This window comes from Nansenia antarctica (genome assembly GCF_963989245.1).
Source record: "Nansenia antarctica genome assembly, chromosome: 16".
NCBI lineage: Eukaryota > Metazoa > Chordata > Actinopteri > Argentiniformes > Microstomatidae > Nansenia > Nansenia antarctica.
The window spans coordinates 23,784,599-23,856,687 of NC_137686.1; positions in this window are offsets into that span (position 1 = coordinate 23,784,599).

The window sequence follows — 72,089 nt, forward strand, 5'->3', positions numbered from 1 at the left end:
GTTTCATTTTTCAACCCCAGGGAGAAAGAGAAAAAAAAGAAGAAGAATTGATATTCCAGCACTGCACTTCAATTTCACAACACGGATTATCCCCGGAGGAATGCTGGCAATCTGAGCGGAGAGGCATGTGAAGTGCTGCTGCTACTCCCCTACACCACCTCACCTTCACACTCAAATATCGAGTATTGCCATCGCTTTTTCGAATCACGACATGGCTAGCACCTACCGTTGTACTTAAACCACATCGGCAACGCAGCCAACGAGATTTAACTCAACTTATTTTGGGGTCAGGGTCGGGGGTCGTGCAGTAGAAAGATTTGCATATAAATTCAAATACCGTTTTGCGATTTGGAAAATGGTCCATTGTTTGTTTTCGTTAGGACTTGAATTGAACAGCATTCCATCGCTTGTTGCATTGAGCGAGGTAGAACTCGCGCTGACCCCAATCCTGATGTTGAGTTAGAGTGAACGACACATTATGTTATTGTTTTTTGTTTTTTTAAAGATTGCAGAGCAAAACAACGCTGATCTGAACGAGCATGGGTAATTATGTAGCTGGTGAAACTCCCACACCCATATGTTGGAGAGTGGCAGGCTAATACGAGACAACCAAACAAAGCAGAACACTGAACTGAATTACCCTAGTGAATCCTACTGTGTACTGTAGCTGCTAAACAGAATGCACTTATACAGCGCCTTATCCTAAAGCACTTTACAATGGCCTAACATTCACCCGTTCACACAGCAATGGCTCATTGGTGCCGGCCCACTCATTGGGAGCAATTTGCAAATCTGTGTCTTGCTCGAGGACACCTCGACAGGTGGCTAGCCGGGGATCGAACTGCACTACCTCCGACCTTGACTCTACCTCCTGAGCCACAGCCGCACATCCCTGCTGGTGACTAGTATGTACTGCAGCTGGGCATCAAGACTGACCACCCTAGAGAAGTCATCCTGCTGCTGCCACAGTGAAGTTACTGAGTGTGCCCAAGTGAATGAGTCATGAAGATCCCAGTGGATATTATTTCAAAGCCTGCTGAGACACACACAAGCTGACTAGCAGAGGTCTCCTTTATAGCTCCAAAAGCCAGACCATAATAGAGAAAATAACGTTTCTGAAGTCCCACCAACATGTCTGAGAGGTGCAGGCCAAGGTGTTCTTGCTCTGTGCTCAGGTCGTGTACGGGTTAGGGTTAGGGTTAGGGCGCGGACTGGACAGTGGGATGGACAGCCTCTGTACCGCAGACTCAACTAGCCAAGCCAGGATGCAGGAGGTGTGTGACAGCCAAAGTACAGAACGCTGAGTGCTCCTCGGTGTGCACGTTTCCCCCGGTCTCTCAGTGCTGGAGTGCAAATGGCCATAGCTGCTTCAACACCACCCATGGAGCAATCTCTGGGATTGATGGCATCACTGTTCCTCGGATGAGCAGGGCTATTGAACTAGTTGCTGATAGTGTGCCGGTGCATCACAGAGTTGGTGGTCCAAGCAAAGAATTTAACTGAAATGTTAAATTACAATCTGGCTTCACTCAGCCTAGAGAGTCTGGTCTACAATTGCCGTGAGGACTCATTGTGCAGTGTCATGGGAAAGGAACTCTTCCGCTACCTGGCTTTCTAACGAAGGTGCATGAAATCGAGGAGCCAATTGAAGTGAAGAGGAAATTCAGCAATTCAATGGGACTAGATAAAAATCACACCCAAGGCGGTGAAGTAAGCGTCGCAGGTTTATGAGCAATCATATAAGAAAGTGACAGTTAAGGCCAATCGAGACACGGCCCCGATTTTGTCGCACCGCCGAATTCGATTCCATTGTTTTGAATGAGACAATGCACACGGCGTGCGATGCGATATTGTCGCACGACAACATTCGGTTCTCCATTCACACCAATTGAAATAACTCAAAGAATTGAGAATCGAATGTTGTCGTGCGACAAAATCGCACGCCGTGTGCATTGGCCTTTATTCCTCTGATAACAAACAGGAAAGTTGACGGTTATCACTTGAACAATAGCAATGGAATTCCAAACCCAACAAGAGTGTGCGCGGAATCTAGCGGCAGTTAATTTCCATTTCAAGCCCATTTTCTAACTTGTGACGACGACTACAGTTTTTACGGCACACAGACATGATTATGTATCAAAATGTCCACATGGGTCCCAGGAGTCCTATGGTGTAAAAAATCTAAGCGGGCACATTGATAGTTTGTTGAAATATTCAGTGTTGTTTGAAAACCATGCCCCCCCATTCACACAAATGGTGGAATGTTCAAAACTCTCACTCTAGCAGCAGCTGGTCATTTTAATTTCCAACCCATTTTCTAACCGACTGCAACAACAGTCACGTAGAGAAGCGGCCACACCGCTTCAAAATTAGGGCTGCAATTATCAAGTTCTAAGTTGCCTTGGCAACTATCGGCAACTTAGAACAATAATATATCAGAACATGTCCTTCCAGGGTGTTTCAATACAAAAATAGATGTTGCCAGACAGTTTAGAAGTAAATATATAAACAGTTACTATTAACCCTCCTGTCGTGTTCGGGTCAAATCTGACCGATTTACAACTTTCATCAATCATAAATATTGTGTTTTACACTTGTTTGCCTCAAGGCCTTATGATATCCTCCACACTAGGCATTTTAACATGTACAAATGCTGATCACCACGTTCATTGAATTTTGAGTGGTTTAGTCAACTTTGAAAAAGGGTGTTAAATAAAATGTGGTGATGATGAACGTTTTTTGTGTTAATGTAAGAGCAGTTAAAACAAACCGGTCAAATTTGACCAGGAACACCAAAGTAGCCTAAGGGGGGAGAAACGAACACGACAGGAGGGTTAATTCCTTGTCCAGTTGAGTCTTCAATAATGTCTCCCATCCGCTCTCTCGACCTACACTGGTGGTGGTACACTGGCCAGAGCACCTCACCACCACCGAATACACAGCCATCGATGATATTGTAGCGAACGGGAATCTTCTAGTGTAACTCGCCCCATGCGGGAGTCGAACCCCGACCTCCCACATAACCGACGGCCGCGCTAACCATTAGACCAAGAGAGTTAACTCGCTTGGTGGAGCTGTTAACGGGCCTCATACAGGATCGTTACACTATCCTCACCGTTCGGGAGAGCGTGCCCTCACGCTTCACTATGTCAAGTCCCTCACGTGGACACGCCTCTCCGATGGCCTTCCTTCCATCCCAACTTTCTGACACCAGTGTAGCGAACGGGAATCTTCTAGTGTAACTCGCCCCATGCGGGAGTCGAACCCCGACCTCCCACATAACCGACGGCCGCGCTAACCATTAGACCAAGAGAGTTAACTCCCTTGGTGGAGCTGCTAACGGGCCTCATACAGGATCGTTACACTATCCTCACCGTTCGGGAGAGCGTGCCCTCACGCTTCACTATGTCAAGTCCCTCACGTGGGACACGGCTCTCCGATGGCCTTCCTTCCATCCCAACTTTCTGACACCAGTGTAGCGAACGGGAATCTTCTAGTGTAACTTGCCCCATGCGGGAATCGAACCCTGATCCCCCGCATAACCGACGGCCGCGCTAACCACTACACCAAGAGAGTTAACTCGCTTGGTGGAGCTGTTAACGGGCCTCATACAGGATCGTTACACTATCGCTGTTCCTGAGACAAGCTGGCCAACGAATCTAAGGCCTGCTGGTCCGTGTGAGGATCGGTTGATGCACCAAATATATCAGAGAGGTGTCTGTGTGGCCTTCCAAACTGCCAGCCTTTTAGTTGAATATAACTAATGCATTGAATGGTTCAGAGTTTCCAAGGACTATTTTCAGGAAGACTTTGTTGTTTTTCTGCAAGTACACTTGTAGCAAGTCGGGGAGCTCTGAAAATCTAGGTCCCTAACACAGGGTATCAAATACATTATTAAAGCAAAGCACAACGCAAGGTCAATGGAGAAAAAAATGTCAGGTTAGGGTAAGGCATTTAGAAGTTATATTCTTCAATAATCAATGGCTAAGTATAATTAATTTATTGAAAATTAAAAATTGATGTACAGTATCCATTCCAGATGGATTCCCCTGTTTGCAGTTGCATGTTTATAGGGACAGCAGGTTAATTACATTACGGTCGATCCCTGGGACGACCCAACTCTAAACCCAGACACTAACCATAACCCTAACTTTAACCCTAAAACATTAACATTAATATTAACTGTTTTAAATCTCAACTTTAATGGGGTAATGTCAGAGATGGGTCGTCCCAAGCATCTTTACCCATGCATTACCGGCCCACAGTGGTGGTAGACCACTAAAAGGCTGCTACCTGCAGGTTCTACTAACATGAGTGATGTGGACATTGTTTCATAAAATGGTTTCAATTAAATGACATATATATATATATATATATAATTTTTCTTATTTTCATCATTCAGAAACAGAGTTGGCAACGCAATAGGAAAATATAATGTATTTTTTCTCATTTGTGTCTATCTCCATCTCGCCAAAGAGCAAATTATTTTCACAAAGCAATAACTAATTTACACATTTAAGCTGAAATTGAATGGATGAAAAATAGTAATAGAACAAAAAGGACATACTGTATGTAGATAATTACTTGCTAAACCAATTAACACTAAGTTGGGTGACAGCTGTTTTATCTGGCAGGTCATTTGGATGGCTAGGACCTACACAATACATGTTTAAATGTTGTGTAGACAACAACAAACAACGTGCCAGAAGAATATGAGGATGAAAAGCCTGATGAATCTATAATTATGTGTTATTTATTCTTCATTATGACATTGGTTTATGGAACCTAACACGTCATTTTAATTTCTCTCAGCAGTACAATACATTTCCCATTGCGTATTACTTATGTAGGCACCTCAATGTGTCAAGGGATTTTTGGTGTAGGTTTATTTTTTAGGCCAAACCCAGGAAATACACTCAATCTCCCTACTCTCCAAACACACAGGGAAATAGCCACTCAATCTCCCAACTCTCCAAAGACACCATGTGGGTGGATGGGTGGATGAGTGGATGTTACTTATCTCCCAAGCACCCAAGCGCCTCACCCAATAACACCACATTTTCCAAGTACCCCCAAATATATCATCTGTAGAGAGTTACCTTGGCTCTGTCTTTGTCTGTCTGGATGGCTGAACAAGTGTCACACATGCACACACACGCACACACATGCATGCGAGCACACATACACACACACGCACTCACACACTCACACACACACACACACACACACACATACCCACCCATGGTCATGGTCACGGTGTGTCCAGGCCACAGCAGGAGGAACTGTCACAGAATGTGAATGCACGCACGAACGCATGCATGCATGCATGCACACACACACACACACACACACACACACACACACACACACACATACACCCACAGAGACACCCATGGTCACGGTGTGTCCAGGCCACAGCAGGAGGAACTGTCACAGAATGTGAATGCACGCACGAACGCATGCACACACACACTCACACACACACACGCACACACACACACGCACACGCACACACACACATACACACCCATAGTTACGGTGTGTCCCAGCCAGGAGGAACTGTCACAGAATGTGCAGAATACAGAGGGGATCAGATGCAAACCAGCTGCTAAACTATGCAGTCCCTGACCTTTGGTGGGCTCTGCCAAGATGGATGCTCCCTTAACTATCGACATGGAATTCAGGCTTGCAGCGGAGAGAGCGTCCGTCTTATGGAGGCCCGGCCAACCCAGCGCCTGCCTGCCTGCCGCCTTCCAATGAATAACCAAGTGTGATAGAGGGTCGATGGTAGGTAAGACACATTCGTTAATTTATTTCTGGTACAGTATCCGCACCTCCATTTAAACAGTGCCAATCAACGTTACCACAACCTTATAGCTTAAGCTCACTGTCACTTTAATACTGTCACTTCATGAATTATGTCTAGGGCCTTATTGTCTGCAAGATACTGCTAATTGTAAATAATCTCATTTGAATGAATTGAATTGAATTTGAATGAATTGAATGAATTGAATGGTCTTTATTGTCATTGCTATAGTACAGGTACCAAACAACGAAATTTAGGAGGGGTGGCTCCCCCGGTGCTAGGAAAGAAAAAAAAAACAAAAAAAAACACAAGAAGGGAAGGAGCTGGTTTACATAAATAAAGGCTATGTACACTATCCACTATACTATACTATACTATACTGTACAGATAGACGACTAGGGTTGTCATATTGCACATAGTGTTATTGCACATTCATTTGAAGTGTCGCAGTTTGCAGGCTTGAAATGTACATATTTGTGCCTCAGCATTACACCTGATTTTTTCAGTCCAGCAGCTGCCATCAATCCGTCCAGACTGTCCAGGGCCCAGGACCTAGGTCTTTGCTGTGTTCAGGGCCTGGATGGCCCTGGGGTAGAAGCTGAGCTTCAGTCTGTTTGTCCTTGCGTAATGTAATGTAAGGCAAATAGCAAAGGTGTAACATTCATGTATACACTTGTTACTATCCCTCATGCCATAATCCAAAGTCAAACACATTTAGAAACCCAATCCAGGTTAAAACAAGCTAACAAACAGTTACAATGTAAAACAAATAGCTAAAGATTGATAGTGAGATATTGATGTTAATGATCTACAGAGAGGGAAAAAGACCTGAGGTGTGTCCTGAAAGCTTCGTAGCACTAAGGTATTTTAGGGAAAGATTCAACCTGCTGCTGGAGTAGAAGGCATTTATAACGGAGATTCTCTTAATTCTTGTTTAAACAATTCTTCAACCCCTGAATGAAATGAATACTAACAGAAGCCTTTAAATCTGTTTTTGGAGTTCGGATCAACTGCAGACATCTGGAGATCTATTGTTGTTTGCTCAACACCCCTGTTCAGAGTTCAGTGGTCACAAGAACGTCCATTAACCAGGGAATGGGTCCACGGAAATGGTTAATTGTATGCTATGGAGGAAAATATGATATACGGTAAGAGCTTATGAAGCTTTCAAGAAATCTCTGCATTAGAATAATTAGTCAGAGTCAGAGACGGATGTAAGAATCACACCGACATTCATCTTTTTTCATCTACTGTCTGTACCATCTCCTCTGTTCATATTGTTTCCCAACAGATATGAATAGCTTGCCCTCTGTTCGAGCAGACACTCTCGCTCTGTACGCCGCTGACTGATTTATCTTCTCTCGTTCATCAGCGCCCATCCCAGTATTATTCTCATTCCGAGCACCACTGTGACACTGTGGTCACGGAATCGGGGCGCGCTGAGATGAGAATGATGAACGATATTCCTTGCATAAGATGCATATCAGCTGAGCATGTGATTTCGGGCCCGTGTGTGAACATTCAATGTCACGTTAAAAAAGTCTTCTTGCTTGTGGTGGTGCTGGCTTGCTATGAAACCTCGGGTGTATATTTCTCATCCTGGTGTAGATTCTCCTGCATGAACGGTTGAGGTGTTACAGAAAGGACATGTAATCATAGACATAGAATGTGGTACACACACACAAACATGCATGCGCACACACACATGCACACACATGTGCGTGCACACACACACACATGCAAACCCCCACACGCACACACACACACACACACACACACATGCAAACCCCCACACGCACACACACACACACACACACACACACACTATTGGCTTTCAATCAATACTCATTACTATTACTCTCATGTTTCCAGAAGGTTCTTTATACTTGGCCTACCTAACCTGGTATTGGAGCGTTCTCTCTCCCCATGGCTTTAAAAGAAGAAGATGACCATGTTCTTGAAAATCTCTTGCAAAAGCAAACACTGCATTCAAAATAATGTTAGGTCTTCTCGAAATGAAATGTTGTCGTCAAATGACACACACACACACACACACACACACACACACACACACACCATCAAATGAATAGACACTTCTAAGAACCAATTGAACACTCTTGCTCAATGGAAAACACTATGATCAGTGGAAAACACTACTATGATTGTGTGATTGGTGGTTTGAGTTTAGCATTCTGAATGGTAACGTTTTCCATGTGAACACAAGAGATTTTTTATCTAGGAAGATTGTTCCAAATGTAGAGAATTGCGTGTAGTGTTTTGCAGGAAGTGTGGTTTAGAAAAGTGAGTGAAATGTGTTTGTATTTGTGAAGAATAGGTGTGAATTGAATTATGATACATGAGTTTCAGGTTTTGGTCATTGCGTCTCAAGTTCCGATGTTAGTGTGTAAGCGATTGAGAAAAACTGTAATAACCATCTGGTGTATACTGATGACTTAGTTGTCCTGTCTCCTTATAGTGCTGGCTTACAGCAACTGCTTAGAGTCTGCTCAAGTTATGGTGTGCAGTATGATATTACATTTAACTCTAAAAAGACTGTTGTCATGGTCGCTAAAACCAAGGAGGATCAGAAGCAAGATTTTCCATCCTTCTCTATGGAAGACCAAGCACTAAATGTGGTGGACAAAGTAAGATATTTGGGTCACATCATCAGGAATGATCTATGTGATGACGACGATGTGCAAACGCAAATTTCATATGTGCACAGATGATGTTAAAACAGGCCTTTCTAGAGCCTGCTGTACTCCACTCTATACAGCCCACTTGTGGCGCAGCTAAAGCAAAGCAATGAAAAGGCTACAGGTGGCATTTAATGATGCATTCAGAATCTTGCTCAAGCTGTGTCCTATGTTTGTGACTAGTAATGTTCCCACCTTTCATGCTGTAATGAGGAATTGTATGTACAAATGTATGTGTCATTACATTTTAGAAAAATCATAATAGCCTTAACAAAGTGACACAAGGTGGTCCTCATGTTTTTTGGAAACATTGGAACAAATGTCTGTATGTATTTTAATCACTGTGGACTTGTGAACTGCAACGATTATATTTGTGTCGTTGTCCTCGTATTGTATTGTATTATTTTTTTTATACTGATATGGACCTATGTGTCTGAAATAAAGTTGAATTGAACTAAGAAGATTAGGAACAAACTGTTTTCCGTGGCATAATACTTTATGTAAGGTATGTGTGCTCCAGAAAGGGAGGATGATGCTACGGCACAGCAGCTCTTCAGCGCCTGTGGATTTATTCGTCCTAATAAAGCAGTAAACACTCGACATTCCATCAACATGTTGTCATTAAGGCTTTTATTTCCCTCTGGCTACATCCCCACACAATGGATAAAATCTCTCACCATGGAAAAAAAAAAAAAGAAAGGGAAAAAAAAGAGTGTTTTATTTGTTTCAAAATGTTCATTATAGCTCCTGCGCTGTCAAGTGTGAGACTTTACACTCTCAGGCTAATAGATGGACTGGAGGCTAGACGGGCTAGGCTAGACGATCAATGTGATGCTGATTATACAATGGGACGGTCGTGTTATTGTCTATATAGGAGAGAGAGAAAAAAAGGGGGCAGTGGGTCGTCTTTTCCTGTCTGCTGGCTCCATTGTCGTGGGGCCATTCATATGGATCGCTCTGGGGTGAAGTGACAATCGAGCGACCGCAGAGGGGACAAAACTCCAAGCGCCTGTCTGTTCGTTTTCGTCGAACCATGGTTATTTCATGGTCAATGGGAAACAGTAGCAGAGAATACAGAGAATACAGAGAACACAGAGAATTCATATTGCAGTAATTCGTTTTTTTATCCAACAAACTTGGTTATGTGTATAAAAGAGTTGAACATTGTTTTGGGGGGGGGGGCGAGCGGGGACTTTGCTGTTAGGATTTTCTGTGCTGTCAGGATAACCTCATTGGTTATTGGGTTGACTGATGAGTTCCGTTGTGAAAACTGACACACACACACACACAGACACACACCCACACACACAGACACACACAGACACACACACACACACACAATTTACACAGCTTACACATTCACACAAACACATGGACAGACACAGTCCCTATAACGTGTCCCTGGCTGTAAATTCAATTGGCAAAAAAGTGGCCTGATTTAATAAAACACTGAAACGCGCATTTCATGCCCCGCGTTGCCCTGGTGATCATCAGGAGGTGTGAAACAGATTTCCACGGCGACTGGATGATGTTAAATGAGTTTTCACCCTCGGCTGACTAATCTCTTTCCAGGCCATCGTTTTTACAAACGCCTTTTTCCATTGGTTTGACCCTTTAACCTCAATTCTAAGTGGGATGGAAGCTTCAGAAGTAATGTGGCTCATTGGAAGTGTCTACACTCTCTGCGGCTGGAAACTTTACATGCCATGTCCTTTTGAAGTCGAAAGTTATATGAATAAAAAATGTCACCTATATTCTCAGCAGGCAGTTCAGTGATGCACTGGGGCTTGTCTCTACTATCCTGCGAGGGTCCCCAATTGATTTCCATTCCTCGTTTAATGAAAGGGAAGAGAAAGAAAAAGAAAAAGATCAGGAATGGGGATAGTGGCGCCCTAGTGGATAGTGAGTTGGACTGGTGATCAGAAGGTCATGAGTTCAAATCCCACCTGGGAACACCACAACTAGTTTGCCCTTGAATAAGGGCACTTAGCCCTAAGTTGCTCTAGGGAGACTGTCCCTGTAATCACTCGTTGAAAGTCACTTGGGATAAAAGCGTCTGTTAAAATGTAAATGTATCAAACGCACATCTTAAATAACCAGTTCTACAGGAGATCCACTCCAGCTCGAGAAAAAAAGTATATCCATCTCAAGAAGGCTTTCACTTTCACTTCAAAATGAACTCCTATACATTATTGCGCTGATGCAGAATTCATGCCTTTTTATTCTATAATGAGGCACCGATCAAAGACATTAACATACGCCTGAAAAATATATGATGTATGTTTCTAATAAGATGAAGTTCCATCCGCATAGCGACCGTTTTGCCTCCCAAGGGCTCAATGAAAACATGTCAATAAGCAGGCGGCCTGGGATAGAAACATCAATTGCACACAAGGCCAAGGATCAATAATTAATTTGATATAACTTACCGCAGCTTGAGATCTATTACTGCCCATTAGAGCCTCAATCAAGACTCATAATATCATCGTTAATAAGCTTGGCCATAAAATCAACAAAACACCCAGAGCATCACGTATCTAGGCTACACGTTAAAAATGTAGGATTTTCTGTTCATTTATACTGTATATTAACATTATGAGATACTTTATATGGAGTGTGACTTGACATTAGAGAATTGTGTTAGAGATTGAGATTGGGATGGGGTGTGGTTTGTGACAGACAAATGGCAGGGGAGGCTAATGGCGGTAGAAATCGGAGGACGGGCTCATTGTAATGCAGGAACGGTATCAAACCCGATTTCTACCTTCACTTACCTCCACTGATACACAGTGATCCATCGCTGATGTAGAAATGTGAGCCCTAGAGGTGGATGAGGAATAATAACAGGATCGTGGTGGATGATAGTGGCTCGTCCGAGCCTGACTAATAAGCCATACAATTCAGCCATTTAATAGCCACATTGTGCAGCCACATGATCCGGCATGGCAGGTTAACCTCGTCCTTGTTAGCGCGAGATCTAGATGTTAATTCTGACACCACCGATGGCACTGTGCCATGATCAAATCACACCTTATAATGAAAGAGATGAACCTTATCGCTGCATGTCTCTCTTTCTCTCTCGCTCTCTCTCTCTATCTCTCTCTCTCTCTCTCTCTCTCTCTCCCTGCCTCTGTCTCTCTGACTTCTGTGTCAACTTCTTGACACACTTCTTGGCTGATTAGTGTAATTGTGTAACCCCCCCCCCTAGGTTTTGGTGATGAACGCTGAAGTTACCCACCATCAGCCCATGCTTCTCGCCCCCACGGTGGCTGGCTCATCACCATGACGCCCGTGTCATTGTTAGACATTGACCCAGCCAATCAGTTTACTCCTCTGTCGCAGGCACAGGTCACACATCATCTTGGCATTCCAGATTTCAGGTGTGTGTAGGTGGAAGGTGAGGGAATTTAATTCTATGGCCCTTATTTCCATTGTTCGAAACTCGAGTTCTCGTGTCCTCTTCTCTTTGCCCTCCACTCACTCCCTTTCTCAAAAAGCACCGGAGGAGAATACCCAACAGGAGGGACCTAGATCTTCACCTCCTCCAACACGTTTTGAGTAGGAAGCGAGTGGATGATGGAAGAGAGGACATCGAGTCTCTAAATATTCCGAAATTACCTCAGAAATGTGCTACTTGGTATCAGGTGAGGTGAGCCTAGTGGGCACAGAGATAGCGATGATAATTGGTCGGCTTTTCTAAAGGTGTTCTAGGGGTGTTCTAAATGTGTTATGAAGGTGTTATATAAACGTGTTATAAAGTGTTAGTAATGCAACAATACCATCCCTCTCATTCATTATGCGCTATCCCAATATGTGGGTACTGAGAGGTTAAGTATATAGATTGCACTCATGACGACCATGTATCTCAGACAGCTGTCCCTATTAAACACACACACACACACACACACACACACACACACACACTCAAGGTGTAAGTAAAGTGATCATCAGTGCTCATACTCTGAAATGTATAGAAGGCCAAAGTACGATGACCACAAGGGCACATGACCTGGATAGAGAGGTACTTATACTATATAGCAGGTAGAAGGTTGTGTGGATAAGTAGAAATATTGACACTGAGAAATATAAAGACAGAATGAGTTTCTCTCCAGGGAGAGGCTCATTCATGTCGGCTAGATCAGTGGTTTACTATATAGCTTGAAGCAGCTGGCAAGAACATATGTTTATCGGCATCAGTATGCTGAAGTAGGAATACAAACCTAGCAGGAAAACAACACATTATAATGTTGTTATTATTACCCCCCTGTAAAAAAATGAACGCAGACACATTTTTCATTTATAAGAAGCATTTAGGGGGCATTTTGAGAAGATTTGCCTACAATGATTCACTATTGCATGCAAAACAGAGCATGATTGTCAGAGATGTCAGAAATAGAATAGTTTGAAATCATTTTGCAGTCACTGGTCTTGTTAGGATCACCATAATTGCCCAACCAAACCAATAACAGGTGGATGGATGTGTTGGGTGGTGTATGTGTTGGCTGTTTGTCCCAATGTTTCCTGGTGACTGAACAGAGGGGCAGGCGGTGTGAGTGGAATGATAATCCCATTGGCTGATGTGTTTGGACATTGAGCATTGAATAACATTAGGTGGATCATTGGTCATTTATCATCATTGCTGGGCATCAAGCACACTTTTATCTGGGACAACGTCCATGTTTGCCATTAGCCACAAAGCTCAGCTGAATATCTTATATCGAATACTCTCTATCTCTATGGGATACCGAGAGTGTTGCATTACGCCTTTATGAATGATAACAATGGGGCAATAACGACCAATGACCATATTTTGATGTTGGAAAATGGTTTTGCGTCTTGTATCGTAGGATGTCAGTTTAAAACAGATGGCAGGCAATAGCTTAATGGGCAATAGCACGTGAAAAGATTAGATTAGCTAGTATGTGTTACAGCTTTATTAGCTTTTAGCCTTCATTGTTTTTCCATCCATTGAGTTTTGAGGATTTGGCAGGATAAGAGGCGTCTTATGAGCACATGACTTGAGCCTGCTTCAGGGGGCTCATAACCATACAAACTGTAGGATGTATCTCTGTGTGTGTGTGTGTGTGTGTGTGTGTTTGTATGTGTGTGTGTCTTTGTGTGTGTGTGTGTGTGTGTGTGTGTGTGTGTGTGTGCGCGTGTGTGTCTTTGTGTGTGTGTGTGTGTGTGCGTGTGTTGTGCATGCGTATGTGTGCGAGTGCATGTGTGCACGTGTGTTTATGCGTTTTTGGCTCTGGTCGATTATGCTACAGCTCTGGTATCTCAAGCGAGCATCAAGAGACCACAACAGTAAAGTATTGTACATGCTTCCATCGGTGGTCACGTTGGCGTAGTCGCTGCGAAGCATCGTGGGACTCCACTGTGCTTGTTGGTGGAAGGTTAACCAGTGGGAGGGATTGGCTGTGATTCAGCAGGGGTTCGCCGAACCGCAGGATCGGCCGGCCAAAAGATGAAGACAACACCAGGTAACTCTGTTGGGAACTGGTCCGAGTGAACTGCCCACGCTGCTTGTGTGTGTACAAGACATCTAGTGAGCAGGGGAGGGGGGGGGCGGGGGATGGGAGTCTACAGGGGGAGTCCAGCAGCCCAATGTGAAGTGAATTAATTGCCTCGGATTATGAATTCTATGCAGAGTGCTCCCGGTAATTCAGGCCATATCGCAGAGCCGGTGGGCAATTGGCCATCCCCCCACGGCCCTGCAGGCGTATTAGTGGGACATGCGTACCTGCATGGCAATGCTGGAGGGGCTATGGCTCGGCATACAAAGGTCTTCGTGAACACATTAAACAACAGTCAGCGGTCCTCCCTGGGTATATGCAGCACACCGGTAATTACCTCAAGAACTCAAAACAGTTTTTTTTTTAGGCGTGTTCTAGCTCGTATTTTAGTTCTTTGATGTTTTGATATTCTGTACCGTATTCTGTACTGTGCAGGTGTTGAATTTTTGGTGGATTCTAGCCTCTTCTTTGGTGGATTATTTTGACCAATTATAGCACAGACACCTGCAAGACATGGGATAAGTGATCATGTTCAAAATTGTAAACAATGTAAGTGTGGGCATAACATTAGAGCACCATTTTAGCTTTTGATGTTGTGGGATGCTGTGGCAGCACAATTCAATCGACCAAGACCTCCGACCGACGTCTTCCTGTCTCTTTAATACATACTATAAACCAGGTCTACAATCATACAGGAACCAATTACTGACCATAATGACTGGGAGACACCCAGCCAGCGGTAACAAAATAAAAACCTTACAGTATATTTATGATATGAATTTACGGCAGGAGCGGACCCATCCTCTGGTTTATGGAGGCATTAATATTGCAGGTCTCTGGGCTATCGCTAAACCCACAGCTGTTCCACTGTACGGCAGAGAGGTGAGGAGGTTCTGGTCCACTTCAGCGATGAGGAACAATGAAACATCCATCGTAACCCTTCTATGAGGCCCGGCTTGACCATCCGTCATGAGCAACAGCCTTACATATATTATTCATAATGGATATCATCAACGACCGCGCTCTGCAGTGGCGGTGGGGGGATATGGACGTAGATTAATATCAATATCTCCACGAGGGAAGTGTCTTTAAAATGGTTGGCCAATTTGTGTGCCTCCTCCCCGAAACATTTTTAGCGGAAAAGACAAAAGGCGCGGGTGATTAGTTCGGACTCATTGGGCTCTCGGCTTTGGAAACAAAATGAGTAATGCACTCCGCCCCCCCGTCCCCAGTCCCCCGTCCCACCCACGATGTGGTACAAGCGATTACAGCGCCATTAGGCGAACACAAGGGAGGTTCAGAGCCGGACTGCGTCAGATTTATGACGCTGGGACCCCCACGCACCAATGACCCTCTTCAGGCCGGCCCCTTTGTTAGCTTGCACCATAGATACACTTAATGGACGCGCACAATGAGCCTCGATGGCCCAGTGATGATGGATCTAGGGCATTGCGCAAAGCACTTCAGACAAACCAGTTACTTCAGAGGCCCAACTCAGAAATGGGAGGGGGGGTGGGGTGGTGACGGGGGATGGTTGTATTAGAACATTGTTCTGTGAAAATTGGGGAGAAAATGATTGGGGGGCCTCGTACAGTTGTCACGCATTCCTGGCCGACACTTTAATTGAACATGAAGGGACGAAGGGGAGCAAGGGGGGAAGCGATTTGCTTTTAATCCCCAACGCGGAACTGACCCAGACGTGTCCAGTGTAGATCCGCCATACTGTATATTCAAGCCCCACGCATGAACAGTAGCGTACACTCTCGCTCGCACGTGCACACACACACACACACACAATATGCAACATACACAATACACATACTGTATATTCAAGCCCCGCTCATGAACAGTATCGTACACACTCGCACGTGCACACACACACACACACACACACATGCACACACACACACACACACACACACACACACACACACACACACACACACACACACACACACACACAATATGCAACATACACAATACACATATATACACAATTTATTGTCTGTATGCACAAATAAGATTCAGAGTGAGTGAACAGAGAGAGATAATAACAAAGGCACACAATGCGCTAACTACTGTGTCCAGAGGTGATGTATCATTATCCATGTTTAGGCTCTGAATCATAGTATCAAATGAATTAGAGATGACAAGAGGGAATGTCATCTGATGTGAAATTAATACGAATTTCTCTGTTTCTCTCTTCTTTTTTTTTTAACAGCTTTGACATTCTCCAGCACATTTGAAACACTTGCGGCTTTGTTAACTGCCTCCATTTCATTAGTCCTCCCCTTTCTTATCCTCTCTCTCTCTCTCTCTCTCTCTCTCTCTCTCTCGCTCTCTCTCGCTCTCTCTCGCTCTCTCTCGCTCTCTCTCTCTCTCTCTCTCTCTCTCTCTCTCTCTCTCTGTCTCTCTCATCCCTATTAAAAACCATTACGGCTAACACTGAACTGATCTCCTGAACTTCGCCTCTACTTTGCACTTTGCAGTCTAATGACAGTGCTTGGTGAGTGTAGGTGTCAGGGATATCTCTCTCTGTCTCTCTCTCTCTCTCTCTCTCTCTCTCTTGTGCTCGCTCGCTCTCTCTCTCTCTTGTGCTCTCTCTCTCTCTCTCTCTCTCTCTCTCTCTCTCTCTCTCTCTCTCTCTCTCTCTCTCTCTCTCTCTCTCTCTCTCTCTCTCTCTCTCTCTCTCTCTCTCTCTCTCTCTCTCTCTCTCTCTCTCTCTCTCTCTCTCTCTCTCTCTCTCTCTCTCTCTCTCTCTCTCTCTCTCTCTCTCTCTCTCTCTCTCTCTCTCTCTCTCTCTCTCTCTCTCCTCTACAAAGATGTATGCACCCACCATTAATGGCTTCCGGGCAGAGAAGAAATGTCATATGGTAATTAAATAAGTAGCCACATTGCCCCCACATTGAATATGATACATAAAGGAGATTGTTAAGTTGTCAGTAGGATATCTGTACAGCGTGCATGCAACAGGGCCACAACTAACATTCAGTCAAATACCTGGTTTACAATCATACCTGACTTCCACAAAATGAGACATTGAAAAGACAGGCTGGACCTAACTGGATTAAATCAAGGTTTATGTACTAATCCTGTTGCACCAAACTTTAGTTTAAAATTAATCCTGGTTAAACTAAACCTCAGTCTGGTAATCTCAGTTTAATTTCCACTTAAAACAGTCATTTTAAACCTAGTTTAAAGACGGAATAGTAGTTATATCCCTGGAGGTTTATGTTAGGTTTATTTCAGTTTGAATGACAACATGGCTGCATATCTTCGCTGGATAGGAATAGAGGAAAGAGTTTCTTGCAGGAAAATTCAAGACAGATTAAATCCAATTGGATTTTATAACAATCGTGAGTTTTCCCAAGGGTATATATTTACATAGCAAATACTGTTTACTGTCATATACCTCAATGGGAAGGTTGGACCAGCTATCAAGCATGGTGAGAGAAACTCTGCTGTGCCTCTCCAACTCCTAGTAGTTTAGGTCTTTTCAAAAGAATTGTCAGTCATAATAACATACCATGCCATCTACCGCATCGCCATCGAGTTAAGCATCGCCGTCGATTTAGCGCAAGCTACCACCCGTCAATCAAAAACTCAGCTACCACCCGTCAATCCAAAACTCTGCCTAAAACCTAAACCAGGATTAAGTTAATCCATGTTGGTGCCACCCAGCCAAAATGTGACATGGTCTGTTGAAAAAGTCCTCAAATAGGGCAAGGCCCCTTTTTTTTTCTTCCAGATTATACAAATTCTGATTTTAAGATTAACAACAGTTGAGAAGAAGATTATTTGAATGAAGATAAAAAAAACGTTCTGAATCACATTTGCTCCCATCACGTTGGTAGCTAGGTAAGAGCTAAGACATAACATTGCTATGAACTATATAACCACACGTAACAAAAAGGTTTCTGTTGCTATACTGTGCAACGGCATTGGAAATGATTACAACAAACCTCAACACGTGTACGAAACATATCACTAGCGTAAGAAAATACAATGATTCAAAACGAACAACATTGCGTCATTCGAGGATGCAGTACATTTCAGCCCTGTGACAGCCCACCCCCCTAACCACAACATCAGGAATACGTTGTTGTGTCTTTCCTTATTTTCTTAATATTTGATGTAGTGACACCACTTCCGGTTTACCGCAAATCTACTTCCGGTTTGGGAGTTCGTCCTTTGCCAGAGAGAGACCGAGACTTTATGCGTGTTCTCCATTCATCATCCAACATCCATGTTCAGGTTTACACAAAGCAATGTTGTAAGTACGAAATATCAAGTGTTGGATTGGTAGCTTTATATATTAGTCATCATTTGTTGGGAATATTATGTTTTTAGTTATTATTTTGTAGCTAGATTGTTAGGCCAAAAAAGCGGACTTTCTAGCTAACCACTGTTTGTGTACATCCTGTTGAAATATGTTTTGTGCTGTTTGTCTTGCAGTTTCTACCACAGTTCAATATACCTGATTTGAAAAGCCACTCTACGCCTCTTTCTTTGATGAACTTTATTGACAAGGTTTAGCTAGATGTTACCAGAGAACATTAGAGTTGTCATTCCACAAGTCCTTTCAGTCTGTAGCCCCTCCTGCACAATCATTTGGAGTTTGTTTGTTCATGTCTGTCTCCTTTCATTCTTTCAACCATTCATCCTTGGTGCCAACAGTGTTGTAATGAACACTAGTGCCACGGGTGGGGACAAAAAACCCACTACCTCTTGTGTCTTTCTTCTCCAGGACACTGACAAATAGGTCAGGTTGACAAAGCTAACTAAAGATCCCCTTACTTTTCTACCATTTGGTATTTTTCCATGTTGCTTTATCTCACTATGTTGGGGGTGAGCGTTGAAGTGTGTCTCCATATTAATAATTCAATAGTCAACATTAATTAATCAACATTTCATTTCATTTTGGATAAATTAGTCATGCGTCGAGGTCAAAACAAATATATAATACAGTAATAAAGAAATTAACTTCGTCGTTTATCTGTATAAACAGAAGAAGAAGTTTCCATAATTATAACACCGTTTATCTATCTTTGGTGTGTCAGTGTGATCGGTCCAGTGCGCTGAACAAACATAGGTGGCAATAAGGTACATTTACCTACAGTACATGTTCCAGTCGAGAGGGCACCGCATCAAACATCCTCTTATCGAGTTAGAACCGCTGTATGTCCTCCTTACAACTGTGCAGCCAATCCCATAGAAGGTTATTTAAGGTCCTCTCAGTTCACGGTCATCCTGGACACTAGGACGCTATCAGGTGAAGCCAAAGCGGCAACTCTCAGGGGAGGTGGTGGCGGCGGTGTTCGAGGGGTAGAGAAGAAAGGGAATGGTCGACAGGGGTCACATTGGTTCCAGAGCTAATCTCAAACCTCTCCAGTCAAGAGGAAATGATAATGGAGAAATTAGGTCCTTCAAAAAGCATTAGCGCCATACATTTTGTAAAAGAAAAAAAAAGAAAGGCCAACACACTTCCTATTTCATGTTCTCAATGCCATGGCAACGGCGTACCAAAACATAGCACCTATGCGGCCTATCAGGTAATCTGTCTATTAGCTCTGTGCTTGCGCAACGATGAGTCGATCACAGGTGGTGGCATCTGGGAGGCTCCTCGTTACAGTTGAAGTAGAGCTGGTCTGGGAGCAGATCATGTTCTTCAAAGGAATTCCCTTGATTTCCTGCTGATTTCCATCAGTCTGGCTCTCATGCGGTGCCAGTGACACCATGTAACCAACAGATCCAGGCCCTAGACGCCATAAACAGCTACTGTGTAAGTTGATCCCAAATCACACTCTTTTCTGAACAGCACCAACAAGAGCCTATTGGTGTGGTAAAAAAAAAACTAATACATTTTTCTTATCATCTTGATTGTCATAAAGTCATCATTTTGTGTTTGCAAATGTGTACTTCAGAATTGTACTGTAATGATGCACGGTGTCCTTCTTGTTCATACTGTCCTAACCCCAACCTGTTGAACAGAACAATAACATAGTAGGCCATAGTAGTATATCAAGTTAGAGAAATATGGCATGTATACAGTATAATACATAATTGACATTGAGTTTGAATTGGTCCAGAATGTACAACACACATGTGTGTAACATGTGTCTTCCTTACTACGGCTGTTCCGTTTTTTAGCCACTGAAAAAATACCCAAGAAAAAAAAAAATACAACAGTGAGGGAAGATTCTAGATAGGCTTTACTATTATCCTGATATCATGTTGTCCATCACACTGTGACTCCATTGTCTTTAGGCCAGGCAGCTTAGATAGCATGCTAGCCTAACCTGAGCTGTGCTTTGCTCTAAAGCACTACGCTTCTCCTATCTCTGTGTTCAGCCGCCGCAGCAGCGTTCTGTTGTGCTGACCTGATGCTTCTCTCTCTCTCTCTGCCGCATAGAGGCCCCAGCAGAAAAGAAGAAAAAAAAACTGCAATTCTCTTCCAGTTCACTGGACCCCTCACTTGAATTAAACAGCTAATGTTTAATAGAAGTCAATGGAATTTTCTGCCCTGAGGGAACCCGGGGAGACTTGGCCTCCGAGCCCCCCAACAAAACGTCTCTCCCCTGTCAGACCCGTAGCATTCCTTTAATTGATTTCGGCGCCTGAGAGACAATGCTACAGCCCACTGTCCACCCCTGAGTACTTTATTTTCCTTCCTTCCTGCGTGTGTGTGTATGTGAGTGTGTGTGTATGTGAGTGTGTGTGTGCGTGCGTGCGTGCGTGTGTGTGTGTGTGTGTGTGTGTGGTGTGTGTGTTAGCAAGTGTTAGTGTACAGTACCTTGTGTGTCGACAGCAAAAGAACCGTCTCTTGGCCAGGAAAACTGGTTCCAGAGTGGCACCGACGACACTTGGCTGGTCTAGAACCAAGAACCGCTTACTTACGTATGTCAGGGGCCTGGGGGCGGGATTATCGTGACCAGCAAAGATAGATATCGGTGTATCATTAATTTATTAGATATGTTTATCTGCAATGTGATCGATAACAGCTAGGTAGCTGGCTATATCGACATAGCGAGCTAGCTTACAACAAAGGCTAACATTAACTAGTGTTATTAATTAACCAGTGTTATCAATTAACTAGTGTTAATGATAATCAAAACGTGTTAGGTAAATTATATTTCTTCTTGAACGTAATCGCCGTCCATAGCAATCACAATGAACAACAAAAAAAACGTTATTCACCGGCAGGTGATAGAGGTTAGAGAAGCCGGCTAGCCATCGGAAGGTCGCTGGTTCGATCCCCGTCTCAGGAGGGAGCCGGATGTGAGCTGGTGGCTGGAGGGTTGTTGGCATCATCATATCTAAGGTATATAAGGTGCCTACCCCTGCCGGTGTGCCCTTGAGCAATGCACTAAACCCCTCATTGCTCCAGCACTGACTATGGTTGACCCTGTGCCTATGACAAAGGTTGAATGTTGTCCTTGAAGTTGGCGAAAGCGGAGACAGATACAGACAGTATACAGTGACATAATGACGTGGCTCTCTAGCCCGCGAAAAAGCAAACCCTAACCCGGTTCTTAGAAGGTTCGCAAGATGAACTAACTGCGAACTGGCACCAGCACCAGCACAGAACTAGAACTCGGTTTACGTTGGTGGAAAGAAGGTATGAGTGTGTGTGTGTGTGTGTGTGTGTGTGTGTGTGTGTGTGCGTGTGCGTGTGCGTGTACTGTGTTCACAGAGCCTTACATTCAATGAGAAGAGTGCACGTAGAGTGTCACAGCATTTGATACGACATCAGCAGCGCAGAACAACATCGCAACAGAGCCACATTCCACTACAGACCACAAGGAACACACGGGTATAGGCAACACTGGAAATTGTATGCATATTCATATTGGATCCAATCCACCGCTGTTCTGGCAGAGCTCCGTGCCAAATGTAATCAATGTGCTGGGGTTTGGTGGCCCTGCCAATCTGTGTGTACATGTCTTATTTCTCTATCAATAATGCATTTTATGGAGCATCTCTCTAAGTAGGAGCGTGCCGCATGAATAATGCATCCGGAGGGGGAGATTCGTAATGCGTTCCAAAGGAATAGCAAAACTTCAATATCAAACGTACACGAACGCAGCATATGGATAGCGTTGTATACTGTAGGGGGGTGGGGCGGGACTCTGCTGCCGTTATGTGATAACGTTATACTATTGTCAGCTAAGGCCACAGGATCACAAGGAGAGCGCTATTAACTGCTCCAGTGACTCTGTCAAAAGTGCTTCTGTGTGTGTGCAGAATGGAATGGTGAATCTAATGGCCATGTTGCATATCTGGGTGAATACTGCCTTGCTTTGTGGTGTGTATTGCATGGGAGTATGTTGGTGTGTGTGTGTGTGATAGAGGTGCACTATGTACGGTATGTGCTGGTAAGTTCGCATTATGGGGCGTAGATGCAGGTCTGTGTGTGAGTGTGAGTGTGTGCGTGTGTACGCCTGTGTGTGTGTGTGTGTGTGTGTGTGTGTGTACATGTATGAGTGGTGGTGTGTGAGTGTGGTCTCTTGGTGGATGGCATCAGCATACTGATTCTCTCTCTCTCCCTCCCTCCCTCTTTCTCTCTCGACTCGTACCTCCTCTTCTCTCTTTCTTCCTTTCTCTCTCCTCTCTCTATCTCTCCTCACCCACCTCCTTCTCTCCCCTCTCCCTCTCCCTCCCCCCCTCCCTCCTCCCTCTCTGCCTCCACCTCTCTCTTTCTCTTTTCCTCCCTCGCTCAGTGGAGAGATCAGTGGAGCGTCGCGGGGGAAATAAACAGCAGCAGCTCAGCAGGTCGGGGGCCTAATTAAACACACAGAGGACTCAGCACTGCAGACCAAACTACCTCTCACTGCAGCAGCGGACGCAGAGTCGGCCCCCCCACTCCGTTTCCCATGATCATTGGCTGCCTCTAACAGTAACGCTAATGTTAATGCTGATGCCAGAAAAAATGGCAAAAGGGAAAGTCGGGAAAAAAATAATAAGACAGCACTTCGCTAGCTTGCGCTAGATTGCTAGCTATGTGGCGCGGTGGCTATATTTAGAGCGAGCGAGACCGTCAGTTCGACTCGCAGCACAGCAATTAGGTAACCGATGAGCAAATGGACCGTTACCTGTGCCTTTCTTTTCTATCCTCTCCGGGGGTGCAGGAGTAGGATTTGAGGCGAGATAATAATACACTATTTGGTTTTGTTAAGTGGGGAAGCTCGGAATAGCATAAGATGTGCCAATTGTCAAAATCAAATTAACATTTCTGTATTTTTTTTTTTTTACGCTCCATAAACATTTTACGCTCCATAATGCAGTGATTATCCTAATCTGTTCAATCAGGTGTAATTTCTGACAATTGTGAATAATAATAAAAGTGTGAATAATGACGCATTATAGAATCGTATCAAATGCGTGGAGAAAAAGACTCCAAAAAGATTGTGAAGTTCTAAGTCGCTAAGCAGTGAGACAAAGAAGTATAGCGAACGGATGTTTCCATTGTTGCGCTTGATTGACACTCCTCTGAGGCAGACGATGGAGAGGGAAGTGTTGGAAACAAACGAATTAGCAGGCCTGCCCCATTGTACAATACCTGCCTCCAGCAAGGAGCAGTCTATTCAGCTCGCACAGAAAATCAAGAATGATGACGCATGTACGTGTGCGTGTACGCGTGCGCGTGTGTGTGTGTGTGTGTGTGTGCGTGTGTGTGTGTGTGTGTGTGCGCTTCTGCTTCTGTGTGTATGTGGTGGTTGGAAAGCAAGACAAGTCTCGACTTGCTGCCTTTGCTTTATCAAACTATACATGTCTCTTTTATAGCCTCTACTGTACTTTGGACGTTGGTATAATTACATAAAGTCAAACTCATTTCAATTCAACTACATAACCACCGCTGGAACGATACATATGACTTTTAAGCGCGGCATTTCTAATCTAGGCCTTCATTGACCTTCACTGTATTGCTTAAAAGATTCCATCTCTGGCAGAGTATTCTTAAACCACTTATGGATAGTTGGAGAGCTTCATTCCCAGTGTGATGCTTATCTGACATTTTCCACTGGGCCGCAAATCCAGTCGACTGTGATTGGCGACCGGAACACACTAGCAGGGAAGAGAGTCTCCTGGCCCATGCTGCACTACTCCCTCTCTCTCTCTCAGACACACGGTGGGCTGTCTGTCCGTTAACCTGGAGAACATTCTAGGGCTCGGTCTTCCAGAGGAGCCAATCATGACAATACACAAGCCCCTGTAGGCTTCGATAGGGATCTCTCACAGATATGCATTGTGTGTCTGTGTGTTTGGGGGGGTGGGCGGGGGTGGGGGGTTAGTGTGTGAGTGGGTGGGATGTGTGTGTGAGAGTGTGTGCCTGTGTGCGTGCATGCGTGTGAATCCTGTGCTATCGTCTTAAATCCAGGCCCCAACTGGCCTGATCTTTTGTCTCAATTAATAATTCATATCACATTATTTCTCTTCCAAAAAGCACTAGCTAGCTATCCTAAATGTTATTCTGATGCGAGGCAGATCATAGGGGACTACCCCTTACTGGACTACTAGGTGTTCACATGCTCTCCCTCTCACTGTTTAACCCTTCCAACAAGAGTTAAGCCTCTCTGAAAAGAGGTCTGAGATCAGTGCTTTTGATTTGAATAGATACTGTATGAGTTCCTGAAAGCTTGATAGCAGTAATATAATCTTATGTCCTTTTAAGGCAATGGATGAGAGATAATCTTAGTGCTACAAAGCTTTTTAGACACTTCACAATTGGCCATTACGCTATCTGCCGTAGGACAGTGCAAGAGACTCATACTGCATTTCAATGGGACTTGGGATACATGAAAGAGAATATGAATACAATAAAAATACATCCCTTGGTTACTAAACTATGACGTCATTTGCCCACACTGTTTGGCTGATTGGCGGATTTATCCGAAGATAAGATACTAACTAAGATCATCATTTCACAAATCTGTTTTAAAAATGACTGACATTTCAAATTCCTTTGAAATGTGCTTCAACACATGTCACAGCATTGCAATTAGTAACAACATTAACAGTGTTATCTTAACGTGATAATACACTGTTACGAGGTACGAGTCGAGAGAGAAAGAGGGAGGGAGTGAGAGAGAGAGAGAGAGAGAGAGAGAGAGAGAGAGAGAGAGAGAGAGAGATGTAGCATACATGTAATGGAACTACTCCAAACCCAACATTGGGTTTGTGCCAATCTAAAGACAGTGTACAGTAATGCAGAATATTGAAATGACTCTTCTGTACCAAAAACATGCTTGACTGGTGGCTGGTACACCAAGGTAGTTGTAGGGGATGTCTCATCTCTGATGTAGATATGCTCAGCTGCTTAATGACCAGGTGTGGGGCCAACAGCAGGTGTGGGTGGGACGGTTCTACTCTCAGGACAGATGTTCCAACTGGGAGATGGATTAACATACATATCATGTTGCACCCAACCTCCACTTTGTTCAATATGAAAAATCGTACCGGTCAAAGGAAATGCACATTTCCCGTTAGATATGAAATAATGTATCTATATGGAAGCCGAGTGTTATTGTTGCAGATACTTGCTATTCATTTGTCCAAATAATTACATAGTAGATGGATCCACTAGTTGTTAATAGGCAAATTAGCAACTGTTGCAATGGATGAAAACTAAATTAGGAAGTCGTAACAACAACAACTATATTTTTTTTAAATAACGTTTATATACCACAGCAACACAGTCCTGTTAGTGGTGAGCAGTCAGGCTTCAGGAGGTCAATGTTATTCATTATCGCAAGCATGTACTAATCACTACCACATGCATTAGAGTCTGGTAGAGAGACTGGTCACCCTGACAACAGCCCGGCAACAGCATTTGTGCCTTTTTGTTCTTTTTTTAATTTTTTTTGTCAAATTCTCAATTTTCCTGGCGAGGTTCCAGATAATGTTACGCAGCTCTGAGGCGACGATAAGCACTTTTGTATTCGCACTGAGAGGCTCACCGAAGGTGGGAAGCAATTACCAGAACGTATCATTACAAGACCTGCCATGCTAATATGTGAATTTCCATTATAACATCCTGTACAGCTGAATAGTATTAATTTATATAACAGAATTACATGATTAGCATTTTACATTTGGAGGCTCATGACTCCATCACTCTGTACTTGTACTGAAATGTGACTTATAGGAGAACCAAATTATTGTGGTAAAAACAGGGCTGAGACAACATCAAGATTTGCAGAAGCTCCGTCTGTTTGAGTATCTGTGATGTCATCCTAGTAGACTTAGTAAACAGATACTGTTAAAAGGATCTGATATATGCAGTTGCCATCAGTTTTGATGTTGTTCAAGATGTGTTAAAAAGGTATTCAGACAGGGCCAAACGAATAAGATAAAATAAAAGGTGTTCAAATGTTGTTATTTCTGGATATACTTTACAATTTGTCATGCTGCACTACAAATACTTAATGTGCTTATCTCATGAATGATGTACGCATCAATTCATAAAATATCTGAATAAAGAGTCTGAAAACATTGTTAAGAATATCCATCAATATAATTCGTATTAGTATAGTGTTTCCCAGCACCCCTAACATGGGTGGCAGCTCGTTGCAAGCATTTATCAAATGTTTAATGTTTCAAAACACTATTTATTTATATTTACGGTACTTTATTTTACAGAGAAGTGCTGTAAAGCCTGCGCTTGATCTGAATTATTCTACTGTATAGGTGTGAGCTGTAAGCTATAATTTTCTGAAAATTCCTCCTAGCCTATCTATCAGAAAGCAAGGTCAATGTTTACAACGCTGCTTAGCCTGTACATATCTTTGTTCAGATCTACACAGTAGCTGTGCCTAGGGGGTAGTGGGTAGGAGCTAGAAGGCAGAATTCAGCATAACTTGACCTTGTTGACACATCACGTCAAATAGCTACTGTACCCATGCATGCAACACTCATATTGTAGTTCTTGTGTTACTCTAAGTTAGTGGGTTTTTAGTAGGTATTTTAGTAGATAATACAAAACACCAGACCTCTCTGAGAACAACTGACATGCAGACATTTTTTTGGTCCAAACAAGGATCCGATAAATCGAATAGTTACATTACAATAGTACATTTCATTGTTTTGGCAGAAGTATTTTGAAAAAAAACACTAGACCTCTCTGTGAAGAACTGACACACAGATCTTTTCCATTTCTGAGACTTTGTCACTTTACTTTAATACTGAATGCCTGTTCATCCATGCAAATAGATTGTACCATCCATTCGAAAAAACAGAATGGGTATGAGGAAAATGTCTCTTTTCCTGCCAGTCATGTCTCAACCAATTCTTTGTATGCCTTCAGATATTTAGAGGTGTTATCCTTGAGTGACTGCACTTACACTTAATTCTCTTCTTTCTCCCTCTGCTTTACAGTAGTTCTCTCTGTCTCTCGCTCTCTTTTTCTCCATTTCTTTCCTTCAATTGTCAAGGCTGATAGATGACTGTTTCTTGTGCTTTGCTGCAATAAAAGCATTTTTTCATGAGGTTGCAAACAGACGAGATGTGCCTGACACTTGCTGTTCCCTGGCTTTACAGAGAGGGGGGAAGGGAGAGAGAGAGGGGGAGGGAGAGAGAGAGAGAGAGTTTGGAGTCGTTTTATTACTTCCTGTGAGTTATGTATCTTTGACAAAATTGCTCCTTAATCAGAGACAGTGAAGATTATGTGCAGACATTGGTATATATCTTTAATATGTGGCAATTATTTTTTATAAACTTTAAAACATGTAACTTCAGTAGTCCTCTAACATGAATTATTATTATTATTATATATTTTTAAATTATTATTATTATTATTCAGCAACCATGGCTACAGAGTGTAGGATGCATATATAAATACATATACTAACAGGTGTTTGGCTGATTCCAACATGGATCCTCTAAGCAATGACATGTTTGTCGACCTACCATCACCTTCATGAAGGTTTATTTCCAAGTGATGCATACTTTTCTGTTGATGTTCAGTCTGTCAATCATCTTTCATTACAATGCCTAGTTTAACTTCGTCTTGTATTGCCTGAGCTCACAGAAGAGCATCGTAGACTGTTCTCATATACTTCGCATCTCGGTACCACCTTGTAAACAGCTTATAAACATTGAAGCGTACATCGTTTATTAAAGTGTATACATGTATAAGGCCTCTTGTTGATTACTTCGGGTTATCAGATTACCCAGTAATGATTAAGAAGTTAAAAAGTCCCTGAGCCAAAATTCATTATTATTTTCTGCCCAGCCTTTTGGTATAACATCACCATGTTGATCATGATCAATAACTAGGACTGTTCATATTGCAAGTCTAGCACAGTAAGTCTGTTGTACTATTGTGGTGACGTTACTTCTCAGACTTAAAGAAAGTTATTTCATATGTCATATTCGAAGTAGGCATGACTCTCTAGTTCTCACCCGCTTTTCTGGGTTTCCTGTTATTCATACATTGAGATGGTAAATTAAAACTACCAGAGAGAATGATACAAGATACTGAGAGGTGAGAACAACTGCCACCCAAGGCAGAGTGGTAGAGCACATTTTCTTGTCGCAAAAGGAACAGTCCACATAGCTCTCCGAGAGTTTGTTTAATTTCAAGTCCTGTGGACTTTTGGCAAACATTACAACCAATAACTTTCTCTGGGAGAGGCCTTACTGTAATGGCCAGACATTAAGACCACACTTTTAGAGGAATGGCACATTTTTCCTTCTTTTTTTCAGGTTCTCCCTGAAATTGCGAAAACGATCATTATTCCCCAGTGCAGTTACGGGTTGGTAATTGATGTTGTCTCATAACACATCTCCGACTAACTGAATGAGGGCCTCCGTGTCATTATTCACCACTGCACTTTTACAGTACACTCCAAAAATGTATACTGTAGCTTTTATGTCTGTGAAGTGACACCAGCGTATCCCTTTGATGTCTGTTTTTGTCCCTGGTCATGGTTCATCTCCACCTGAGATCTCTCTCATTCCCATTCCTCACAACCTCTTCATCACATTTGAAAGGCTTTTGAAACAGACATTGGTCGTGCCTGCTACTGTCAAGGTTAGCATTTTAGCCACACACGACTGTACAGCATGAAATGTTCCGTGTCCTCGGTCATAGACCTTGGCCACAAAATGAGACACAACCTCTATAGCCTTGATGCTTACCCGCGTTCAATGCATTACAGTCAATTTGGGAGAGAAAGAGATGGGAATATCTGTGGCTGCCAACGACAATACGTGTTATTGTTTATTTTCCATTTGGTGTTCCTTTCTCTTCTCTCTTCCTGCTCTGCAATTTTCTCTGAGCAAGTGAGAGAGCCCACACAGTATAGCCCGTGGCCACAGATTCCTCAACAAAGCATCAACAAACTCTCGAGCTAAGGTGATTTCCCGCAATTTCAAGTTACACACAAATATAGGCATATCCCCTGGATGGATGTTCCAGCTCTGAGTAGAAACTATATGAAATGCCTCCAAAGCATCTCTGTCTTTTTCAGAGAGTAGAACTCTGTATTGCCTCGCCAACAACTTCTGTGGTAGTGAATACACAGCACCTCAAAACCAAAGGCCAATATCCTTAATAATTTGTGGTTAGGGCTTTTCTCTGGTTTCAAATAGTTTTGGTTAAAGTTCATGGCCTGTGGTGATCATTTATGTTAAGTTAAAAAAATGAAGAGAAGATTAAATCAGGGCAAGGCCCTACCACAACCTCAGCAGCAAACGACTGGCCACCATGTGGTCATCTCATTGAAGAATCATTGTTTAAACGGCTGAGGAAGAAGCCACCGTGTTCCTATTGGAATTGTCTATAGATTCATACATTACGTAGAAATGATAACCCTGTAAAAAAACAAATAATAATTAATGTGCACATGCTGTGACCTTGGGAAAATGTGCTGAAGTGCTGGTTGGACAACATAAAAAGGTTTCAAGTTCATCATTATTTTTCAATTTATTCACCAATCATCATAAACGAAAGCGGCGAAGCGGGCGTCCCTCAGCACTTTTCAGTTTGCTCTGGCTGAATCACTCGCAAAGATTATTGCATTAATATGGTTTATGATGGAAAGTAATCATGTTTAATCTGATGTATGGAGTATATTGAAGTTATTACGGTAATACTATGATAACTCTCACCAACAAGCCTTCATAAATGCCTCCTACTGTTGATGCAACAAAATGCTTTTTATTGTTTTGAATAAGTATAAAACGTATAATTGTATTGCTCATATATAGTTATTAAGCTTATTTATATAGATTGATTGATTTTCATTGATACGAATAGTATGGATGTATAAATACAAATTATTGATGTTTATTGATGAAAATCATTCTGAAGTTCCCATGTTATTCTATAGTGAGTTGTTTCTGTTAAACTAACTATATTTCACAAGGTTTGACAACATTTTTTCACTATAATCAATATCCTACCATATACAGCAAACGTTGATATAGGTTATATTATGGGACTCTATTATCATCTATTATCATGTCTACTACTTTGGTTGTTTTTCCAACTCCTATTTTTATTTACTGGATGTATATGACAGTTACTGATCTATTGACTATTCAGTCAAGGACATGGGCTGTCTTGGCTGTCTCAAGGAACATATCCAACTTCGTACTCTCAGAAATGACTAATATTGCCACGGTTCCGTCTGGCCACCAGAGGCGTGGGCAACGTTGGTGTGGAAACAGCAGCCACCATCCTGTAGTTCCGTCTCTGCTTTCACCTCCAAGCTGTGGCGAGTCATTGATCACACATTCGACGGACGAGAAACGGCGAGTCGATATCCAGACCTTCGCAACAGAGAGTGAGTGGAACGCTGTGGCATTAATCACCGCCTTTCACCATGGTTTGTCCACTGCTATGAAAGATGAACTAGCTTCTTGAGATCTGGGAGGACATCTCGAGTCTCTAATCACTACTCCAATCAGAAATGATAACCGCGTGAGTGAGTGACACCATCTCAACACCGGTCCAGTTTCCCGAGCATCCTGAGCCCACAGAGACAGTCCCAAGGTTTCCCAGGCACCCAAGCCCCCCGAGCCAAGCCCTGAGGAGCCAAGCCCTGAGGAGCCAAGCCCTGAGGAGCCAAGCCCTGAGGAGCTAAGCCCTGAGGAGCCAAGCCCTGAGGAGCCCTGAGGAGCCTAGCCCTGAGGAGCCAAGCCCTGAGGAGCTAAGCCCTGAGGAGCCAAGCCCTGAGGAGCCAAGCCCTGAGGAGCCCTGAGGAGCTAAGCCCTGAGGAGCCCTGAGGAGCCAAGCCCTGAGGAGCCTAGCCCTGAGGAGCCAAGCCCTGAGGAGCCTAGCCCTGAGGAGCCAAGCCCTGAGGAGCCAAGCCCTGAGGAGCCAAGCCCTGAGGAGTCAAGCCCTGAGGAGCTTAGCCCTGAGGAGCCAAGCCCTGAGGAGCCTAGCCCTGAGGAGCCAAGCCCTGAGGAGCTAAGCCCTGAGGAGCTAAGCCCTGAGGAGCTAAGCCCTGAGGAGCCAAGCCCTGAGGAGCTAAGCCCTGAGGAGCTAAGCCCTGAGGAGCCCTGAGGAGCCCATGCAGCTGGGTCACATCTGTTTGAACCCACAGGACCAAGACTGGCACATGTGCGAATGCTGCTGTCTCTACTGTGGTGCCCTCGGCCATTTCCGTTCAACATACCAACATGAGAGCGACCGGGAAAATGCAGAGGCCCATCAGGACAAAGGGAGACGCTGACGAGCAGTGCTTTGGTCACTATCTCTTACTGCCCGTGACTCCGGGGCCATAGGAAAATTACAAATCCCCTGCAGGAAAAGTCCCATCCCACTGCAGATATGAGCCCTTGATGGACACCCCATCGGTTTTGGATAGATAGAATCCCAGACTAAACCCATCAAACTGCAGGTTGGGGAGAACCACTCACAGACCATCATCTTCCTGTTGATCCCTGCTTCCGAGAACCCCCTTACACTGGTGTACCCCCGGTTAGTACAACATGACCCACAATTTTCCTGGGCTACGGGGGGGCCTAGTAGGCTGGGGAGAAACCTGCCACACTGACTGCCTAAGACCCAAAATGGCTTCCAGCCTAGACCCTAGCCACAAACCAGCTACCAGAGCAAGAGTGGTTCTAGCCTGCAGGGTCTGGTTACAAACCCCAGACCGGCTACCAGACTGAGTCCTAGATTGGCTACCATCCCAAGCGCTAGACCGGCTGGCAGCCCGAACCCCAAGGCAAGGCCAAGACTGGCTTCCAGCCCGAGCCCAGACAGGCCCGTATGCATGTCCCTGGACATTCATTCCGTCCCAAGGGCAGGTCGCTATCCTGGCGGCCGTTGACCAGCTAACTACCGTTGAGCAGATAGCTAGCGTTTTTTTATTTTTTATTATTATGTCAGCAACGTCAGAATATTTTTGGGGGACGGCACCCCTGATGAATCCAGATGGCACCCCGGTTGAAAAACACTGCTCTAGCCTCTCGAGCCTTCTCCAGTTTGAATCTTTTCTTCCTCTGTCTAGATTGTTTTTGTTATTCTCCGGTGTTTCCTTTGTATCCTGTGGTCTATTAGTAAAGTGGCCTATTTGCCTTTCAACTGCATTCCCTCGTCTGGTATCCTCTCTGCTCCTGGGTCCTACACGACACCACAGTAGAAATATTCCATTCATTATATGGAAATCTGATTCTTGATCTTGTAGGAGTGCTTTCTTTACAAACACATACATAAAAGCTTTCCAATGACTTTGAATTGAAGTCTATTTTTGCTGTGGCTCTAGCAAGCTAGAGCATTGTTCCTATACCATGGTACAGTTTGTTATGTGAGAAACTTGTTCATACTGCTTCATAGACAATTCATTTTATGTTCAAAACCATAAGGTTGTGTAGCAGTGATGGCTTTAATGCCATACAAAATGGATAATATTGAGTTTTTGAAAACTTGACTTCAATTATCTACTATCAACGTGTAAACAAAAGACAAAGACTTCATCACAAAGTGTTTTGTTACAATCCTTGGTTCATGAAAAATACTAACTATAACCACAATCTGAAAGAAAAGAAAACTACTTTTCAAATAGTACAATAACCCTAGAAACATAGTTAAAAAAGTAGAATAACCGTCTAAGAACCGCAGGGCATCATGACCCAGGTTCAAAACCCCCCGAAACATCATTATCAAACCATCGATCGCAAACTTCCTCAAAGTCGTTTTTCTCCATATAAGGCTTTCAAGAATTTGAAAATCTAGTTTTGAGTTCTTCGCTGTCTCCCTCTGTTCTCGCTCAGGCGTCTGATCTTGTTTGTTAGGTGTTTGTTTTGCAGGAAATCAGAGCAACACCAAATCATCTGATATGATCAAAAACAGCACCCAGGGGCGGCCTTTGCTCATGCAGTCTTAATAGAGGAGGAGGTTGTTTGTTTGTTTTTGTTTGTTTGTTGTTTCTTGCGTAGCTTTTGTCCCTGTTTGACTGTAATCTCAGGGCCAGGACAGCCATACAGAGGAATAGAATGAGATGCCTTGCTTAATGAGGATGTTGTCTCCTTTTGACACCCACTGTTCCACAGTGACTGGTTAAATGTCAGCCACAGGCCATATGAAGACGAACAGCAGACGCAGTTCCAGATTTCCTAGATGACTGCTTCATCAGTAAAACACTCCAAAGACATTAACATTGGTTATCTCTCCTGGTCATTCTGTCTAACTGAGCTAACTAAACAAATTATTTAAAGTCTAAGTCTCTCTCTCTCTCTCTCTCTCTCTCTCTCTCTCTCTCTCTCTCTCTCTCTCTCTCTCTCTCTCTCTCTCTCTCTCTCTCTCTCTCTCTCTCTCTCTCTCTCTCTCTCTCTCTCTCTCTCTCTCTCTCTCTCTCTCTCTCTCTCTCTCTCTCTCTCTCTCTCTCTCTCTCTCTCTCTCTCTCTCTTTCTGCGCACACATTCGTTTTGAAAGTCAATTCATACTCCATTTGCAAGTATTGCAGCAAAGCAATATCTTAAATTGCACTGCCTCAAAGCAATTATTGAAATCAATTCAGTTTTAGCAAAGAAAATGGAAATTCTCCTTGATCCTCTCTCCACATGGAAGCCGCTTCATTCTTCAGCTTGGTTGTTGATTCCTAGCACAAATAGGGTCAAAAAGATATATTAAATAGACCACATAATAACGCAAAACATACCCATCTTCAGTACATGGCATAATGCAATGAATGTAATGTCAACCCATTCTGAATTCAGTTCAATACAGCATGTTTGGCCGACCACCAGTTAGCATGCTATGGTATCAGAAGTCGTAAAGCCTATGTCTAGTTGTTCATTCTGGTGATGGTAAAATGGCAGCAGACCTTACTTGGCAGAGGTAATTGAGCTCTACAGGATTGTGCTCTGACCTTGCCATGTATGATTAAAACTGCAGCGATGGAGAACTCTCGCTGGTCCTCGTTTGGATTGGATAGACAATGCAAGGCGATGTCTCAGGAGGAGACCTGTCACTACTAAGGAATGTTGGCTAAAAGAGCACAGACGACGACTGAGGCAACATTTTTCCTTGGAATGATCTCCTGAAAAGTGAGAGACACACAACACAATCGAGTACCCTACTGCTCTGACGATATACATGCTTGGCTATCGCTATGGAAACCCTACGACTGATGAAAGGTTGAGGTGTTTCTTCTTTAAAGAGAGAGAGAGAGAGAGAGAGTATTCAGAGTAATGATATGGAACCTCAATGAAGGAATTGCGTGGTGCCATCATGTCTGTTTTGAGAGCAAAGGGAGGCCCTACCCAGTATTAGTGTGGTGTTCCTAATAAAGTGTCGGGTGAGTGAGTGTATATGTACAGTACTCATTGTCATTCCTCTCCACTTGTTCAGAGTTCAGTTCAGAAGATAAATATGAGTAGATTTGGATTTCATCTTCATAATCAGCAGAGAGCAATTCATGAGCTAATCCATATATTTTCTTAGATCTGCTCAGTGCTGCACAATGCCATGATAAGGGGTCAAGGGTCAATTCCTGGAATGGATTAACATTAACTTCTCTCTCCTTCTCTTTCTCCTGTCTATTTCACCTGTGCACTTGTGTGTGCGTGCGTGTGTGCGTGTGTGTGTGTGTGTGTGTGTGTGTGTGTGTGTGCATGTGTGTGTGTGTCTGTGTGTGCATACATGGGTTGGTGGATGTGTCATGTGGATCATTACATGCTGCACCTATGGTGACCTGTCATGGTAATGTGTCCATTAAGGAGAATCATGTCGACCGTATGGCAGCCAAACGGTTCGCAGTCATTAAATAATTCTATAGAAATGTATTTTCAATGTTTTTCAATGTATTTTCATACTCGTGGGATGAAGACAAAGATAATCACCAGGCGGGTTTGCGGAATTCATGGAGAATTTACGAGGAGCATTCTAATTTAGAAATGATGGCGAGTGTAAAAAGTTAACGATTATTTTGTCTTCAGAGGTGCCACTTTGCAGCTCATTGGCCATTTGAATGAATGAATGAATGAAGAGATGTATGAATGTATGACATGTTTGCAAGCGGGTGAAACAATTTTACTTCAGGGACATTTTTCGTATCTTTGTTATTATCATCTAGTTCATGTTTTTGCCCTCTGATCTCCTTATCTCCTAAGAAACTTTTGTGAAAGGAATATCGACCGCATCAGCACAAGGCCGTGTCTTGCAAAACAGAACTCATAGCAGATCCGTGAACTCAAACATGTCCAAAGTAAGCTTTATAAAGCACAAACAAACCTAATATGTCAGGGCCCGTGATGATTTATGAAGCCTTCATCAAATATTGGCCCAGTGTAGTTCACGACAGCTGGGAAAGTGATTCATCATAAGGTCCAGTATCGCTCAGCTCCCACGGGACTGATCTAATGTCATTGATCATTTAGATGTCAACGGCAGCCTGGCTGAAAAATAAGACTTAAAGACATTACCCTTTACAGAACTTTTGACCAACTGAAGTCAATGGAAACACTTGCCATGTATGTGTATGTTCAATAAAAAGCCACTGGCACATGTATCGTATGTATAATATGTATCATCATATTCATAACAGACACCTACTGTAATGAACTTTGAGATTTTGGGGTGTTGTTGTTGGTTATTGCATTGGTTGCACAGCTACGTATTGAAAGTATGAAGTATGAAATAATTCCAAATACCATTGAACACAGTACTGATGCATATTTTTGTTGATGTGGCTACCTGAACAGGGAAATGACCTAACGACTCACTGAAATGCAACCGTATATCATGGGTTGGCCGTCCGACCTTACCTGTGAGGTTATTACATGAGTGGTCAATCGCAATCAGAGGAGATATAATCCCCTGGCTGGATTAACCTGGATGTTCATCGACGTGGTAAATATGGAACACATCAGTGTAGGACGCTCTCTCTTTAATTAAAGGCAGGAGGTGATCGGATCCGCAATGAGATTAGACAGGCAGCAATGATGAGCCAAGCATCCTAGACCGAGCGCTTTATTCTCAGGTGACTCCGGTAAATGCATCGCTTCACAACATAACCCCCCACCCCGACCGTTAATACATATTTAATGAATAACGTAGAAGGAAAAATAGAGAAAATGTGCTTGATGTCACTTGATGTTACGAATGGGCTCTTTAACTTCCGATCCTTCAAATGGGAGAAAAGCGGTCGAAGAGTCAGAGTCTGAGTGATGATGTCACATTATATGCCACACAATTATGTGCCTGTTGAGGTGGATGTGAGTACAGGGTGGTGGGAACTTATGCCAATACTGTTTTATAATCACCCTGTCATAGAGAGTGGAGCCCAGTTTTTAAGAGCACTGTAAAACCTGATGAATGATGGATAGCACAGTGCAACATCATTTTCGGCGGGATCGCTTTGATAGCTCAGTGGAAAAGGGCGATTAGGGGCATCTGGGGAGATGATTAATTGATGCAAACACATTTCCATTTAACGGCTGTTCGATCAATTATTGAAGTGCAGATTCCTCACCCCCCACCCCCTTTCATTTTATTATGCAGAGCTTCAATTAACAGCCTTTCTGCTTTGGCTTATCCTGCCCTAACCTCACCTCACCTAACGCGTAACCCTGTGCTAATTCAACAGAGTGATTAAAAAGGGGAAATTACTTGGTTGTGTTAGAGTGTACAACTACATCACATTTTATGTAAATGAACCATGCACGGTTGGTACATGTACTGTGTAACAACAGTGGTATCCTTTGCTCAGAAGGTGATGGGGGTAAGTCATGTAAAAAGCATTCAGTTTCCTGCATTTGGAGGGAAAGCGATTGATTGCTGTTTCGCATTGGTCCCGTGGGGGCCTTCTCTGAAGGTGATGGGTTTTTTTTATCCTCCAAATGCATGAAATGCACAGGAACTCAATTCCCCATTCCGAGCCAGTCATTTCCTATACTTGGAGAAACTGTAAATTGGTGAGGAGATTTCTCTGTGGAGCTTAAAGGTGAGAGTGAGCTTGTGAACCTGCTCTCTGTGAGCTGAGTATATACTAGTATTCCCCTCTCTTCAGTCTGCAACACATGTCTCTATCTGGTCTATTTAGCCTCTAGTTCCAGAAACAACCCTGCCTTTTGAGGGACGTGCATGTGTTTATTTGGACTATTTCAATATCTGTGATATTATTGTGAGTGTTAACCCTAAGAATTCACATCAAATACCATAGAGGTTCATTTCAGCGCTTATCTGGGATTGGGGAAGACATTATTGGCAATGAAATAATAACCCTATTACTGTCAGCAGCCACGATACCATCCATGCATCCCTCTGCTGGCTTGTCTAGGAAGCTAAGCAGGGTATGCCTTGGTGTTGGTGGACCAGTCAGAAGTGGTGTTTTGAGGACCAGTAGGTGGCATTCCCTCTGGTCAAGGGACCCCAATGCCTGAGGGAAGTTGCAGGGTGGAGTGTACTCCCGACCGCTAGGGGGCGATAGTATCGGGTTATGTGTTTAGTACTCTCTGTTAAGAGGTTAGAGTTAGGATAGGGGTACTACCTTGCAGAGGTTTCCGTACTTTGGATAAGATGTTAAACAGAGGTCCGGATTCCCACGTTGTTTGTTTAATGGGAATCTATAGCCAAGATAACAGCCCTTGACAAGTCTTCAGTGGAAGCCCCGGGCCCTCATTAGTATACAAAGTAAGGTCTGAAATGTCCATTTGTTGATGTTAGTGTAGTCATTGACTTAAATCAATACCATGCAAACAATAATACACTTGCTTTGTTTAGTCAGAAGTTCAAAAAATCATTACAATACCACACGTTGTACTTTAAAGTGTTTAAATATTAAATAGAATAAATAATGCAACTGTACAGAATGAAACAAAAAGAAGAAAAAGAAACCTGAGGTCAAATGTGAAGCGCCAATGTAAAAGAGAACACAAATCTGAAGAAATAATGACCAGTTATCATACTCCGCCATGCACTCCACATTCAAAACAAAATATTGATGTTGTCTCCTGGGTTATAATCAAGTTCCACACAAAACTGTTCCAAATGTCTGTAATCAGGGTGCATTGGCCACAGATTCAGCCATAGTCAGCAGCACCCTTGGAGCAATTAGGGGTTAAGGCGTCTTGCTCAAGGGCACAACGGCAGTGGTAGGCACCTTAGATATGATCCAGTCACCAGCTCACATCCAGCTCCCTCCTGAGGTGGGGATCGAACCAGTGACCATTGCTGGCCGGGCCTCTCTAACCTGTAGGCTACCTGCCGCTCCCCCTTATCATCAATCAGACACACATAGGCTACTGTAACCGACATACACACACAGCTGGAGAAAAAACAAAGTCCAATAGGATAGACTAATAGCCTGAGAGCAAAACTATGCTGCGTCTTGAGTAAAACAAATAATAATCATGCGTTTTGACATAATGAAGGGTACTGTCATTCGCAGGCTGGGTGTCTGTTCTTCACAGATCTGCGCAGGCTTCTATTTACTAATTGTAATAATTTGATTATGCAAATAACTATTATTGTCTGTTTTTCTATGCTGCTGATATCGACATTACCGTTGAAATGGATCAGCTCGAAAAACCCACGCAAAACAGACTCTCATAGCAACACTCTCATAGTATTTCACAACTGTTGAATGCTATGGAGGACTGTCAACTTGGCTGCTTTTTAAGCACCTGTTGCTTGGCTGTCCCGTCCCCCAGACGAACAGCTTTGATGTGGACTTACTGTAGAGTGCTCTGTCTGAACTAATGCTATGTTTAATTCAGGGAAATGTTTCGGGATTTGGACCCAATGAGGGTGAATACTGTATCGAACAAATCCCCCCCCCCAAAAAAAACTAAAACGGGTCCTCCTAGTGAACCAGAATCTTAACAGTTTCTCGGAGCTTGATGCCTTTTCTGTGAAACATGTCGCTGAGCGGTCTTGGCTGTATGCAAGTGTTCGCAAAGCCTAAAAAATACTGAACGGCACATTAAGGCGTCTTTTGAAACGCATTTCAGTAAAAGGCCAAATGATCCCCTCTTCCATATCATTTTATGGCAGTCATCCCCTTCTTTTATCGGTATGTTTACTCCCAGGGAAATGCTCTCTACCCCCCTACTCCACTCGGCCCCATAAATAATTCATTAAGGAGCGGGGGGGATAACAAGGGCATAAAGAAAAATATATATATATTGGTTGTGATCTGGGAGAGGGGCCAACGGATCCATCAGACACAATTACAAGGGAAGGAGAGAATAATTCCCCCAGTATACGTCTGTGCGTCCCATGTGCCTTTTGGCTCTGGGCTTGCTGTGGTGGTTTTTTGGCTTGTCCCAGCCGAGTCGGCGTGGACGGGCGTATTAATACACCCGGGTGGACTGCGGACTGATAGGTGGTTGAAAGTGACCCTCTCTGCCTCTCAGCACTCACAGGGCAGTGGAGCCACAGTGACTCTCTCCCTACCTCTTTTAATTGCTCAGTGAAGCGGGGCTCAGGCATCGAGCTGACTGCCTTTCCCCAGGTCCCAGTGTGTATTACGAGCGCTCTCTCCACCTAATCGGCCCCTTTGTCCCGTTTCCTCCCCTCCCTGTGCGGTGTGTCTGCGTGCACTGACAGCATGGGCAACTGCAACGCTGCTGTCACCTTTGTCCTGCTCCCCTGGATCTTCTTCGTTCTTGTCTGAAACACAACCAGCTTGACTGGCCAAGTTGTTGTTTTTTTACACCTTGTACTTCATACAGCATGACGATACATATCTACGTACAACAAATAAGGAAAACATCGAGAAATATGCAAATTGTCAATTATGTTATGGCTGAAAGCGTCCCAAGAGAACGAAAGGGACTGGGAAGCCCAAAAAACATTTCAAGCCTGCAAACTGCGACACTTTAAATGAATGTGCAATAACACTATGTGCAATATGACAACCCTAGTCGTTTTATCTGTACAGTATAGTATAGTGGATAGTGTACATAGCCTTTATTTATGTAAACCAGCTCCTTTCCCTTCTTGTTTTTTTTTTTTGTTTTTTTTCCTAGCACCAGGGGAGCCACCCCTCCCAAATGTCGTTGTTTGGTACCTGTACTATAGCAATGACAATAAAGACCATTCATTCAATAGTAGTAGTAGTGGTGGTCTAGTGGATAGTGAGTTGGACTTGTGATCAGAAGGTTGTGAGTTCAAATCCCGCCTGAAACCACACTACTACTAGTGTGCCCTTGAGTAAGGCACTTAGCCCTCAGTTACTCCAGGGGGAATGTCCCTGTAATTCGTAATTGTAAATCGCTTTGGATTAAAAGCGTCTGCTAAATGGCAAAATTAAAAATTAAAACAAAGAGCTGCCCAAAAGCCGCACACACAGAAATTAGGCCACAACACAAGGAACTGGGAACGGAGTCACTGAAATGGTGTATAAAAGGTTAAAGTTTGAATGGATGCCCCCATCCCTACACATAACCCACGAAACAAATATCCACTAGTAAGGATAAACAAACGAATAGGCATCTTTCCTAGTGGGTACAAAACAGTCATTGATAACATGACCAAACTGGTGTGTCCTTTAGCTCATACTCTGTCCTCGGGGGAGCCAAAAGAAACTGGGTTTGTCTGGGACAATTGAAGGTTTAGTGAAGTCCTTAGCCACCCTGTCAGGACACCGGTTAAACCTTCCATCAAAGACATTCCTGTGAGCCAAGATGAACTCAAGGACAGCAAACTGTAGACACCTGAAGCGCTTTCTGCTGATTCAGTGACAGGTTGTCACTGCTTCAGGGAGGCAGCCATTAAACTCCTCATTATTAGATATCTGAGCTTATCAAAGGCATTACGTTTCAGAGATAAGCACCACCTATCAAATAGATTATCTTTCCCACATGTAAACTCTACATAAATTTGACTTTTACGTTTTCTAATCTAGACAGCCTAAACTTCTGCCAGTATGCCTCCGGAACCAGCTCATATGTCCTCAAAACTGTACTTTTTACACTATCAAAATCCAGACTGTCCTATGGAGACAAAGGTTGGAAAAACTTCCTGAGCTCTACCAAAACATACTGCAAAAGCAATGTCCAGAGATCCCTAGGGCAACCTAGAGAAGTAGCTACACATTCAAAGTATTTATACATTTACATTTTTGGCATTTAGCAGACGCCTTATTCCAAAGCGACTTACAATCAATACATTTGAATACTAAGCATGAGAATCATCAGTCCACCATTCGTAGCAGGAAGAGTAATCCAGCTCAGGCCCGGGGCCACTGATAGAAGGAAAAACCTTCTCCTATCACCTTCTTCTAAAACCTAGTTTTTTGTTGTTGTTTTTTTTACACTGGAGAAACAGAGAAATAGTACAAGGGGGGCAATAGAAGTTCTTAGGGACACAGTAGAGGGGAAAGCGGGTGTCTTTAGGAGACGTAGTGGTGAGGGGCAGAAGATGTCTCAGGAGGATTTATCCACATTTATCCACATCCTTCTCAGAAAAGTAGGGAACCATAAGAATAATGTTCACTGACATCAAACTCACGGGGCAAGGCTTCCTTGACCTTGAGTTACGGGTCGCAAACTCCCTCAATTTCACGTCCGTCTCAAATTCACGCCTCTCTGACCTTTCCTTAAACTCCAGCTCCAACTTCCTCAACTGAAGGTCTGATCTCTCTTTAACCTCCAACTCCTTCAAGGGGAGTTCTTTAAGTTTAAGCTCAAACTCAAGCTCTTTTACATGAGAGCAAGATTGATCAGTCGGTTTTTACCTCAACTCCAGAACTAAGGGCACAGGAGGGCAATCTATGGTGTCATAATCAAATATAATTACCATGTACCATCATTCACATAGACAGCACTGTACAGTTCATAAGCCCTTGGACTTTTAATTCCAGGAAAAAAAAATCCACGTTCAGAGACAGTTCAGTTTTACATATACACCATCTCTGTCCAGTGGGGCTTTTTGTATTCAATCTGATAAATTCTTCCCACAAATATTTTTAAAAACAGTTTACAAAGAGAAGGACATGTCAATCTGCCTTTGCCTTTCTTTTAGAAAAAAGCAACTCAACTCCAGAACTAAGGGTCACAGGAGTCGACATAACCACCTCCTCACTGGAGATGTTGCTCAACCAATAAAGACATGCTTTATATAAAGACATACTTTTCGCTTTAACCTCAGCCTTGCGACGAGCTCGAGCAACCTCAAAGTCATTGTAATCAGCAATTAACAGAAGCTCCTTCTTAGTGCAGTGAACTGCTCTACTGTCGGCGCTTCAGCAAATCTACCGACATTAAACTCCACAACTGGAGAAATAGAGAGAAGGAAAAGAGAGAAGAAAACAAAATAGGGATACAACCAAAAAGGATACTGCCGTCTCTAGGCGGACCACCTGGAACCCAGGGAAAGAACCTGACACACACACACACACACAAACACATATACTGTATGTGTGCATGCTGTGTGCACACACTCACATGCTCACCCCTCACACATGCACCTAGACACACACACACACACACACACACACACAATGTTTCACTGTAAACGTAAAGCCATGTTAACACACACACACACACAATGTTTCACTGTAAACGTAAAGCCATGTTAACACACACACACACACAAACACATATATGTGTGTGCATGCTCACAAACACTCACACGCACATGATCACCCTTCACACGCGCACACAGAGACACACACACACACACACACACACACTGTTTCACTGTAAACGTAAAGCCATGTTATTAAGTGCAAGGCTTTGCATTGATCAGATACTGATGTTCATTATCTATGGTGTCATAATCAAATATAATTACCATGTACCATCATTGACAGACAGTACTGTACAGTTCATAAGCCCTTGGATTTTTAATTACAGGGGAAAATCCATGTTCAGAGACAGTTCAGCTTTACACACCATCTCTATCCAGTGGGGCCTTTTGTATTCAATCCGATAAATTCTTAACTTTTTAAAAACGTTCCACTCTGCAAACACTATTATTATCCATATGCAAGGCTACTACCACATCATTCAGTTTACAAAGAGAAGGACATGTCAATCTGCCTTTGTGAGCTCGAGAAATGTTTTCTTTTAGAAAAAAGCAATTAACATGTATTAGCTTCATTTCTTTTTGTCAAATGCAAATCTCTCCAGTCTTGAAAGTTAGAAATAAAAGGCAGCACAGTTAATGATTCTTTTGACCAATGAACAATGACTCACTAAAATGAAATCAATGGTCATTTTATCGTCACAGTCTTTGATATCAACTGATTAGTCAAACTATGTATATTTAAATCAAGTGAAAAAGAAGTGGCATTACAATTGAATGGCCTTGTTAAATAAACCCACTTTACTTTTTGTTTGTTTACACTGTAACCCTCTTTTATACAGTATGTCTGTGCCATTTGTTGATGCTATACTTCTAGTATGTATGTAGCATAAAAGGCAAGTCGATTATTATCACAGCATGGGCTGTATTCTTTTTTCAAACAATTATTTGACCAAAGATGATCCAATGTAGAAAGAATGCCAATCAAGAGCATGGATATCCAGAAACAAAATACTTTGTTTTACAGTTGATCTACTGAGATTGGACTGGACCTGCTGTCCTGCCTCTCTCGTGGAAAGGCCATGATTGACAACATGCTCAATAATTGTGTCACAAATGTAACCTGAAACATTAGCTCTTTGTATTCCCCTTGGAGCTACTCCACCACCAGGCATCTATCTGAACCTCTCTTCCTCTCTGGGCCCCCCTGCCTCTCTGCTGTCCTTGCCCTCTGTCTCTTCCTGGGTCCATTCTTGCAATTAGCAACTCAGAGGTGACCTCATTCATGCACGAATAAGGACTGATTGCTGAACTGAACAATTGTGAAAATAAATGTCGTACATGTGCAGAAGAGGTTCACAAGGTTCACGCGAGTAGTTTATACCAGCTGTGACCACGTTTAAATGTTTTTTTGTCGAGAATTGTGTTTACTGTTTTGCCAAAATGTGATTAACATTTGCATTGTGTTGTGGCCTGGGGTGGTCCAGTGGTCTGGCACCGCGGTCTACAGTGCACACATGTGCCCATGTTGGCATGGGTTCGAGTATGTCCTCTCTTCCTTCTTCTCCTTGCTTTCCTGTCTTTCTTCACTATCTCTGTCTAATAAAATGAAAGATATGAGTGGGACTGGCCCACTCAGATTTTTTTTTTTTTTTATCAAAGACAATGTGAACTAGCCTAATGCAAAAAAAAACATTTGCATTGTGTGTGAAAGCAATGAGAAATCACTGTACGGTAGGGTTTTTTACGGGGTGGCGTTGGTAGCGCCACGCCCAACCCCCCAGCCTGGAGGGCCAGTGTGCTGACTTTCATCTGACTCCTCCTCGTCCGAGACCAATCTGGTAAGGTTAGACCTGCCAGGGGCCAGAGGCGGCCCCCAGCATAGCTCTCAGGGTCTTAGAAGCTCGTAAGCCTGTCCACCTCTTAGAAGCACGCCAGCCTCCCCACCACGACGAGGTCACAGCACTGGGAGAAGCTCATTGAAGCCTGATGTCCCACAGGGGATGACGAGGAGTAAATACGTAAGTAAGGAGATCAAGTGGCCAACCCCAGTTTCATTAAATGTGGCTTAACAATGGAGAAAAAAACTGTAAATAAACTGTCAAAGCAGTCCCATGGAATATTAGACGCTGTCATCGAGTTGTTTTGGTCTGGCTTTCAGTGTCAATGTGAGAATGTGAGAATTAATCTTTAAGAAATTCATCAAGAGTTGATTATTTACAGCCTTGACACCATTGGGCAACCACCCAAATAACTTCTATTGTTATGAGAATGTGAACTGATCTTTACTGTTGCTTGCAAGGTAGTCTCACATTGCCATGCCTCCAAATCACATTGTTACCATGTAGAAGTTCAGATTAGCTCATCTGACTTGGGTTGAACAGGCTGGAGCGATGGTAGAACCTGCTCGCAATTTCATTGGATGTAATATCCCAAGAACCCCACATGCCCATATAATAATTACTTATTGAATGAATGAATGAATGGTATTTATTGTCATTGCTACAGTACAGGTACCAAACAACGAAATTTAGGAGGGGTGGCTCCCCTGGTGTTAGGAAAGAAAAAAAAACACTTTAAAAAAAAAAACACAAGAAGGGAAGGAGCTGGTTACATAAATAAAGGCTATGTACACTATCCACTATACTATACAGTACAGATAGACGACTAGGGTTGTCATATTGCACATAGTGTTATTGCAAATGTATTTAAAGTGTCGCAGTTTGCAGGCTTGAAATGTACATATTTGTGCCTCAGCACTACACCTGTTTTTTTTGTTTTTTTATGCGTGTCATCTTTTCCGACTATACAGGACTATTTTGCATAGATTTGTTGCCGATGCTAGCTTACAACATTGAAGGTAAATGGAAAACCTGAACAAAAAAACTGAATTCTGACATTTGCCCAAGGAAGGTTGGGCAACATTTTTGTCTAGAGCTGTAGGATCTTCTGTGTTTTCTGAGGTTGAGTAGAATTCCTTCTGCATTTGCCTTACATAGTATTTGCTTTCAGTATTGTTGACATCAGTGCTAGCTGTATTCCTTTTTGCATTAGAATCCCTCAATAGAATCTCACGTGCTGTAATGTCTTCACCCCATCCCTGCTATTTCACCTTTCCATAGGGTCCTGAGACGAGGATCTGGAACAAGGAAGGAACAAATCCAATCTGGTGTAGCCCGCAGGCTCTTGATCTTGCTGTTGCCAGAGGACTCTGGAACTGCCAGTCAGCAGCAGTCAGGAAAGCAGAGGCTATCGCATCCTTCGCCTCCTTTAAATCCCTCCACTTCCTGGCTTCTCCCTGAGACATGGATCACACGGATCAGAGAACACATCGGAGAACACAGCTGTTCTATAGCAGTCCTTTTCTCCTTTTCTCAAACCCCTAGACCCTCTGGTCGAGACGGTGGCATGGGGCTCCTCATCTCATCTAAGTGGACATGTAATGTTTTTTTCCTCGATCACAACCGTCCACTATCGTCATTTGAATTCCATGCTGTTATTGTTACTTTCCCTGTCAAACTTCACATTGTTGTCTATCTACCGCCCCCCCCCCCAGGTCAGCTTGGTGACTTCCTAGATGAGATGGACGTCCTTCTCAGCTTCTTCCCTGAGGATGTGATAGTTTTACTGTTCTGGATTTCCTAACCATATCTCCTCATTTGACCTTACCCTGTCTCACTCTCCCCTGTCTCATAAGGTAGGCAATCAGCTTAACCTTGTCTTCACTAGAACCTACTCCAACTCCAATCTCATTGTTATTCTTCTTCCTTCTTCCTGACCACCACTTGTATAACCTGCTCCCCTCAAATCCATCCCTTCCCACTCAAACTCTACCCATTCTGTCACTACCTGCGGCAACCTGTTGACTTGGGGTGTCCAGGAACTTCATTATCTGCATCTGTTCAACCATCAACATTATCTCTATCTGTATCTGTATTTGGATAGGAGACTGGAAGTAGGCATGGTTTATACCGGAAGTCACATTAAATCGTATTAAATCGTAGAATTTTCAAATCTAATATTGAATGAATGAATGAATGGTCTTTATTGTCATTGATATAGTACAGGTACCAAACAACGAAATTTGGGAGGGGGGGCTCCCCTGGTGCTAGGAAAGAAAACTAAAAACAAGAAGGGAAAGGAGCTGGTTTACATGAATTTACATAAATATTCATTGGCAATGCAATGGTTGTGCCTTCAAAGCATCAAATTGATTTCATATTGGCATATAATTAATTAGGCAATATATTTGCAAATCCTCATACTGTACATTTCATCTCTCTCTCTTTTTTTTCTTCTTCTTTATAACTAAACTAAGTATTATGACCTGTCTCGACCCCACCAACCCCTGCCTTCCCCTTTTAATTGGGAGACAGAAACGGAAAAAAAGATTCTGTTTTATAAATAGAAAGTATTTGTTGAAGGTAATAATCTTAAATTGCAGTTCGCTAGGGAAACACAAATTACTACTTTACAACAGTAATTACATAACAGTAAAGCATTTTCTTTCCTACTAAACTAAGTTTGGATAGACTACCGTACAAACCATCTGAACCCCATCCACAATGATATAAATCAATTTGAAGAAGCATAATAGCTGAAGCACAGACATGTCAATCGTGGCTTTTTTTCTGAATAATAACAAGTAACTTCTGGTAGAATTTGTACCTGTTTCGATTGCATTATTTGTGCCTTTCAGAATAACATTCGTATTCGGGTACACCCCTACTGTAGACCCTCTCTCCCACCTCTATCCTATTATCCCTACCACACTGGTTCCAAAACTACATGCTGGCATCCCTTCTTTAATTCTTATCTCTTATTCTCAACTCTTGAATATGCTGTTTGAAAACAACTCTCACATTATCTCGTTCAGAACACTCTCCTTGACCCACATCATTCCAGCTTCAAGGATGCTCACTCTACTGAGAATGCTCTCGTTGCTGTTACAGGCAGCCCTCTACACTAACAGATTGTCATCCCTGTACTCTGTTCACATTCTTCTGGAATTGTCTGCTGCATTTGACACAGAAAAAACACCAGATCCTTCTCTCTAACCTCTTAGAGCTGGGCATCCCAGATTCTGCACTCTCCTGGTTTGTAATCTTCCCTGGCCGAACGTGCATACCCGGTAACGTGGAGAGTGTCGCTGTCCCCATACGCACAGGGCTCTGTCCTAAGACCCATATTGTTCTCTTTGAATACCAAATCTCTTGGCTCTGTAATTTCTACACAGTTTCTCTTACCACTGCTATGCTGATGACACTTATCTTTTTATCCCTTCCCCCCATGGATGTATGCTCACCACCTCAAGCTCAATCTTGACAAGACAGAGCTCCTCATCCTTCCTGGGAAAGCTTGCCCTCTCCAAAACACCTCAATCACGGTGGAGAACTCCACTTTCCTGAACAACCAACTGTCCTGAGTGGCCAACAACAGCAGCCAAATTGCCCACTCCTGTAGATTATTCCTCTACAACATTAAAAGGATACGTCTGGTCTAGACTAGTCAACGCCAACGCACTTCAGGCTGGGCTTCTTGCCTCAGCCTCAGACCTCTGCAGTTCATCCAGAAATCCCAAAATTCTCCCATGTCAACTCCTCCTCCGCACCCTTCACCGGGTGCTACTAGCAGCTCGCATCAGATTCAAGACCTTGGTACAGAGCGGTAAAGGCTACAGCCCCTCCCTATCTGCAAATGACGGTCAGTCCCCAAACCCAGGCATGATCACTCCAAGGAGGAAGGACATAGTGGTCGCTCTGCTCAGTCATGGCTCTTTTTTGTCTTGGCGCCCCAGTGGTGGAATGAGCTTTCCACCACTGTCAGGATTGCCAGGATTGAGTCACTGCCTATCTTCAGCTGTAGACTAAATACCCATCTCTTTACACCTGGGCTCTTGCTCCTCAGACCTCTCCAACCCTAACATGGACATTACCAGAAAAGCACTCTTTCTCTAGCACTGTGACTGCCGACGGCACTTGTTCTTTCAAAGGTTTTACTCACGATGACTGTTGCGTAGTTGATTCACTGGCTTAGACAAATGTACTTATTTTAAGTTGTGTTGGATAAAATCGTCTGCTAAATGACTTACTGTATAAATAAAGCAATTTTTAAAAAGGCATTTGATTGGTTCAACGTGTCGTGAGACGTCTCTCACTTCAATGTCTTTGTAGCTACTTCCTGCCAAGGATTGTCCCAGGCTCTAAACTGTCCATTCCCAGCTGCCCCAACAATTCCTTGTTTAACATGAGGGATTAAATAATTGCTATGTTCTATACTAGTATGTGTGCATGGGCATGACATCTACAGTATAGATACATTGTCATATTCAATGTAGACCATTAAGAGCCTAGTCCAGGTCGAGTTTCTCTCTCACTCTCTCTCTGTTTTTCCCTCTCTTTCTCCCTCCCACCCCTCTTTATTTTTTCCTCCTCTTTCTCTTGCCAAAACTAGTTCACGGGTCCTCACATGTCAGCTTTTTCACAGGCCAGTGGCCACTCGCAGAGGCAGGCAGGAAGAAATCATCTCAAATATGTCACAACAAAAGCAGAACAGGCCTTTACTAACGGGAAGAAATGGAGTCATTTGAGTTAGAGTTGTCCGCGAAAAACTTGTAATTTCAGACGAGGAGCTGGAGGTTCTGTCAAGCCTGTCCCCCTTCTCTATGCACTTCAGATCATGTCGCGGCTGTCGAGTTGTGTCCATGGCAACATTGTGTCATGGCGAGTCGAGTTTAGTGAAGGATACTGATGATTTAGTGTCTTGTATTCTGTCTTTGTGTGCTGTGTCTATGAGGGACCCAGAAGCAACATAATTGACATCAGGAAAAGAGCAGTCCTAACGAGATGAATAAGGGTACACAGTGTGTAAAACGAAAACAAAGATGCTGTCTCAGTAAATAAACAAATAGTTTCTGTGTCGTGTCAAGGGTGTTTTTTTGGATAGGAAAACATATTTTACTTGGACTGCACTTATATAGCGCCTTATTCCAAAGCGCTTTACAACGGCCTCTCATTCACCCATTCACACACACAATCAGACACCAACGGCGGCAAGCTACCATGCAAGGCGCCGGCCCGCTCACTGGGAGCAATTTGGGGTTCAGTGTCTTGCCCAAGGCCACTTCGACATGTGGCCAGCCGGGGCTCGAACCGTCGGTCTGACAACCTTGCGATCATTAGACGGCAGCTCTACCTCCTGCGCCACAGCCGCCCCATCTAATACAAAATGCACTGTAGAAAGAAAAACAAACAGAAAGAAAAACAAACAGAAAACAAATCCTTCCTGTAAGCAATTGTTGCAGTATATTTATATGCAGTATTGTTGCAGTTGTTCAATATTTTGCTTACAGGATCAAAGGCTTTGGGTTTACTGGAAACATGGTTGACCCTTCCCTGACCTCTAAGCAACATATGTGGACTGTGGTACAGCCCTTTATTGTGGTTTCATTAGTTATTCTTCAACATCTGGCTGCTTTGTTTCAGACCTTCATTTCAGGTTTTATTTGTTTGAAATCTACAGTATGGTCTGGAAGATAAACACATACAGGTCAGTATTAAATGACGTTAGTCATTTAAAAAATAAAGAAAAGTTTATGAAAGTTTCCGTAAAAGTATGTGTATTTCTGGCAGTACATTCTATTTTCTTTGCTGCTCCTAGAATGATTTTTCATGCACAGTGTTATTTCATATGGCTATAGAACACCAAAGTGTGACTTGGCTAACCTGTTTGGAAAGTTCAAAAGTTATTGGCGCCCAGAGTCAAACATAACCATCTGAACCCTCTTGACTGGCCTCTTTGCAAGGTCAAGGCCCCTTTGCTAAGCCAAACAACCTTACATCAACCCACAACATATCTTATTGAGAATTGCTCCTACTGTAGCTATATCTGGCACTCTCTCTTGTTACTTTTCCAACTAGCTCTGTGAATGACAATGTTCACGCTCGCTGCTTCGCTGCTTCGATTATTTATTTCAAGAAAAACCAGGAAGCTAACTTGGCTAGTTTGGATCTTTAACAATGACGATATTGAGCAGGTCAAATAGCTCAAAACATAGATTGAGATATATTTATCTCACAAGCAAGGACACCAGTTCCCCACCAGGAACCCCTGTGCAGGCCATTAACATTGCATGTTGATAACATAATATAAACAATTTGTCACTCCTGACTACCAAGAAGTCTGGCTATTTCTCTGAAAAAGTATTAATATAGAGAGTAAAGGGCTTTTTCTGTGGGTGTCAAACAGGAAGTCAATGGAGAGATGAAGGAAGAAAATGTTATGGCACTTAACTGCTCTCATTCTTCTTTGTCCAGAGTACTCCTGGGACACTGTACAACCTGCAGTCAAATGCTGCTTTCTGCTCCTGGATGAGCCAACTGTGTCACTGTCAACCCTAACCCAAAATAAGATGAGATGCTCATAAATAATAGTAGCAAACATTTATCCATACATTCTATGACGACTGGTTGTGTGTCTCTGTGTGTGTCTCTCTCTCTCTCTCTCTCTCTCTCTCTCTCTCTCTCTCTCTCTCTCTCTCTCTCTCTCTCTCTCTCTCTCTCTCTCTCTCTCTCTCTCTCTCTCTCCTCCCTTTCAATTAGGATCAAAACGAGATGTAACAGTCAGGACATGAATACATTAATGTACAGTATACCTCTAGTTCTCTTATATAATGTTTTTGTTATGGTCAAAGAAAGGCCTTTTTGCTTTGGGATGGAAATCACTTAGCATTCCAGGCAGCACGCAGGTCGTTTACATGGAAAGCAGTGTCCTAACATTAAGTAGGAGGTTCTGAGAAAACAATTCTTCCAGCAGATCAAAAGCGTTCCATGCCCTGGCTCTGCCACTCTCTGAATTGGTTTTGATCAGCTGTGCACCGCCGGTCGTCACCTGTGGAGGGCGGTATAGCATTAAACAGACAAGGTCATCAGGGGGGCTTGCTGTCCAACAGCTGCTGATAATTAGAATCAAATGAGCAAGATGTTGTAATCAGCGCATTAAAGGAATAAGTGCAACCAAATGCGATAATTCCAGGTATTATTGGCATAGGCCTAGATGAATACTTAATTGGTATCTACGTGTCAAACTTGGTTAAGAGATTGTCCTCCTAGTTAACTTTCATGATGCAGGGATAAGTAGGCCTACATCTTCAAAATGTTTTTAGGGTACCTAATCTAATCTAGTCAGACTTTGGTGTATAGAATATACTCATACTGCAGTGTATAGAATATAATGAGTTGGTTTAAACATGCAAAAGCAACACATGGTAAATCCATTGAGTCTTCCTGAAACCAACATCTCTGCCTCTCTCTGCTGTGTAACGTGAGTTGGAACAGTACCATTGATCAGCTCTCACCACATGGGCATGGACACTTAGTCATAGGCCTCACTACATGTGGAACAATAGAACCAGGCTGCTTCAGCTACTCACACAGCCCAACAGAGAGACACTATCATGGGCATGGACACAGAGTCATAGGCCTCACACAGAGCTTTTCAGGCTTTTGTTTTCAGATCTCACTCGGAATCACAGACAGCAACAATAACAACAACAACAACAACAACAAAAATAATGCCATTCTCTTTCCTTTAACTTCAGTCAGACGTTCCTCAGATCTGACCAATGGCCAATGAACGAACAGACAGTTGAAAGATGCCGCTACAGACAATTCCACAGATCTTTCAACGACAACGCCTGCAGACACAAATTGGCAATAATAAAGAGGGTGGTTGGCACGTCATGGGTTTACGTGATAATAACCCTTCTAACAAAGTTCACCTGTTCATGTCAGTGTGTGCAATTTCACAGTCTATTTCAGGGATAATCTGAATGTGTTAATGATTTAACAATAAAGAAAGCCTAATGAACTGTATGAGACAGCACAGCATGTGGCCTGCAGCACTGTTGGGAGTCGTCTTTCATTCAAGTCTTTTCTTTTTTTTTTCTTCTCCTCCCAGCACACTGTTTGTAAAGGAAATTGGTTTATACTTATAGCTCCATTGATCCAGACAGTGCAGTGCAGTTTGTGATGGAGGTCTTGTAGACAGTGGATTGGAGTCAGGGAGATGGATCTGGGTGTTCAGATATGAGAAGTCCAAGTCTCTCAAAGTTCTTCTGAGGTCAGACTGTTAGAGGGAATAGGGATGGGTGACCGCTCAGGGGGTCAAATAACAATCCTGCCACCATGGAGGAGAGGTCCCAGACGGTCAAGGTTGTTGTTGTGGCTTGTGATCAGTGGACTTCAGTGTGCCATGCAGCTGCTGTATGTGGCAGCATGTGTCGTGTAGAAGATGCTCAGTTTCTCTGTACCACTTCGTGAGCTTAGAATGATAAGGTTCTATCTCCGTTTAGGGTAGTTCAGAGATATTGAGCGTCAAAGTTTTTACATTCCATTATGTTTTGTGAGATGGAACCTTTGTATTTTATGAATTACTAACTCAAAAATGTCAACATTTTAAAAATAACACCACACAGGCATTAATAAACACCTAATGGATCAGATTATCCATTCAATTTTGACCAAAATTGAGATATAACCTTATAATTCTAACGTCACGATGTGGCAGCTTGTAGAAGATGCTCAGTTTCTCTGTACCACTTCACTCCTGTTATACTGTATTTGCAGGGAAATGGAATCAAAGGCTGCACAGATTTAAAAGAGATGCTACTTGAGGATTGTTGTATATTTTTAGCCCCCTACGTAGTTCTAATATTTGCGCTCACAAGCCAAAAATGGGTCCCCCAAAATAGAAAAAATAAATGTGGAAAGAAATTGTGTGATTATAGGCAGAGAGGGGCAACACTTCCCCATTCTCATGAGAAAAAAACGTATTTTGCACATTTCTGTGTTGACCTTAAAATGAGGACAGTCATCAGAGAACACCTCTCTAGCATCTCTCTGGTATCTGAAAAATCTGTCAAATGCATGTTATTTGTTAATAATTTAGGTTAACAGCTTATAAGAAGGCTAAGCCATTAATTAGGTGATGACGATCATCACCCAAGTTGAGCACTGATCAATTTTGAAATTGTCTCAGAGGGGGAGATGGATGCTGTCGAGACGTTCATGTCCCGACATGCGTGCATGTTCTATGTCATTACACGCTGAAGTAGCAGAAAAGTAATTCGCAGTAATGGTGGTAATTACACAGAAATTATTGTGTGTCTGAACGAGAGAGGCCAGATGACTTGAGGATCTGATGGAAATAGGCGCCAGTCGCAATTACCATATTTCTTTTCTCTGCTGACGTCCTTACCCATTGTCTGGGCCTTCCGTGTCAGTCTTTAACCGGGGAGGACTTGAGAAGCAGGGGAGTATAGCTGACATTTCCATAATCTTATAGGAATGGTGGATTCGCCCCTGTGTCATTTAAACCTAAGCACTAAAGCACTCAAAGGGACTCTTATCTCCTCTGTGGTTAAGTTCAGGAATGGGGGGGGGGAAGGGGGTGAATTCCTCCATCTACCTTGTGCATGTTCTCATTACTGATAGCACATCACTTGGACCTGTTATTCCCAATACGACATTGAATGCCATTGATCAATTTGGCTCTGCCTATCCTTGCCGGTGATCATATCAAGGTGAATTAATCATATTGCGTTCAATAGTTTTTCTCCCACAAAAGATGAATAAGATATTGATCAAAATCTGTTGGTTGAGGTATAATATGATGCATTATTCAGAATTAAGCACACTGATATGTTTCTCAAGTCTCAAACAGACAGAAAATCATTTTGTTTAGAATTTCAGTTAGGTATAAGCTTCCCACTTTTACAAAAGCCGGCGTGCCTGTTAACCGAATTAGATTGAGTTGTTTTCAATGGATTTCCCTCTCTTGACTGCAATTCTATTGCTGCTTTGAATGCCTTTTGAATATTATGAGGTCACAAGGATTTATGATTTTCATAATGAGCACAAAAGCAATTAATCTGTCGGGGGATTTGACCAGGCAAGTGGCTCATTATAATAAAGAAAAATGCTTAAATATGTCCTGTACATCATCCCTAATTGGCTGTGTGGATACTTCTCCAGTCATTGGTTTGAACTACAACCCTGGCATTTTCAATCGACAATCTATGAACCCAATCCAAAACCTTTTCAGTCGGTAATGCAGTGGTTTAAAGGCTTTAATGATGGCACTCTGGGTTTAAAACAGAGGGACCGGGGTAACATTGAACCCCCCAACCTTGACTGATATAACGAAGTTGAATAATTCATTTCAAGTAATAGTCTTCCTGATGAAATATTCATTATTCTGTAATGAGGAATGTATTGATTTAAATAGCAGCACTTTGTGAAAAGCTTCGGCCTCCTCTGTACGAAAGAAAGAGCACAATGGAAAATCAAGAATTTGATTCAATGGTCCTCTCTAATGTTCTGCCAACACTATGTGGTTGTCCTGGTTTTACCTGGCATGTTCATAACCCATGTTCCTGCAGAAATGTAAGAAACCATGTAGAGGAATGTAATAATAGCCATATAGCCACATATATGAATCTACATACTGTATGTAAATGATGGATACAACCATTACTCTTTATTTCATCATTATCTATTGACTTTTTCTGCCTGCAGGGATATGGTGTCGTAAAGAATTATGCACCATTGCACTTTCTGAATTCATATGCATCTACCGGTACTAGACAGCAATTGTAGAAAAAAATGGAAATATGTATATTTCTTTCCTGTGTTTTGACTCTGCCTCAGGGAAGACAGTTTGAACGTGATTATTGTATATCTCATCCATGACAGCATCAGATCTAAAAATATCAGTAATGTTAGACATGGCAGACGTTTACATAAAGTCACTGAGAGATGTACCGTAGATACAGTAGAGGTATAGATTAGTAATAGAGGAGGTAATAGAGGAGTAATAGAAGAAAAAATTGTACTGTAGTTGAAAAAGTGGGTCTAGTTCATTTCTGCCTGTATCTTGTAACGGGGGTGGCTTTCATTGTTTACATTTAACAGCGAGCTCATGTACAATGCAACATGGAGTATTTTGAACAGAAAACATTCTTCCAATGACAACCACCAACATCTTGGTACCTATGGGCTCATTATAATACATGGAATGGAATTAGGAATGTTATCAAACACATCTGTTTGATGTGTGTTTGATAGCCTACCATTCCTGATTCTATTCCATCCATTGAGCACAATGAGTCCATCCTCTACCTCCAACAGACGCCACTTGACCCTGCAGCGGTCACTCGGTTAAGGAAGTTAAAGGCGAATCAGAGAGTCAATCACCTCTCCCACAACAGACTGGGAAGATTGGACCAATCGAGACCTTTCTGGATACAAACAGCCTTCATTGCACTTTCGGACACAATTTGTCACCTGGTCATCTAGCATGACTCGTGCATTGACCCTGTTATTTCCCATTTGAAAAAATTAAGTGACAATGGTGTGCCATAAACAAAAACCTCAGGCAACATTACTGTCTGTGCTGTAGTGAAGATAATGTACTGTATACAACACACAGAGTAAAAAAAGTACATTGACTTGGGTCTTGTAGAGTGGAAGTAAATATGCTTGTGTTTGGCATCCATCAAAGAGCGTTTTCACTCCGGGCATTTTGAGAGCACAATAAGAGAGAGACTGCTGGGAACATAAGCATAATGGATGGTCAAGGGCTGGAGAAGGTAAAGGGAGAAAAGTGATTCATGGAATGTGATTAGGGGTAATGTGACGTAAAGTTGCCAGGCGTGATGTACAGTGCAACACAGTGTTTTTGATGAGGCAATAATGCATTGTTGGCACAGACCTGCATGAGAATGAGGGGTTGGAAGGGGTGTAGATTCACACTGTTTTCACACCATTTCCTTTTCCTTCCTGTCCCATGCAGGTAGAGGTTAAAATGTCCAAAGTTATCGTTTTCTTTTACATTTTTTCATACCTTTTGGCACTATAATTGATATATGACTACTATTACAACTACAGTTACTCTTTAATGTTGGCAGCTTTGACCATGTGTGACAAGATAAGTACTGTACCGTAGAGGAAATATGTAATGAAAGATTAAATGATTGTGATAGTGTCAGCCTGGCTAATTTACTTAGATGCTAAGTGAAATGGGCTGAATAGCCTTCGGCACTGTGGTAGTCAACCACATGAATTTACAAATGTACTGTAAGAAACACCTATCTGAAGACAAAACCTGGAATAGAGGGAGACTCTTAGGACCTCAGCTGTTGTAAAATACTGTGTAACTAGTCATTCCATCTGCCCTCAGTGTTAGATTAAAACATCTTAATAGAGAAGTCAACACAGACAAATAGACTGTAACATCCAACTCCAAATTGCTTACATCAATTTAAAAAGTTGCATGGCCAGCTGAACATTGTTATGTGCAGTAATAATAAGGAGATGCTTGAGTGCCATCTTGGGCAGAGTACAAGACAAATGGGGACAACGTCCCAACCATCCACCATACATACGTATATGGTATACAGGTCCATAACATTTTTATTTGGTGGTAATATATTGAGCCAAGTACGAAACCCTATTGCGATGTAACATGCCCAAACATATTTTTTTCTCTCTCCAATGTGGACCAACTCAAGTGACAGAATTTACAAAGGTAGGTACTGCCTTGGGACTACGCTGTCAGTGTGTAGCCCCATTTCCATACCAGTGGGAGATTCTCAGTCAAGGCAATGCTGTTTTCTGTGTATCTTTGTTGAAGTTGTTGAAGTTTGGTGAATACACATGGGATATGCAAATAACCAAAAAAAAGAATCATTATTCCTTTGAATCCTCACACACGTTCTGACTCAATGCATGAAATATTGATCGGGGGGAATAAAAAAAAAAGCTATAAAGTACAGTCGCTGACACATTGAATAAATGACCATCAAGAAGACACTGTTGACTAGGGCCTTAACAGACAACCGTCTGCGTGTGTGTTCCCCTACACTATCATGTTGTCCAAGCTTGTTCCATTCTTGCATATTCATGAACGTGAAGTCGAGTTTGTCTTTCATTCTCTCACAGTTCTGCAGGATTTATGTCCGTGCAGACGTTGGCTTCTCTCGGCACATGACAAATGGAAAGGCTGTCTGAATAAAGGAAGCAGGTCTGTCAGAACTACCTTAAGTGCTCGGGAGAGATTCGGCACACAAACGACAGGAGGGAAGTGGGAGAAAAAGCATAAAGGAAAACCTAACTAGATGAGATGGCTTATTAGAGAATGCTGTCGTCTTCCTATCGTGCTCTGCCATAAGAAGCTCTGTCTATAAATACACACTGCTCTGCAGACTTACTGAAACTACTCAATAAGGGATTTTATTTTGACCAGATAGGAACAATTATCCATGCTTGTCGAAGGTCCTCTCAGTATATATAAAAAAATATATATATAATCATTGTCTTCATTCTGTTATGAAATTCTTTGCTCTGGTTTGATGTGAGTGTTGTTTTAGTTTCATGCATTTCGTCATTGTCATATTTTTCCAGAGTTATGACAGGTATTTATTTAATGGGGCATATGATGGGCAGCACTATGGTTATTGAACAATGTATTTTCTTACCTATGGAATTATAATGGATTTAACTCCTTAAAAGACAATAACAACAGCTTATAAGAGCATTTGAAACAAAGGCTAAACTTCCCCACATTGTGCATTAGCATAATAATTAATGAATGAATCATTTATTTTATTTTTTAGAAGAAGAACTAAAACACTCTTGAAAGTAGGGCTTGACGGTTACACAATATGGCTGTCACTGCAAGTCCTGTAAGAAAATCGGGTATTTGTGTGAAACATGGCATCAGACAGATTCTCAGTTAACTACAGTATACATCTCCAAACAAAAGGCATACAACATTTCTGTTTACGGCAGTAGAAAAGATGTCAGAATCGCCTCAAGTGCCATACACGGAGGATGATGTTAATAATTTGTCTTAGGTAAGCACCGACTTGCCTCTTCGTCGTGACGTAAACTACTGATGAAACATGACATTTTGAGGGGGTTGAACGGGGCTTTGGAACATAATGAACAGGCGAGAAAAGTCATCCCTACAGGCTTTCATTAAGGGAATTACCAAACTGTGCCTGTCATCTTTTCCACATGTCCATTTGGAGCTCTCAGCAACAATTCCAAAATATGGATTCTCTGGGCTACATATGGAGAGTACAAATAAAAAAGAATTTATTTGTCTTACACACTGTTTGTTTTTGAATAGTTGAATCAACAGAGCATATTATGATTACGATCTCTGTGAGTTGACTCATCTGCAACACAAATGAGAGCACAAGAGAGATGTAATGGAATGAGAAGCCTGGTAGTGGAAGGCAGGTATGCACGACTGAGAAGCCTGGTAGTGGAAGGCAGGTATGCACGACTGAGAAGCCTGGTAGTGGAAGGCAGGTATGCACGACTGAGAAGCCTGGTAGTGGAAGGCAGGTATGCACGACTGAGACGCCTGGTAGTGGAAGGCAGGTATGCAGGACTGAGAAGCCTGGTAGTGGAAGGCAGGTATGCACGACTGAGAAGCCTGGTAGTGGAAGGCAGGTATGCACGACTGAGAAGCCTGGTAGTGGAAGGCAGGTATGCACGACTGAGAAGCCTGGTAGTGGAAGGCAGGTATGCACGACTGAGACGCCTGGTAGTGGAAGGCAGGTATGCACGACTGAGAAGCCTGGTAGTGGAAGGCAGGTATGCACGACTGAGAAGCCTGGTAGTGGAAGGCAGGTATGCACGACTGAGAAGCCTGGTGGTGGAAGGCAGGTATGCACGACTGAAGCCCGTTAGAAGAGGATGCCAGAGGACAAAGTCTCTCTGCTAGAGGAGAAGAGATCTACTGTCGTCACACCGTAGCGTCTCCAAACTTCTTGGACGACCTACGGGTGTAGTCCTGGCACATGAGTTAGGATTATCCCTCACAAGCGTCACCAGCCTGTATCAGGTGTGATTGAGTAGGGGCTCTTCAGCAAAAAGGACACAAGAGTGTGTGTCCCTTAGTGAGAGAAAGAGAACTGATTCTGCAGGGATTTATAACCGTACAGTGACCTGCAGAATTACGTAATTATCAAATAAATCTAGATTAAAGCTCATGACATGTATACACATGTATCCAACATGTGCCGAAGAATGTGAATCTCAGCTCCACATTACACAACACTATATCCATTTAACCGTAAAAGACCCCGATACAGCTAAAGCCTGTCTTTCTGTGTCCTGTTGATATTGTTGTACACCTGTCGTCTGTTACTTGTTCTTATTTTCACTTGTTTGCCTATTTTAACCTGCTATGACTTTCGCTCTTTTATTATGTTTCTTGTTTATTATGTTCTCTACTATGTAAAGCACTTGGTCTGGGAAAGGTGCTGTACAAATAAATATTACTTACAATACTGAAAACATTAACAAAGTCACAGTATTTAATATAAATGAAAATAATAATATTTTTTCCTAATAACAGAAAATGATTTTGAAAAAAAAAGTTTTATAATTTACTTTATTGGATTATTTAATAGGTCATCGAATTTTGAACTGTATCTCCTGAACTGAAATTATATTGTATTCCCTGGAGTGTGCCAGAAATGATGATACAGGTTGGCAATGCCAGCAGATGTACTTGGCAATGACAACAGTGGCAACAGTGAATAAGGAATGCCCCCCAGTGAGAACATACAGAAGCTATTCCATCTCCACCGTATATTGCATTGGCGAGAGTTGATTAAAGTTGCTTCTCTGCCCACCTATCGAATTCACCTTTCAAAACTATTGAGTTACACCTAGGTGGTGTGAAGTGGGTGCTAGGATGCTGAAGTGAGGATACGGTTTCCAGTACTGTTACCACAATGCTCCACACAACAATGACAGTGACAATGACAGACAATCCCCTGAGGTGGGGTACACTTCCTGCTTTGCTGTATATTTGCTTTGGAGGAGGAGGATATGAGGACTTTATTGGGTATTTGTGAGACATTGTTGACATTTTTAATCTAAGATACTGTGTGTACTCTAGGCCATGGATTGCTGGACACCGGTTCCTCATTGAGTATTAACATTGTGAGTTGCTGGGATCTTTCAGTCAGGGCTTATTGACTTTCTGCCATATCATGTTCAAGTAGAATCTTATAGAAAATCGTATATTTTAAAACTTCAAAAAGGGTATAATGTTGAATCTTATCAATGCAGATAGAGCGACACTATACTCTTCAAACCCAAATGGAAATTGGAAAGATTGAGGCATATATTAGGACCAAGAGATGAAGTTGGATATGCGTCTGATGGAATATGCAATAAAATCCATCTATCTCTTTCCGTGCTCAACCTTTGAAGACAGGTTATTACAGAGAGAATTAATTTCACTGTATTTTATATTTATTGATTTAATTTCATGGTCGTAATTCCTCCCCTTGACCAGATGTGAGTCTGAAATAGCAGTCCACTCTACACTAAACAGGACACAGTGGTCCATTAATCAGTCATACTAATGTATCTGTGGGTCAAATGAGACACCGTCTGTTATTTATAGCAGACAAAGGTGATGCGGGCGGACATTTTGAACCCTCAAAGTCACATTTCTGAGTGAGGAGACTGTACGATGGGGAGAATTTGTTTTTGTTGCCTACAAATTCAAAAGGAAAAGGGGGACATCTGACGCATAATGTCCTCAAACCATAGGAAAGGACAGAAGCAAAGAAAATTGACTGTGCATAGGGAATGATAATGTAACCCTTACTTGATGCTGTGGCATTTGGAGTAAGGAATTGAAAGTAGACTCGCTTTCTTGGCAGTCTTTGATTCGAGAAGTAGGAAGTAGTTGCCTGCCAATCGGCTAATGTTAGGGACAAATGACAGATGTAGCCTTCAACCCAGCTCTGTGCAATTCAGAGTGGTGTACTCATTTCCGTCCTTTGACCATATCAAAGATAGCAGCTCCTAATGGATTCTCCATAGAGTTGTATTTACATCATTGTCAACTTTCTCCTCTTTTTTGTCCCCTCGACACACAGAAACTTCTGAAATGTTGCCTCGAAAGCCCTCTGGTTAGTAGTAGTAGTATGGTGTGTGTGTGTGTGTGTGTGTGTGTGTGTGTGTGTGTGTGTGTGTGTGTGTGTGTGTGTGTGTGTGTGTGTGTGTGTGTGTGTGCGTGCATGCGTTATAGAAATGTGTGCGTGTGGTCGGTGAGAGAACGATAGGATAGGGGGGGCTACTATACAGTATCTGGTGGTCGGCACAGCTAATATGACTCATTCCACGCCGAGGAGTTCACAGCCTCTATGGAAGGGTCTCAAAGGGAGATAGCCCTCCCACACTCTACTAAACCTTCCTCGTCTCTCATTTATGAAATAACTCAGGGTTCATATTCTATGTCTCGTAGACTTAAGAGTGTGTTGTCTTCCTCGCCGGTGTCTTTTTGCCCTTACCTGGGCATATTATGAGCCGTGAAGAAACACATGTGCCCCTAGGCCCCGCCCACGCCTCCCTTTCATTCCCTCTCACCACGGTAATTAGGAGAGGGGGAGTAAAGCACCAACTCAGATAATAGATGGATATGCCGCATCGAAGAAAATATAACTTATTTTTCACCTCTTGCTCTCTAGTCCCAAGGAGAGCATTAATTATCACAATATCCGCTGAAGAAAAATGTAATGAAAATAGTATCGATGCTGGTAAAAAAAATAATATGGCATATACCTGTTTATGATGATTACTTATTTGCTTGTACTTTATAGGTTCCGGTGATTTGAAAGTGCTTCAGAGTAAATTAATGTTTCCATTGCTTAGATATCAATCTTGTTGCAATTTCACAGTGTATGTGTATGAAAGGTAAATAGCAATACAGATGTTATTTTTAACAACATCTTGTGTTCCTCTACTGTCCATCATTGCTCATACCTAATTTTCAGAGTGTCATCAGTATTTGAATTTGAAATTCAATCGAAATTTGATCTCTCATGTTTGATCTGCTCTCATGGTGCATTAAGACATGCACTGCATCTCTTCAATGATACAATCTAAATATTGCTGTAATGATATCATGAGATTGGACTCCATAGTGGCAGGGTAGTGACCCAACAATAATTCACAGCATATTTTTTATTACTTTTGTGTGTGTGTGTGTGTGTGTGTGTGCCTGTGTGTTTGTGTGCGCGTGCATGAGTGTGTGTGTGCATGTGCATTATTGTGTTTGTGTGTGTGTGTCTGCGCGTGCACGAGTGTGAGTGTCTGTGCCTTATTGTGTTTGTGTTTGTGTGCGAGTGTGTGTGTGTGTGTGTGTGTGTGTGTGTGTGTGATGCAACTCATTACTCATTTAAGTGATGTAATAATGCTGATGTGTGCTGATGCAGGAACATGATGTTTGGTTGTCAAACTCAATTTGGTACACCCTATTCCAAGAGGGAGATTGGATGCCATCACGGAATTCATCCTGTAGGAACATGATAATTTATACAGTGAGTGAGGAAGCGTTGCATCCTGCAGGATATATTCAGTGATATGATGTGGGTGTATCACAAATTCTGTTACATTTTCTGTGGTCTGAGGGTTATATACAGTACTCTCATACACCTATGTTAATGAAGGAAACATAGGGAGAGATCAATAATATAATAAATAAATAAATAGAGTACAACTCACAAATGTGTACCATCGCAAACAAAAAACATTAAGAACCAAAGTAATTGTATTGAAAGCAGTGACAAACATCTTTCCAAAGTTATGAATAAAAGCATTGCATTGCGGAGGTGTCCCATAATTCCAATACAATGTTTTAGCATTAGAACTGTTGAAGCAGATCTACATTTGCAGATCAAATTAAGTCTGTGGATTTGTCTTAAGTTGTTTACTGAATTTCGGCACTAACATCCCACATGTTTGTAGAGAAATGATCCACTGATTAATCTCAACTTTCCACTTTTTGGGCCTAAAAAAAAAAGTATGGTCATTGTAGTATGTTTTGGGTCATTGTCTTACTCTATCCGCTTGTTAAATCGTGACGTGTATCCGGGTCCCAACGTTGGCTGAGGCGCTGTCTTCGAAATGGAGAAATAATAATAATAATTAATTATATTTATATAGCGCTTTTCCGAGGCTCAAATACCCTGACAATATGGAAAAAACGGGAAAGTGCTGTGTCCCTTGTTGAATGAATAGATCCGAGTCTAAAAAACGATTAAACTGTCATTCTACCGCTGTAGTTCACTGGTACTCTGGTGCGGAGAATTTCTGGTTTGGAGCCGGAAATGGCTAAACGTCACTTTTGACGTCAGACTTAACAAGCGGATGATGAAGCACCATCCAATGAATTTGGAGGCATTTGCTTGTACTCAAGCAGACAAGATATTCCTGTACACTTCAGAATACATTATGCTGCTGTCATCATGCTACTGATTGATTGAGATTGAGAATGTTTATTTTGGTCCCTTATGCAATTCACAATACATAGATAAAATTAAAAAAACGCAGTCACAATGTGTACCAGGACCAAAAAGGTGTAGGCTGAAGCCATGGCTTATTGCGCCTACCCTTTTTACATGCATGTTTTCTTTCCCCATGAGTGCATAATCAAAAACAACAACAACAAAATGTCACTTGCACATCTTAACAGAAAACTCAAAAGTACCAAACTAAAAACTATATTAATGCGCCTACCCTTTTTATACTGTCAGCAGTTACATCATCAATTAAGACAAGTAAAGCCAGTTCAAGCGGCTGCTATACATGCCTAAACCAGATCAGGTGGTATGCTGTCAATTTTGGGCATATCCTTTTTTTCTACAAACTTCCGTCTTGTAATCACTCTGGTACATGACAATATTAATCTAATCTGTCCACAATAGTCTTGATGGTAATACTATGTGCCCACAAACCTGGAAAGAGGCTAAGGTAATCCCTCTACCTAAAAATGCTCGGGCTGAACTTTCTGTCTCTAACAGCAGACCGATCAGCTTGTTATCTGTTATAAGCAAACTGTAGGAAAAACATGTTTTGGGCCAGATACAATGCTATTTCTCTATGAACAACTTAACAAGCAACTACCAGCACACTTATAGGGAAGGGCACTCAAGCTGCACAGCGCTCACTCAAAGACAGATGATTGGCTAAAAGATATTGATCAACAGAGTATTGTAGGAGCAGTTCTACTAGACTTCAATGCTGCCTTTGATGTCATTGATCATAACTTGCTATTAAGTAAACCCAAGTGTTATGGCTTTACTCCATATGCCTTAGAAAGCTACTTGACTATGAAAACACAGAAGGACCTCTTTAACAGAATCCTCTCAAATGCAAGACACATGTGGGATTCTGTAAGGCTCTTCACTTGGACGACTGCTCTTCTCGTTTCTTACAAATGATCTCCCACTTGCTGGTAAAAAGAAAAAAGCGTCTGTGTGTCTATGTATGCAGATGATTCATCACTCTACAATGGCCCCCCTTGCGTCTGACTCCCCGACATAGTCCCTAAAAACTCTCAGAAAAGTAAAGCCCCCTCTGTCCCTTCAGCCAACTGTAAACTCTGGGGTGGCACTAGCATGTCAGCAGCTGGTATGTCATTGATAGGTTCTCCCACTTCCTCTACACTTCCAGAGGTCACCAACTGAGGGAAGACGGTGTCACGTAGATCCACCATTGGCTCCTGATCAACTACGGGTGAGGATAGGGCACTGTGATCTGGTGCGCCAACCGCTGACGTTTCCCCAGTCTCGGCTCGGGTGACAACACATACGCTGACGTAAAAACCATGGGGAAACTCTGCCTCTATAGCTCCCTAATCTCAACTAGGTAAACTGGGCACTCTGTAACTTCTGGGTTGACCCTAGACCCAGCTATGTCATTTCCAAGAAGCAAATATATGCCTTTCACCAGGAGATTTTTCACCTCAACAACCTCAACACAAGCAGAAACCAACTCAGAATGAAGACGTATGCGGTAGATTGGTGCACTCACATAGCCATCACCCACACCATGCACTACTAGAAATCTGCCCGTAAACGAGGCAGGTGGAAGATCCACTACTCCCCGACATAACAGGGTTTGAACTGCTCCCGTAATTTAAAAAGGGGCATAGCCACGACAGAACGGCTGGGCACCGCCCCCCCGCTCTGGGCTATGAACCGGTCAGGTTGCGATGTGCCCCCCGTCAACTGGGTGGGGAGAACTAAATCCGTTCCCTATGGGTTTTGTGGACTGCTGGTCACCACTAAATGAGTCAAACAGGTGTCTCCTGCCTACCGCCTGTGTGAACTGCCTACCATGAATGACTTCATAATTATCCGCCAACTCAGCCGCGTGCCGTGGCGTTTTCGCACCCCGTTCAAGTAAATTTCCACTTTTGCTTCACTGGAGTTAATCCACTGATCAAGAGCTATTTCCTGGTTGCACCATAGGTCTAGATACAGTAAGATTCGCCAGTCTGCCATCTTAACTCCCTAAACCTATAGGTTACCTATATGCCTCTAACACAGCTTTCTCGAGGTTCATACGGGCCAGAGCAGCGACTGCTCTCCGAGCTTTTCCTGTCAATTCACTTTGTACAAGGAGAGCACCTTTCGCCTCTGGCCACTCACTCTCTTTGGAAACTTTCTCAAACATCTCAAAGAATACATCAATGGTGTCTTCCTCAAAAGGAGGCATAAACTGACAGGCCCTGCCTATCTCAAATCCTGAGCCTCTGTTATCAGTAGTTTCCCTAGAAGTGATGGCTGCGCTATCCACTTCCAGCCTAGCCATCTTCTCCCCGTGTGTCCACCCCTCTTTCTCATTCTGCAGCGCAGCCTCTTTGATCTATTTTAGCTCTAGGATGAAGTAGAAGCTGCACACTCTCGTTCCAGATGCAAAAAGTGTATAATTTATTGACAACAGTTTCGGCCAGAAGCCTTTGTCAAGTCTTACAAACAGAATGGTGCATGTCGGCCATTAAATAGACAGGTATAGGCTAGATGGAATGAGCAGCACCTGTGAGGACCAACCCACGTGAGATTACACATTACTTCATACATACATTAACAACACAGTCGGTGTTACAAATAAATTATCAAAAGGCTCAAAATACTGTGTAGCCTACATGAAAAGGCCCATGAGTAACATAGGGCTAGATATAAATAACATGTGGGTATTAGAAGTAGCTAGAGTAATTCCCCAAATGACTAGAAAAAGTAGCTAGATTTGTCGCTGGTCATTTGACTAATTAAGTCGCCAAGGGGGTCTGGAAAGTCGCCAGATATAGCGACAAAGTCGCTAAATTGGCAACACTGCCTAAAAGGTGGGTAATCAGCTCTTTTTATGATACCTGCCAACAGGCAAGCCACTCCGCCAACTACCCTGGGTAGCCATCGCCATGAACTTACATTAACAGATAGAGTTGGGCCGTGACACTTTAGACTGTAAACTAACATGGTCAAGACATATAGATTCACTTGTGCAAAAGATGGGGAGAAACATCTCTGTAGTCAAGAGATGTTTTTATTTGTTAACACCACATCTGACCAAACATGTCCTGCAGACCCTAGTGTTATCACAATTAGATTACTGCCAGGTGATACTACTAAAACAAATCTAGGGAAACGACAACGGGTTCAGAACAGATTACAGAACATAGCTCAGTTTGCACAATGAGAGCAAATATAAATGGCATGCATGATCGACTCTTCTGGTTGATGAGGTTAAAAGCATCACGTCTTTCGTTTGTATTTTTTTAATGTTCTGAAAAACGCTGTCTGTTTGTATAGGCAGCTTACAGAGTGCAAAATAACAGCATCCACTGTCCACACACTCAAACACTGTGAGAAAAAAAAAACGTAGTTTATTGCGAGCTTTCGGTCACAGACCTTTTTCAGGCATCAAGCAGACAAGTGAATGCCGTGGTTTTAAGGGTTCAAACAACATCACTTGATTTAGCCAATGCACAACACCTGTGTCAAAAATGTCACCTAGTGACTAAGCATCAAGGGAATTGTAGTCTTAGATTTAGTGGACTACAAAAACATACACAAATGTTCATGAGACAGGAAACACACACAAATAACACTATATATATATACATAGCACAACAAAAACAATAGAGAAATGCTACAAACATGCAGACATCAGGCAGTAGCCTTCATATATAGCATAGAGCATATAAATCTAAAGTAATTTATTCATAGCATAACACTCGAGATGTCGAAATCCTCATTTAGACCTAGGGGTTGTTACTTACACTCAGCTCTGACGCACACACATACCCCACCAGACATGCCACCAACTGCACAATTCCAAAAAATAAAACCAATTTGAAACAACGTGCTGTGCTGCTTAGAACTATGGTGGAATGGAATCCCCTACCTACCAGGTCATATCTGTAAAACCCAGAGTAAAATCTATTTTTTTAAAAACAAGTGAAGCAACACATCATACGCATTAGATCCTAGCTGAAGTATTTTAATTCTATTTCTGTTATTTATTGTTTTGTGTGTGGATTGTTCCTCTTTGTTATGTGTTTTTGTGATGCTCGCTAAAAACTAAGGCCGTGAGCATTGCTGACTTTTATTTTGTTTTTCATTTTTGTTATTTGTTGTTAATGTATGTACGTTGCTGTTTTTCTTCTTTGTTATATGTTTTGTGGTGATTTCTGGTATATGTTTTGTTTGGACCCCAGGAAGAGTAATGGGGTAATAATGGGGATTCTAATAAATCAAATCAAATACCTTTTTCCAGACCTCTGCAGGCTTTTTAGGTACGCTTTAGAAAACTGTAACCTGACCATCCTTTTTGAGGATAACTAGTGGTTTACATCTTCCAGTGAAGCCTCTGTTGCTCAGCAGGTGACATATTCTGCAGATGGGAGTATCTGACACATTCACATCTACCTCCTGGAGAGTTCATGATCTGAGGTTAGGGCTACGGTGACCATTTATCAGTCATCCACTGTAGAAGTCTTCCTTGGCCTACCAGCTCATCAATGCTCTTTTTTCCCTTTTGAATGATGTTCCCAACTGTTTCAGATTTTTGCCTCCTTGACTTTCATTGACACCTCTTTAGTCCTCATGTTGACACACACATACATACAATAGCAGACTCCAAAGGCAAATGCAAAGCCTAGAATCCACATGAGGCACGTGACGTGACCGAACACACCTACCTGACTTGCCAGATGCACCTGTCAAGCCAAATGTCCCATTTCTTTTGGTGAGCTGAAATACGGGAACTATGTATAAAAAAGTGTTGTCATTTCTAAATGGTGAAACCAATATGTACACACATACCCTGGAATAAAAGTTGAGAATCTCTACTTTAACCTCATAGTAATTGTTTTTTTTATTTAGTTAGTTTTAAATCCAAACTATTGGACTAAAGAACATTATTATATAATCTAAGATTATTATTTTTTTTTTTAAATGCTTCACTCTCCCATTACTTACGCAGGGCACTGTATAGCACACCACCAAAATTGAGACATCTGCTCAAGAAAGTTTTCTTCTTCTTTTCCAATGCAGAAATTCTCCTCCAAACAACTCCACGATACATCTCTGTGGGGGTAGGACACGACACAGGAGTGCAAACCAATAACTTCCCAGCCCTCTCTCCAAATGCTTGTGAAAACCCAAGGTGTTGTCTAATGAAAGCCAGAAACACCACAGTCCCCCTGTGGAGTCCATTCAGCAGGAAGAGAGTGTCATAACAAGCCTAGCTCCCGTTCCCACCATCGGTCCGTTCTACTCCCCCGCTCCCTTTCATAATGAATTAAACAGCCTTCAATAATGAGGCTATTATAGACTCCAGTGTCCCAGCCGAAACCGAAAATTAGATAAGAGGGCACCTGGATACTTCAGCCGCCATCAAAGTAGATGCCAATCAAATTAGCTGGTCTCTCTTTTGTCTATCTTTTGTTTTCTCATAAAACCTGAGCCTATACGTACAGTCGTCCCCTGGAGAGTACCGGATCTGCTTCACTCTTTTCATTTCCTTCTAGGTCTGCGGATCTGTTATCGACCAGTAGGACTAGTATATTAGATATTATTTGGGCCTGTTTGCCAGCCTTGCTGCGAGATGATCAAAACAGTCCATTGATGATTGAGAACAAAGAAATATCTCTACAACTATTACACGTTATACAACAGTTAGTTCCGACCAAGTAATTTGATTGGACAAGAGGCATTCCATGAGTTACGATATATAGTATAACAGCACTGGGACTTTTAACTATAGGTATCACTCCGCCGCACAGGTGTTAAATTACCGTTAATTAGACTACATTGTTACTAAGAAGACATTAGCCAATCAGCGAGCAAAGCAAAACTCTCCGTTTTTAAATCCTACATTTTGGCCGCCATTGGCTAAAAGCTTTAATTTGGTTCTACAAATGTTAATATATCATTTTATGAAGTTTTAATATGTTTTCAGGCGAGAAAGTAACCATATATATTCACAAAATGTATCCGGTTTATCAAAATAACCCGTTTATATATCTGATCTGACGTTTTTTTCCCCACTTCTGTGGGAAACTTCGCTAGTTGAACAGTCCCGTTGCGGAACTATTTTTTCTTGACGGAGCCCAAATAAATGATTAAATAAACAAACAAATCACAATCTGTTGTCACTTATTACTGTTAACTAATAAATTGCGCTGTAGAACTGTTGTATAAAAGCAATATCACACTCGAGGTCGTGTGTTATACTGAATATCAGCACGGCTGTGATTGTCTTCGGTACTCGGCCTGCGGCCTCGTACCTACGGCCGAATCACAGCCGTGCTGATATTCAGTATAACACACTCCCTCTCGTGTGATATTGCTTAATTATATGTGTACATTTTTTTTTTTTTACCACTCCACAGATTTCATGTTAACAAACTATAGTTTTGGAAAGTCGGTTAGGTTACTTGTGACTTGTGACACAAGTAATGTTCCCAACAATTGTTTACAGACAGATTATTTCACTTATAATTAACTCTATCACAATTAACAGTGGGTCAGAAGTTAACATACATTAAGTTGACTGTGCCTTTAAAAAGCTTTGAAAATTCCACAAAATGATGTCATGGTTTTAGACGCTTCTAAAAGCATTTGAGTCAATTGGAGGTGTACCTGCGTGTTTTAAGGCCTACCTTCAAACTCAGTGCCTCTTTGCTTGTCGTCATGGGAAAATCAAAAGAAATTAGCCACGGCCATGTTAGTCTGTACAAACAATAGTACGCAAGTATAAAGACCATGGGACCACACAGCCGTCATACCGCTCAAGAACGAGATGTCCTGTCTCCTATAGATGAACGTACTTTGATACGAAAAGGTGCAAATCAATTCCAGAACAATAGCAATGTAGGCAGCTACCAAACGCGTGTTTTGATTCAGAGTGATTTTCTCCAAATCTGTGTTTGAGTTTGAGGTGTACCAACATTCAAATAAGCCTATCATCTTCAACTATTTTCTTATCTTCTTTTATGTATGACACATCATTTGAAAGCTTACAATCTGCACTTTCATAGGTCAACCTGTAAAAAAACAGGAAAAATGTAAAAGTGACCTTGCCCTACTTGGGGACTCTTTCACAAGACCCTGTCACATAATATTACATAAAATCGGACCTAGTATCTGGATCCTATGTATTTTCTTAGATATAAAGAAACTCATACCAGACCAACAAATAAGATAGACTCTATCCCCCGAGGGACCCTTTGTTTGCTATTATGCCTGCTCTCACAGGGGGGCACGGATGATGTGAAGAGGAGCAGCAACTGTGAAAACCCTCCCTCCACCAATCACAGATGGCAATGGACTGGAGTCTGGCTGTGGTGACATTACTGTGGTGACATAACAGTGTGTTGTGTTTGAAATGACATCGTTTTGTTGGTAAGAACCTAAAGAAGTTTGATTTCGGTAGTATGCTATATATCCTATAGCTTCAGAAGGACAGGGCAGTTGGAGATGCTGCCACTCACAGGGATGTGAGATCGTGAATGCTTTGCGTATTAAGTCTCTTATCTTTCATTGAATCACTCTTTCACTAATAACCCAGATGTATTGTAAATGGAGACATGGCAGGGAAAGATGTTATTTAAGTCTACACATGTTCAGGATGGAGGGACTCATTACTGGAAAGTTACAAGTATAGAGTCGGCTTGACAAAGAGCAAATCAGGATGATGTGGTTTTCGTTTTTGAGACGGCTCCCCGTGGCTCCCCATGGGGAGCTCCCCGTGCAATCAGCA